A 72,089-nucleotide genomic window follows, 5' to 3' on the forward strand; every position below is an offset into this window, starting at 1 on the left:
TGGGGTTAAAAAACTGTTAGTGGAGCAAGTGGGCAATTTTGTTGTTGAAATTGGGTAAATGATCATTTCCCCTATTTTAAATTAAAAAAGAAATAGAGAGAAAAAAAAAAAGTGAAAGTTGGAAACAGATAAATACGTCAAAAAAAACCACCCATTTTTATGAAAAGCTATCCACTCCTATAAAAAGAAATATATAATAATAATAAAAAACAACTCCTTGTTTGAATATATATATACTAAACTCCAAACACACCCTATGGGTGTGGATAATTACATGGGAATTTATTCCACAGAATGTGGAGAAAATTGCTGCAAATATTTTATTTTTGATTTTTAATTTTTTTTTAATTTTCTTTTATTTGTGAATTGATTATTTTGTCTTTCTCAAATATTTGAGTTCAAATGTTTTTTTAATATTTGAGGGATATTTTGGTAAAAAATTTCAGTTTTGGAGAGCAATCTCTCTTCTCTTAATAATAGTATAGATATATATAGGATTTTTCTCAGGTGCGGACGTTCGTACCGAAATTTTGGTATGGATTTCCGGTTTTCACCCACTTTCCGATCACATATTTTGATCTTAACCGTTTAGTTTTTAGATCCTAATGTATAGATTATCTCTGCAAAATTTCAGCCAATTTGGTGATCGTTAAGGCATCCAAAACTGCAATTTACATGAATGAACCGAATCTGTCGAACTAGAACCGTTCGTGTACATTGTTGTAATTTGTAGTTTTGGATGCCTTAACGATCACCAAATTGGCTGAAATTTTCAGAGGTGATCCATTAGGACCTAAAAACTGAACGGTTAAGATGTGAAAATGTGATCGAAAGTGGGGGAAAACGGGAAATCAGTACCTTCCGCACTGTAGTATGTGTGTGTGTGCGTGTATTAACAGTGGTGTTCACCTGGTCAGTTGTTGACCAAAGAATTTATGCTCAACAACCCTTAGATTTACATCCAAGGGTGGAAAACAAAACCTTAACTTAATAATAATTCTCTCTGCCCTTTGATTTACATCTAATGGTGGTTGAGCATTATTTTCTTGGTGAATAACTGACCAGGTGAACATTTTTGTATATATTAATTCTTTTGACCTAGCCGCTCACTCTGCTAGGGTTTTCGTAGAAAAACCTCTTCGACCAAAATTTTCAAACCATTGTCTGGGTCTTAATGGCACAGAATCCTACTGGTGTTTTGGCTATCGCAACCCAGCCAACTCTGACTACGGCGCTGCAAGGAAACCATTGGTATATGGTTGGGTGTTTGCTTGGACCAAAGTCCCGCTTCCCCGGTTTCAAGGGTACCATATCTTCGATCCTTCGATCTGGCACATCAAATCGGGACTCTTTATCCATGAGGCCGGAGATCGCTTCCTATTTCAGTTCAACCATGAAGCGGATCGCAATAGGGCACTGCATGGAGGGCCGTGGTTCTATAGGAATACAATTTTGTTGGTAGGTGAGTACGATGGAATGGGCTCAGTGGAGACCGTCCCCTTGTGGGAGATTGGAAATATGGGTAGCGATTAAGGGCTTTGCGGTGACCCTTCGCAACAAGAATGCTCTCAACCTAATTGGATCTGCTGTGGGGCAAGTCCTCAGATTTGATCAAGCGGCACTTCGTCAGAGGGAGGAGGAACAGAGAATCCGGTTGGTGTTAGATACCCGTCAGACGGTACGAACACGGATGCTCTTTGAGTTCTCTACAATGGTGCAGCTTGAGATTACTCTTATTTATGAGAAGGTTAAGGGATTCTGTAGGGATTGTGGTTTTTTTTTTATCATGATGTGCAAGGTTGCGATGGTTTTCTGGTGAAAGAGAAGGCGGAACTTCATAATGGGCCACTGGAAGCGGCGATGGCCGGTTTGTCATTAGAGATGGATGGCCTACATCCAGAACCAGTTTTAGCTCCAATGATGGAGCAGTTGCCATTATTTGATAGGGCTGGAATGGGAATGGAGATTGTGGTGCAACAGAGGAAGCAGTGGGGGATGGCTTGCTGCATGATTCTACTTTGCATGGAGATGGGGGAGGTCATGCGTCACAAGGAGGTGACGTGGTGCATGGCTCCAAGGCTGCGGGAGTTGGTTTTTGTCCACCACTAGGCTTGATTGAGAATGGTAGGGTAGGATGGTTCAAGAACTGGAAATCCTTAGTGCCAGATGCTTCCAAGACCATGGCTCCTCCCATGCAGATGTTGACTAAGGTGAAGAAAGGGTTGATGAAACCGATCTTGGATTTGGGTTCGTCTAGCTTGCCGATACTGGGCTCAAAGAGAAGAGCGAGTTATGACTTGATTAATGCTGGTAAGAGAATCTTGTCACTTCCTGCTCCAGCTCTCAAAGTGGATGAAAATATAGCATTGGTGTTGCAGCATAAGAATGGTCAGATTATCATCTCAAGAAGAAGAAATTGGGTCGTCCCCGAGGAAGCAAGAACAAGCCAAAATCTACTAGAGCTTTGGAGCAGGAGCTGCAGGAGAGAAAATCTCGTAAATGGAAGAGTCAAATTGATTCTACAGTGGTGAATGAGGCCGAAAGCATGACTAAGGAAGCAACTATTGCTGGGACTGCAACACAGGAGAAGGAAATAGAAGAGGAGGCTTCCGGAAAGCATTTAAATTTTGTTAGGTCGCAAAGATCATGATCTCTGAGGGTTTTTTATTCTTGCTTCGGAGATTTTTTGTTTTTGTTTAAAATAAGGGTGAGTGAACTGTCTAAAAGGTGGGTGTACTGGGAGTATATTGTGTTCTTGTTCTTGTCTTAGAATAGGAGTCTTAGAGTACTCTGAGAAAAGATTTTTTCTGTCGACCCTATAAGGGTGTTTCGTTTTTACTGCTTGTTGAATCTATATAATGGGCTGACCTTTTTTAATCATATATATATATGCAGTCCGGCTACGGTGTGGACCTCCGTACCTTGCGGACGGTACGGATTTCCAGTTTTCCCCCACTTTCCGATCATATTTTCACATCTTAACCGTTCAGTTTTAGGTCCTAATGTATAGATCACCTCTGCAAAATTTCAGCTAATTTGGTGATCGTTAAGGCATCCAAAACTGCAAATTACAACAATATACACGAACGGTTCTGATTCGACATATTCGGTTCGTTCGTGTAAATTGCAGGTTTTGATGCCTTAACGATTACCAAATTGGTTGAAATTTTGTAGAGATGATCTATACATTATGACTTAAAAACTGAACGGTTAAGATCAAAATATGTGATCGGAAAGTTGGTGAAAACCTGAAATCCATACCGAAATTTCGATACGGACATCCGCACCTGAGAAAAATCCTATATATATCTCAACTTTCACACGCATGGTGTCATGATGTGTGAGGCCTGTCTAATTTTGATTATTTAATGTACTCGTAGTGATTTTGCTATTATAAGAGTAGCGTAGCGAAGTGCATGCTTCAAATTTTAACTTGGGAGTTAATTTAATAATCAATGGGAAATACTTAATTGCCAATATGCTCCTTGAATTTGGTAATATTGTCGATTTGCACCTTGAATTTGTAATTGCAAAAATTTAGGGTCATTTACTTAAAATAATCAATTTACACCCTCTCCCTCAAATTAGAGAACTTTCATTTATAATTTCATCAAATTAATTAGGAATGTTCCATGCATAATTCAGTCAATTTATTTTCTCTCTCTAGCCGCGATCTTCTTTGCGTAACCCTAGCTTTGTCGGCTTATGACGGGGACGGGTTCTAAAGTGGCAGCTCTGGCCACTAATCTTCAATACCAGGACGTCTAATCTCTCTCTATGATTTGTTGTAAGAAGGTCTACAAGAAACCTTCTCTTATGATGGGGGCCGAAAGCCGGGACCTCTTCATCAAACTGATTCCGATCAGTTTTAGCGGTGGTCTGGGTGGCTCAACATCTGATTCCGATCGGCATCGATGTCAGTCTCACTCCGTCACCGAGGCCATCAATCTCGCTCCGGCCATCGGCTGGACTGTCTCCTATTCACAGGTGCTCCGACGCCCTCAACTAGGATCCCATTGGGTTGACGCTGCAACTGCCTGGGCGCCGCTCTACACAGCCTGAATTTAGCCGAAGTCTTCACCGGTGACGCTGAAACCGTCGGAGATGAGGTTGGCCCGTTTATGGGTGTCCAGATCAGTTTGTTTGGGCTTGTTTTGTGCTCAAACTTGAGCCCAGTTCTCGGTGGAGGAGAGGACAGCGAGCCTGCCTGCGAATGGGCTTCTTGGGCTACTAAGTAGGCCTGGTCTTTAGATTTGTACCCAGGCTTTTTAGTTTAGTTTTATTAAGCTTAACTAGTTCGTAGTTGGATAGGCTTACTTTAATAAGTGAGCAAGACATGCATGTCTAATTAATGGACCTATCCTATGTACCACCATGGTTTCACCATAACTTCTTGTATGTCTATAGATAGTAGCGGAAGGGTATGTAATGGTCATTCTGGCCTCTGACCTTTTTTATCAATAAAATCTATGATGATACTTTAACCATAAGTAACCTCAATTCAGCTCAGCTGAAATCATAAGTAACCTCAATTCAGCTCAGCTGAAATCATTACATACTTTTTGTTATTTTGATGGAAGAAACTAGCTTCAAATGCTCACTTAAACAAATAAAACGATCTCCATAAACTTAAGTAAATTTAAACACTTGGCCCCTAGCGTGGGTATGGTTCAGTAATATTTGAAACCACATTTTTTGACACATAAATAAAGCTTTCCGATGCACTAGATGTGTCTATGTCTGATTCAGAGTTGTAATGCAAATAATATGCAGGTTTGGATGGTACTGACAGAGTGAGAGAATGACTGTTAAGCATGGAAACAACTGAAGCCATGGTTGGTCTGTCATTCACATTTTCTTGGACACATAGCAAACCAATGTGGATGCATTGGATCATTTCATTTCTTGAACCTGTTGTCAACATGGAATCTATAATATTTGGAATTGTATCATCCCTCCAATTTTTCCAGGCCTATAAAAATTAGAAAAATGTTTAAGTAAGACATTATGCAACCAAGACTTTACCTATTTGGTTTCTCTGTTGCAGGCATAAGAGAGAAATATACGGAGATTTAATGTAATAACTTGATTGTATATTCTTACTCACATAGCTTAGAAGGTCCTCTTCATTTTCACCATTCCGGAAACTACCAATCTTCTTACCACTAACTATCTCAAGAACTAACACACCAAAACTGAAGACATCCGATTTGACAGAAAAGCGGCCATGAATTGCATATTCTGGCGCCATATATCCACTACATGATCACATCAAATTAAACATCCAATTATTTTGATTCATAAAAAAACAAATAATTAAAAAAAAAAAAAAAAGAGAGAAGAGGTTAAGAGTACAATGTATACTTACTAGGTCCCAACAATGGTTTTTGTAGCTCCTTGAGTTTGATCCATAGCAAACAATCTTGCCATTCCAAAATCTGCAATTTTAGGGTTCATATCTTCGCCTAGCAAAATGTTGCTAAGTTTGAGATCGCGATGAACAATTCGAAGTCGAGAATCTTCATGGAGGTAAAGAAGACCACGAACAATTCCTCCTATGATTTTGTAACGTGTTTCCCAATCCAAATGCCCATGATTGATTGGATCTAAAACCAATTTTATTAGATAGATGTGGTACTATATTCTAGAGGCGTAATTTAATTTGGTGTCTCATATATAAAATCTATAAGAAATAATAAATACAAAATATACTGAGGAGTAGAGGTTACCATACCAAATATGAAGTGATTAAGACTTGCATTAGGCATATATTCGTAAATGAGGAGCCTTTCCTCTTCTTTTAAGCAAAACCCTAGGAGCCTTACTAAGTTTCGATGTTGAAGTTGAGCAAGTAACATGACTTCATTTTTAAATTCACGTTCACCCTGTTCAGAACTCTTGGAGAGTCTTTTCACAGCAATATATTGTCCGTTCAATAGCCTACCCTGAAAGTAAGTTTATAAAAGAGAAGTTTTATATACACACCTCTAATTACTTAATGCACACGCCTCTATGTTTTTATCATCAAACTTTCATATTTACCCCTCCTAATAAATAAATAAATAAAAATAAAAATAGAAGAATCTATAAAAATAAAATAAGAATTAAATGCTTTATATATCTAAATATTAATTAAATATTTTCTTATAGGTTAAATTTTCTTCTTGTCTTTGATTGTGATATAATCGACATCTCTTCAAGATCATGCGTGAACATTAATGGCAGATGAAATAATTGTAGTCCATATGAAGAATTAGCAAGCAACCAAATTGGTTGAAACATATTGAAAGAGGTTATAAAACCATCAAATATATCTTGGATACATGAATATATACATCATCATCAATCACTTCGTTTGCAAAACAACCCCCATGACTCATTCTTTACCGATTTTATTGACCATGACTATATGGAACATGAAGATATTGATATATATTGAATCTTTAAAAATCTTAGAGGCATGAAGTCTTTCAACTTGAAGAACAACAAAGGTAAGAAAATAAAGTTATTCAATCTTCTAGCAATATACCAACCTTATTGATGTGAGAAAGAATAAGTATAATTAATAATTACCAATTGATATGAGCGGAATTAATTAGAAATTAATTCCACAATAAATCAAAAAATTATAGTAAAAGAATGTATTAAATAAATTTTTTTGATACATAGCATTTTTTTTTTAAAATTTCTCATTTATTTATTTAATGAGGAGGGGAATAAATGGAAGTTTGATGAAAAAATGTAAGGAATGTGTATTAAGTAATTGAGGGGGTGTATTTAAAATTTCTCTTTATAAAAACAAAAAAGAATTACATGAAGAAAATAATACAAAAAGAATTACATGAAAAAAATAATGTATTGGGAAAGTATATTTATTATAGTGTTTGGATTTGTCTAATGTGGAGCACATATTTCTATCCCATACAAGCCCACCACGACAACAATAGTTTTAGCACTTCCATAATTGCAAGTACCAAAAAACAATTGCAAATTACCTATTAACAAATTACAATACTCATAATATCATTTAACAGAAAAATAATTGCAATCGCTGTAAAAGGTAAAGCTGTGTACTATTTTGTTACCTTATAAACAGCTCCAAATCCACCTTGGCCAAGCTTATTTTCATCGGAAAAGTCATCCGTTGCACATCTTATATTTTCAAAATCATATTGTAATGAATCCACGAAACTAACTTCTTCAGAAATATCATGATCTGAAAAAGGTACAGCTTAAATAATATATTTTTTGAAAACATCAGACTTATGAGACAAATACATTCTCGAAACCAGAGACGGCTTAACTTACTTTCAAGTTTTACCCTTTGTTGCTTGACTCGTAAGAAAATGCATAAGCCACCGAGAAGCATAGTCACAAAAGCAATGACAACCACAATGATGATGATAATAGTTTTTCTTGTCTTACTCTTTAGCCCTGTAGAAAATCATAACGGTATAGACGTTTAGGTGTGACTGGACACGGTCCATGCAAATAAACGGTATAGACATTTAGATAGTAAAGATAATATATAACTACAAATGTACTTATGTGTGCAGTGGCAGTTCTAGGATTCAAAATCGGAGTGGGTTTGATTTTTTTAGTGCAGTGCCAATATTTAAGCAAAATATATGTCAAGATATATACTTTATGAGATACAAAAAATAAAAACCCTACTGAAACTACTATCAAATTGATTACTGAAAAGAAACTTTTTTGAATTTTTTTTATTAAATAAAAAGAATGAGGGATTGAGAAAAGAACTTAATCAAATTAACTAATGCCAAATAGACTACCTCTCGTACTAGGTTGAATGCCAAATAGACTATCAAAAAACGAAATAAATTTTTTCGTATTGAAGAAAAAATAGAAAAGATATAGAAAATATGATTACAGTGAAAATAGTACTGTACGACTCACTCATAAGAGTTGTAAGAAAGAGCTAAGAACTCTAATACATCACATCCAAAATAAAGAAAACTATGAATATATCCCAAATGAAAATAAAAAGTAAAACAAAATTCATGTTTCTTTGCAACCACTAAAAAAATGACATAACATTGTAGTGTAAGAAAAAATGCTAACTAAAAGATAAAACAAAAAATACATACTTAACGATCAAATAGTTCCAAAGAGGCCCAAGGTCCAAGACAATTGGAAGAAGAGAGGAAATATATAAAAGACAAAAAATGTGTTAAAGAACAACAATAGCAAGTCTCAAACTTGGGTGGGCTTGGATACGCCAGAAACTTGAGAAATGCATGTTTTACATACACTGATGTACATAATTTTAGATTCTCGGGTGGGGCTAAGCCCAACCCACTTGATACCTGGTTGCGCCCCTGAATGTGTGCGTGTGTAAGAGCCTGCTCGGGGTTACATACCTGGCTTAGGTGGAACTGGAGCTGGAGTTGTTGGAGTAACTTGAGCTGAAACATTTACTACTGAATCAGCTGTAGGATCATAGAATATACCGTACTCATACCTTATATAACAGCTTGGTTTAAAAATTCTAGCTCCGCTCTTTCCACCAGAACATCCTGGAATAGCAGAGATGCAATTCTTAAGGCAATAACTGCAATTTCCGCTGTCTATATCCGGAGTGCACTGCACAAGTGCATATATCGTTTCACCTCCTGGAACAGATGCATGTCCCGCAGCAAATTTACGAGAATTCACTGAAGCAGCTCTGTCACTTAAATTTTTCAACGCGAGGTTAAGCACCAGCTCAAACGCTTGTGCGTTCAATGCGTAGTGCGGGCTGGGCGCACACTTGACAGGGTCCTCTTCCTCAATACCAAATATTAAGTTCTGCGAGTACCTTAACATGCAACTCTCTGACCATAAGATTGCTTCATTGTTCCCCGAACAATTTCGCAGGATAATCTCAGCAGAGTCGTTGACACACCTACGACAGGATTCAGGTCCGAGGTCTCCTCTGCACAATGCAATTGCATTCACTTTGTTGGGGTCTTGTCCAAGAGAGGAGCTGTAAAAGCCAGAGTCGGATCGATTGGAAGAGAAGGAGGAGAGGAGGGTTTTGAGGTTTTGTTGGTAGATGGTGCCATTAGCGTCACCGCCGTTATCGGAACATTTCCAGCAGAATTCAGCTGCCTGAGTGCATAGGCCGTCATCTTGGGCTATGGTGGGAGCAACAAGCCTGTCTACTATAGGAACAATAAAGAAAAGAAGAATCAGCCATATTGAGGAACCCATGATGTTTTCAAGTCAAAATTCAAATTGATTCTTCACAGATTTTCTTCGGATGTTCTTGAGCTTTAAAGACAAGTTAGCTAGCATGAACAACTCAACAACCCACTACTCGACATTGAATCTTGTCTTTATCTCAACCCAACCTATGGTTCCAGTTACATGTCGTTTCCTGATGTATCTACATTGAATCTTGTCTCTATCTCAACCCTACCTATAGTCCCGGCCAGTTGAATCCTGTCTTTATCTCGACCCTTCTCATTTGAAGGTTTCTAAGTGGTTTGTGGTACGATACTGCGGAGAGTCTGGTATCCACCGGGTGACCCTATGTTAACATTGCGTGGGCTACGCACGCTGACAGTACAGTGTCGAAACCAAAAAACACGTCTTTCGCTAGGTAAAATTTAAGATAACAAAGTGTAGTTTACTAAAATAAATTATCACAAAATAATTTATAAAAAATAAAAATAAATTAAAACAAAATTGATTATTCATAGATTTTCTTCAAATGTTCTCGAACAAAGAGTCTTCTATGGACTAAAGTCCACCTGCACCAAAGCAAAAAATCAGCTATTTTACCACCCAAAATGCCTCATTTTACCCTCCATTTTGACATTGAATCCTGTCTCTATCTTTCTAAGTGGTGGTAGTACAATATTGACCAATCTTACTATTCAAAGCACATAAATTGATTATGCACAGTGAATGGTCTTGTTTTCCGTCCTAAATTGACGGTAGAATTATCAAAGCTTCGTACAGTCAACATAAGACCAGGTCCATCATGGACTCATGGGTGGAATTTGTTCTTGGCCAAACAGTGGACGAGGAAATTACTAGGAAATAACTATGTATCTATCTCATTGGATTTGGTCATGGATGAGTTTGACGCTTTGTGGTGAAGCATTGCTTTTGGAAATTGAAACAAAATCTTTAAACAACTTTAATTCCAAGAAATTATAGAACAGTGTTTTAGTTTGTGGTTGTTGTTTATTGGTTTTGTGTATTTGTGTAAGGGTATATTGTATTTGTTAGGGGTCAAACTTTCTTGAGAGTTACTTAAAATAAGTGAGCTGATGTTCTAGTTAATATTTGTTATTCCTTTTTTTAAAGCGATCGATTCCTTTGTCCCTCCTGTTGTATAATGTAGGCACTGCATAACCGCTTTAGAGCGCAATCCTTTCGGCATACTAAATCTATTTCACTAGGCAAAAAGCCCGCGCGGTGCTGCGGGTATGCTATTGATATCATTGAATTTACATCGAAGCTACAGTATACCAGATTCCAAATCTGGTATCTTAGCCATATGTCAAAGACTACATGCTAACCAAAAAATCGGGTGCCTTTTCCAGATTCCAAATCTGGTATTTTAGCCAGATTTCCAAAAATACACATGCTAACCAAGTAGTTGTTTATGTACATTGTGCAAAAAATGGTTAGGCTTGGCCAAAACATGTGAAGGCTGGTAACTATTTACATCAAGTCTTCAGCTGAGTCTTCAACTGTTCATTAAAAACGGATTAATGACCTTGAATACTTTTTTGATATGAGGCTGGGCCAATTTTACTTGTCCCAGCTTGCAACTCACATCCAAGTAAATTATTCATGCGCCCATTATCAACTGCACCTTGTAACATTAACTGCTTCCTCTTGTCTGATTTTAGCTGCGATGCTCCCACTACATACAACAAACAATTTCACAATAAGAATTTGATATGAATGAGAAATTCAAAACATATTTGGACCAGCACTATTAAAACACAAAACAAAAAGCGATCACCATGAATACTGCTATGAACAAAACCTTCTAACATTAATCACCTTCTCTTCAGATTTTGATCCTGATGCTTGTTTGTCAGGTGGATTAGCAGCGACATCATAAAATGAATGGATGCTGCCACTATCTTGGCTTCCAACCGAAAACTGGTTTTGGAAGTTGTCCCTTGCTCCAGTAGACATATTAGTGTAAGGGGCATTTTATTTTTACACCCAAATTTAATTGCACCTATTACATTAAACCCATCCATTATTCTTTTTTAATATACACCCAAATCTGTTGATTAGGTTGATTACAGAAATAAATTCTTATTAACTGACATACAAAATAAAACATGTTTTTGTCAAAAATTACTGAATATGCCACAAGCTCTGAACTAGACCCTTGATTGAAGCTCTCGTAATCAATACCTAAATCAAGGTTTATGACTGATTTTCTCTATTTCGTGGTCTGTTTTTTCTATATAAAATGTATGTTATCTTTTTCATATAAACACTTGAATGGAAAGAAAACATAGGTTAATAACATATATATTATACAGTGACTACAGTTGTTCTATTTGTTAGGTATGTATGCTATTTCCAATTACATGCAACATAAAAATTTTATCTAAAAAAGGTACCTGATCATTAGAATACTTTTATATATATATATATATATATAGATAATTTGATTTCAAGTATGTATCTAACATATAGGAGGTTTACTTTTTGTTTCTATATATTCGATTACAGCCTAAATGTTGATAGTTTTTGTACAACATCTCTATATTAGAATTTATTATTATTTTTTGTATCATACCTCTTTGTTAGGTTTTTTATTATATTATACCTATGAAAGTGGTATATATCATTGCGTGTCGATATCTATTAAGCTTGAACATTTTTATTATCTAAGCCCTACCTACATATACATATTTAGTAAGTACATTAGACATGTATTATTTGAGAGAATGTAAAAGGGCAAATTAGACATATATGAAAATAAGAAAAAATATTGGTTGTAGGCATACACTCTGCATGGAAGGTTTATTAATCTGACTTGGGTGTAAATTAAAAGAAAAGTATGTATAGGTTTTTCCTAATAAATGGTTGAATTTTGGGGTTTATATCTAATTTTCTCTTAGTGTAATTCAAAACCTGTATTCATAGATAAATGTACAGCAATTCATAAATTAAACAAAATAAAGGCTTCATGCTTCAATATAAGCTGGAAGATAAGAATCAAAGATAAGTATACCACCAATGAAAATAAATGTACCTTTTGTAGAAATAACGCAAACGATATGTATACCAACAATCAGAAGCATCCCAGCTCTCTACCTACAGAAAAATGAAAAACACGATATATGTTGAAAAAAAATATAATAACAAAAGGAAAAACTATTGACTGAAGCATGACTAAGATGTTGTAGTTAAGGGATATAAAAAATATTACCAGAAAGTAAACCTGACTTGTAGTTGGAGCAATATAAACTATGTGAGACTGTCTTCAATAATTTTATTTGAAATCAAGGTATGTATTATTACTGTTATTGAATGAAAAAAAATATGCCTTATCATGCTATGCATGATCCTATAAGATTTCATTATTTGACAAATAACAAATGAGATAGATAGAAAAGCAAAACTGATCAAGAATACACAGTTCGAAAGACTTGCATGCTCTTTCTTGTTTTGGACGACAACGTACCAAATCAAACCAAACTAAATCAAATAAAATGATTGCTTTTCGATTATCTCAATTATATTTCAAAATTGTCGGGTATAAACCATGTTTGTAATGAATGGATTGATTAGCTACTTTGTGTGAAGTATGCTGTGATCTTCTTACTGGTTTGTGAGCCATTATACCTTATCATACTTTCTGATTAGAAGCACATTAATAAAACTGAATGTCAAAAAAAGCTGTTGATATAAAATGAAAATTTGGAAGCTGTGTTGATTAAATCTTCGTGTTAATTGTGACTGCAGGCTAGAGCTTATGCAAAGGCACTCAATGAAACACTTTTCTTCTCTCAAGCAGATGCATTTGTTTTGGTTACTTTGTCTAAGCCGGTAGAATGAATCTTCTGGAAAAACTTTTCACTGTTGGTAGCAAAAGTAGCAAGGGAAATTGGTACATTTGATTAAAAAAATGTTGCTCTTTGGTTTATGAAGTGACAAAATGTTCTGTATGCATATATATAGACCAGTACATAATAATTCACTCTTCACACTCTCATTCTCAATTTACACTACTCTAAGTAAACAAAAAGCATTAGTCAAAAAAAGTTCAATGCAATTACATCAGTTCATGGAGATGAGATGAATGACTTAAATAGATAGTTCTTTTCACAATGAGAACCAAGATTGATAAAAAGACAAAGGAAAGAAACTATCCATACCTTCAGGCTGGGATTCAACACCCGCTTTTGATATCATATATATAGTAAAGTAGTCTTTATGCACCGCAGTCAGCAAACCTATACAGTGCAGTGGAAAAAACTTAAGATGATGTATAATGGATCTATGCTTCAAAGGCTATTGCAATACATTTGTCTTAATCTATTTTCATTTTTTTTCCTTTTCATCTGATGCACTTGCAAGAAAATTGAAAGGCTGAGAAATAAAAGAATAAAAAGAGTGTTTGACCAGGTTGCAAGACCAAGGTCATTTTAAATTGCAAGATCGATTTAGTTTAATCAATCCGTTTCAGTGACTCACGAAAAGAAATTCAAACAAATGTAACTAATCACAATACAAAAGCAAATGGCTAAGTCCAAGCAAATGTCTCTGCTGATTTATTTATCAAGAAATAGAATTAAAAAAAGAAGAAGAAGAAGGAAATACAATTGATAACTGCACATTGAGAATGTATATATCCAAAACAGCATTGTGAATTTGTAATCCGAACAAAATGAATTTCAGCTAGATTATGATTGCAGTTTCACTGATATTTTGTTTCACATTCCTTATATTACTATATTATCAGTTTATCATATACTTCAATCAAAATTTATGTTCTCTCTTTCATGCTTAAATGCATCTTCATACACAATTTGGAATGAACAACTAATAAAAAAAACAAAAAAATCAAATTGCAATTTTGATCAGCTATCTAGTCACTTGGTCACAATTGCAATACAACTAAATTAAAATTCAGACTATATAGGACTGTACTAATTTCAAATTCAGACTATACAGCTACATAGTAAGTCATGATCATTAGTCTTTGATAACCACACAACTTGGGCAAGTTCAAACCAAATTGCTCAAAGACGTAGGCCCAAACTCAATTAGAACGAAACCTTGTGGTTTTCTAAGCTCACCCAATCATTAACCGAGCACTCTGCCGCATTCTTTCCCTATGGTTTTGAATCGAACGGTTCAAAATGCAAGCCCTTCTGTCCTACCCATGCACCCAATTCATCACCAAATCAGAACCGAAACACATCCAAAACCCAAAACTCAAATCCAAATCCACCAAAAACAAAGCAAAACAGAGCGAGTGGAAGCATAGCAACATGTACCTGCGAGCTGAGCGACGTGGAGGTAACCCGACCTTACAAACCAAATTGAAATTACCAACTGAACACCATGGATGGGTTTAACAATACCTTGAGGGAATTGATTTCAACCATAGGCTATAATAACAACAAAAACAAAAGCAAAAGCAAAATCTCAAAATTAGAATAAAAAAATTTATAAAAAAAAAAAAAAAAAACACCACACCAATCACAAAAATCACTCACCCTTTCTTCACAGATCGAGCAAACAACCATAAACAAACACCTCTCTATCCCTCACTCAGCCTGTATCTGTTTCTGCTCGGCAAACAAACTAACACGCGAGAAGTAGAGAATTCGGTGGTGTCTCAGCCTCTCAGCAGATCAACATCAACAGGTGGCCTATACAATTCCTCTACACCTAGACGGGCAAAAATGTCCTTCCACTATTCATTTTGTTTGTCGTGGTTTGCGTTTTAGTATAGTTAAAACTAGTAAATTGATCCGCGCGATGCTGCGGGTTTTTTTTTCTTCAAGTTTCATATATAATAGATGAATATTCACAATTTAAAAAACATCTGCGCTATTAAGAATATGATTTGTTTAATAGATTAGCAACAAATGCAAACAATAATAAACTTTTTCTATGATTTGTAGAAATTTACAAATACAAAACAGAATTGTTCTCCCTTAAAAAAAACAAAAAAATGATAAGGCAGAACTGTAATTTCAATCAAAAGCCAGAGGCAAAACAGGAACTTCATTGTTACATGAATAGTAATAAACAGTGCAACCAGCTTTAGTACATGTATAATTGGATAGTCATGGATTGAATTTGACGCTTTGTGTGAACATTGCTTTTGGAAATTGAAAAAAAAAAAAAAAGTAATTCAAACAACTTCTATTCTAAGAAATTTTAGAATAGTGATTTAGTTTGTCACTAGGCAACTCACTCGCGCAATGCTGTGAGTTTATGTTTTCCCCAAAGACATTAATTGACTAAGCCTGCTAATCCTCATCTTCCTACCGAAAAGAAAGAACAAAAAATCGGTGCTAATGACATAAGGGAAGCATTACCGCCTATATCAAACGCATCCGCGCCACATAAGATCGAGCAACCATTATTAAGAGACTTCCCACATCCTACAAAGCACCTAGAGATCCATTCTCAGTGAAAAACGAGAAGCTAAACATGTGGAGCAACTCTTGCACTGCATGCCTCACCATAGAAGTTTCTATAACCTTACTCCATCGCGCCTATCCTGTCACAATATCAATCCGATTTAGGGCCTAGTGTTTAAGGATTTGCAAGCTTGACTTATCATAAGCCAACAAGCCAAAAGGCATAAAGAGTTAAAGACATTAGCTTTATATCAAAATCAGCTAAAAAATAATAAAGAGTATATACTTGAACAGTAATTTCATACAACAGCAGTACTTTGACCAAGAAAACGGTCCTTAACCCAAAGCACCAAAATCTACCAAAATCACCTCACTTATCCTAGTAACAGATTTTTATTTCCACTCACCCATTTAAGTGCAAAAAGTTAATTTTATCCTCGTCCTAATTAATAAACTACAGCCACGGCTACTCTTTCATTCAAATTTCTCTCTCTCTCTCTCTCTCTCTCTCTCTCTCTCTCTCTCTCTCTCTCTCTCTCTCTCTCTCTCTCTCTCTCTCTCTCTCTCTCTCTCTCTCTCTCTCTCTCTCTCTCTCTCTCTCTCTCATTTGCTCCATCTCAAAACGCTTTTTTCGTAGTTGATTAGTTTGTTCTGGCTCTCCATGGTTGCCATCGCTCACTCCGAGGCCATCGCGTACTCCGAGGTTGTCCAACTCCACCTTCGCCAAGATCAAACGGCTTCGGCAACGCCTGATTGTTCTCGCCTTCACAGTTCACCTCCTCAGCGACGGGAAGGTCCCGCGAGCTCGGGAGACTCTAGGGTGATGGGAGGGCTGTTTTTGCACTCTCCCCCCAGATCTATACTGTTTCTGCGTGAGACCAAGGTTCGAATCTCCTCCAGGTTGGTGTTTTCCCTTTTTAAAGTAGAATTTGCATCTTAACTAAAAAATGGTTTTCTCCAAAAGTTTGCTTCTGCTTCAGGCCAAAAGATTAATTTCGATAAGTCGTCCATTTATTTCTCTTCTAAAGTTCCTTCCAATGTTAAAGTAAATATTTCTGCTATTCTTGAGATAAGTCATACATGTTCCATTGGAAAATATTTGGGGATTCAAAACATTGTTTTCTAGAAGGATCCCATGAATGCTAAAGAGCTCCTCATTAGAATTTCCAAGAAACTTAGTGGCTGGAAAAGCAACACTTTGTCCAGAGCAGGGAAATTAACTCTGATCAAATCAAATTTATCTGGTATTCCTAAGCATATTATGTCCTGTTTCAAGTGTCCCCCCGAAGGTCACTAGTTCCATTGACAAAGAAATGAAGAATTTTTTCTACGGTAATGATTCGAAAAGCCCCCCGGTTGCTTGGAACTAGGTTTGCTTACCCAAGAACCAGGGTGGTCTTGGTGTTAGACCTTCTGCTTTTTTCAATAATGCTGCTCTTGCTAAGCTTGGTTGGAAATTATTAACTGACAAAGAAAATTGGTGGGCTCATTTGGTTAAGAAAAAATATTTAAGAAAGCACTCTTTTTTTTATCTGAAGAAGCAGGCTAATCATTCGATGGCCTGGAAAGATATTCTTGATTCTCGTGATCTTATCCTTCAGGGAATGAGATGGATTATTGGTTCTGGTAAGGATGTCAAATTCTGGACCTTTAATTGGGCTTTCGATTTCCCTTTATACTATCTTTTGGATGATAATGTCAAGGCTATTGTGGATTTGAATGAATCTGTAGGTGATTACATCACTTATGGAAGCTAGAACTTGGACAAATTAGCTCTTGTTCTGGATCAAAAGATTATTGATCATATAATTAGCATTCATATTCCTGTTTCTGATTTACAAGATCAATTTGCTTGGGGTCCTGCAGTAGATGGTGCCTTTTCCATAAAATCTGCTACTTGGCTCCAGTGTAGTCCTATTTTTCATAGCCAGTCAACTTTCTTCAATAAATTGTGGAAACTTAATCTTCCCCCAAAAGTTAAAATCTTTGCTTGGCTGTTTTTGTTTTTGCGGGAGAGATTGAAAACAAGGGCTTTCATTGCTCATTATAATCAGTCTCTACTTGTGCTTTTTTGTGGAACAGGTTTGGAAGATTGCAACCATTTGTTCCACTCCTGTTCCTTTGCTAACAGTGTTTGGAGCTCCGTCCCAAATCTTCCTGCTCCAGCAAACTTCTCCGGTCTCTCTGATTGGTTGTTTTCCCTCTTTACCAAGGATTCTCCTGCAACAATTGAAGACTGCTTATTAATTTGTTGGCAAATTTGGGGGGCAAGGAACAACTTAGTTTTCAAAAACACTCTTGCTTCCCCAAACAGCATCTCTCTTGCTGCAACTACTATTGGTTCAAACTTCAGAAGTAGCAATCAGTCTACTGTAAAGAAAGTCCCTACTCCACGACTTCTATTCATTGGCAGTCTCCTCTAGCTGGTTATTTCAAACTCAACTTTGATGGTTCGGTCAAGAATCGCAACCATGCAGCTGCGGGGTACATCATCAGAGAATCTAATGGTAGCCCTCTCTTAGAGGGAGCTCGACGGCTTGGTGCTACTACAGTTCCTGTCGCCGAAGAATGTGCGCTCAAAGATGGTTTAATGCATGCTCTTTTGCATAACGTCTCAAGAATTCAAGTTGAGGGTGATTCTCTTCTCATTATAAACTGCATAAAAAAAGCTTGTACCCCTCCTTGGAAACTTAAGTCCCTCATCCAAGACATTCTCAATCTGGCTGCGAAGTTCGAGACCATTTTTTTCTCGCATGTTTTTCACGAGGCCAACTTTGTGGCTGATGCTATTGCCTCAACGGGTCATGCCCTTTCTTTTCCCAAAAGTTTGGTTTGGTTCTGTTCCAGCTGCAGCCTCGTCAGCCTTACTGCTAGATACCGTAAACCTTGGCTGCCCAAGGGGCTTTGTTTTGTAATTTCCTTTTCTCCTCAAAAAAAAGAAAGAGAGGAAAGAAAGATCAAAGGTAGGTAGCATACATGTCCTTTTTTGACTTGACGGGTTTCAGCCTTTTGAGGCCATATTTCCATTACTCTTTTCGATTAAACTTCAACCTTAGCTTAACACTTCCAGAACGATGTGCAAACTTTTTTTCTAAAAAAATAGATGTGCAAACTTGTGGTTGCAAAATTGCATGCCTTTTTTTTTTTTTTCCTCTTAATATCTTTCTCTGGCTTTAGTGCTGCTCTATTTTTAGTGGCCTCTGTACTTTTACCGTCTATTATTATATGTAGCCATCTGCAATCACAAAAACTGAAAAACCTTATAGCAATATAACATGGATTGAATAAGATAGATCAATCATTTTCTGGTGATTTATTATGGGGGTTGTTTCTTATGTTTTACTTTTGGAAATATGTATAAAGTCAGTAGGATCGATCATGTTATTTAGCTCCTTCCTCTTTTTTTTCTTTGTTTTTTTTTTTGGTGGTAAACTGTGGGAAGAAGACAAGAAAGAAAAAAAGGAAAAAAAAAACGTTTTATTATCTCGTAATACGGTCTAATGGTCTACTTGGGGGAAATAAATATTCTGAATTGATGTAATCTCCTCATTTTTTTCCTTAATCAAAGTTTCGTTTGTCAAAATTTAGGGATATTAGTTCCCATTCTGACAACCGAAAGGTCTATTGGGGGGCAATAAAGGTTTATTGAGGGGACAATAAACCTCTCCGGCTCCATATGAGTTCTCCAATAACCTCTTTGGAGACTTCCGACGAGATTTTATAAACCTCTGTTGCCCTCCTATAAAGATCGATTGGAGGGCAATAGACGTTTATTGGAAGGCAATAAAGGTCTATCTGGGGGCAATAAACCTTTTTGGCTACCTATGAGATCTCCGACAACCTCCAGCAAGAGTTTCAGGGAAGTCCGATGGGCGGCGGCCAGATACCGGAATCCGACGATCGTTGGCTAGAATCAGGCGGCCGATGATTGAACTCCGGCAAAGTCTCCTATGACTTCTCTCTCTTCCATTCTCTCTCTCTCTCTCTGTAACAAATGAGGAAAGGTAAAATAGTCTCAAAAATAAACAAAAAAGAAAACTTAATTGGGCAGTCAGAGCTCGATTGGATGAGTTGTTGAAGACACCTTTTGATGCGTCTGACATTGAAGAAAAGCAAGCACTTCAGATCAAGTTCCAAGAGTTTCTTACACAAGAAGAAACCGTGTGGATACAAAGGTCTAGGGCTCTATGGTTAAAGGGTGGAGACCGTAAAACTGCTTATTTTCATCGTCGTGCCTCAAACAGGAGGCAACGTAACCAAATCTTGGGACTCTTTGATGATACAGGTTGTTGGGGTAATGAGCCCCAAGAGATTGAGAGGGTAGTCACTACTTATTATCAGAATTTGTTTCGCACTGAGGGTTCAAACCCAATGGCTAGAGAGCTGATTCTTAATACCGTGCAGCCTAAGGTGTCTATGGTAATGAACCAGGAGTTGATGTCTCCTTACTCTGATGAGGAGGTGCGTGTAGCTATTTTTCAAATGCATCCTTCTAAATCTCCCGGTCCGGACGGTATGTCTCCTTTCTTTTTTCAAAATTATTGGACTAAGGTTGGACCAGATGTTTGTACGGTAGTAAGGCATTTTCTTTCATCGGGGGTATTACTGAAAGAGGTTAATTACACTCATGTGACATTGATACCTATGGTTAAGGATCCTAAGCATATGACTGATCTACGTCCCATTGCTTTATGCAACGTGTTGTACAGAATTTGCTCTAAGGTTCTTGCCAATTGGTTGAAGAAAATACTGGGAAATGTCATTTCACCTTTGCAGAGTGCATTTGTCCCGGGCCGGTTGATTTCAGATAATACACTTGTGGCAACTGAACTGGCTCATTATTTGCATACAAATCGTGGGGGTGACGGTCATTTTTCTTTAAAATTGGACATCAGTAAGGCATATGACAGATTGGAGTGGCCTTTTATTCAAGCTATGTTACTGAAACTTGGTTTTGATGCTACGTGGGTAGAGTTAATTATGGCTAGTATTAATACTGTTAGCTATTCTTTTCTTGTGAATGGAGAGGTACGTGGATATGTTAGACCCTCCAGAGAGATCAGACAAGGGGATCCACTATCGCCATATCTCTTTATTTTATGTGCAGAGGGTCTATCTTCTCTGATTGAATATTTTGCTCAACAGTAGTGGATTGAAGGGATAGTTGTAGCCCCTATTGCTCCAAGAATTCACCACTTGTTGTTTGCTGATGATAGTTTCTTCTTTGGAGCAGTAACTGATGAGGAATGTCAGCAGTATCGTAATGTTTTGCATACTTATGAAATAGCTTCTGGACAGCGTGTGAATTTACAGAAGAGTAATGTGGCTTTTAGCGAAAATGTGAGCATGGAGAGGCAACTCTTCTCAGCAAACTTGCTTGGAGTTGAGTGAGTAGACAAGCTTGAAAGGTACCTAGGGTTGCATACTTTTGTGGAAAGATCGAAAACTGCTACTTTCAGTTACTTAAAGGAGCGGCTTACAAAAAAGGTTGTGAGTTGGCGTGCAAAGCTACTTAGTGGTGCAGGGAAAGAGATTCTAATAATTAAGGGCGGTTGCTCAAACAATCCCAAATTATGCTATGAGTTGTTATATGCTACCGGTGGGTGTTGAATAATAAAAAAATACCCACAATATACAAAGCATGTAGCTGTCGCAATTATTCAAAAAAAGAGAGAGATGAGGATAATGACAGTAGTTAAACAAATATTTATTTACAAATTATCTCTTTCTCAAATTCAAACAAGTTTGAATGGTTGACCAAGCTTGACCAAGCTTGAGCGGGGATAAGCTGCGAAAAAAACAGAAACAGAAGAAAGCATTCAAATTGTGATTCAAATATCTCAAAGAGAGATAAGAACAAGGTGGCAGACGGCGTCCAAGTTCAATCTCAAAGTCAAAGACGAAGTCTCCGATCAACGGCTTATCTTCGTGAGCTTCGGGAGATTCAAATTTCAAACAAATGTTTATCCAGCCCTCTAGAATCTTCACTGCCCCCTATATAAGAAACACAAGGCTGCATAAGAAAGGGAGAGAGAAAAATAGAGAGAAGAGTGAGTTATATTGGTGCATCAGAGTGAGGCTGCATTCGATAGGAAGAAATAGTGAGAAATTCTGGTTACCTGGAGGCGAAAAATCATCAACAGGAGAGCTTCTTATTCAGGTATCCTGCTGGTCATTTCTCCATGGTCTTTATTGATACTTTTCCTTTATCGTTGCTGATGTGTTCATGAGTGCAGAAAGTCCTTCCTCTGCTTATTGCTATGTATGTGGCTCTATAACCTTGCCAAACAGCACCAGAAACAAATCCTCCATACCCCCCCAAAGCGAAATACACCAACAACAAAGCCACAAAACCTTAAACACACTATTGCTGCCCGCCAAAAATCAGGAAAAAGAAACAAACCAAAACATTGTCGAAACACCTTCGTGTTCACAAAAAGTTGCAGGTTCAAAGAGTGGAAGAAGCACACTCATGGAGGAGGGATTTCGATAACTTTCTGATGGCAAAAGAAGAGAAGTAGATGGCTCACCTGTGTATTTTGCTGCACTTGCTTTCGATGCCTATATTGCGGTGCGTCCTGCGTATGGGTGGCGGAAGTAAGCGTAAGTGAAAGCCTTGGGTAAGCGTAAGTGAAAGCCTTGGGCTGCCGGTGCACGCCGAGGACAAATCTGCGAAATTCTTGGGTTCACAATAGTAGGGAAGCTGATCCAAGATGATCCCCGTGCAAAGTCTCAGCGCCAAGCCATGTCTCCACCTGCATCAAAGTCATCATCAAAATGCTGCCCCTGAAAGTAAAGTGGCCTACCTCCAGCCACAAGTTTGCAGAATGCTTGGTTTAGCTCACCTTCAACCACAAATCAGCAGTGTGTTCTACTTGGCTCACCTGCGATAGCAAAACTGCAGAAAACACAAAGTGGAGGAATTATGGGAATTGTCTCATGCTTACAACAAGCACATAAATGCAGAAGCATGCAAGAGTTGCTAGATCAAATTCAAGTGATCAATACAGCAAATTGTACAGGGGAAGCAGTCATGACAGCCTTGGAACATCATGGTGCTACCTTCTTCTAGGCTTCCTCAGTACGCATCGAGGATTGAACTCATGCAATCAATCCCGCATCGAGGATTGAACTCATGCAATCAATCCTAAGACCATCTGAAGGCCACCTAACGGACTGGAATGAAGCTTGGATGTTTCCTGCAATAAGGCAAAGAGATATGTGAATCTTTTCCAAGGAAAGTAATAGTCGTACTCTTGTGGTCAGATTCTCTTACCTCGAAGTCACAAGCACCAAAATACTGGGATGGCTATGTTTTCTTCAAAAGATGTGGTACCTGCAACAGTTTTGATAATTAAAGAGTCAATACCAAGATGACAAACAAACATGTCTTGACGGTGGAAAATTAATCTATGGTGCTGCTGTAACTTTGATCGGGAATTAAAGACAAAGAGCTTTGAGCTATGTGTATATATGTATATTCAAACTGTCATTGTCAAAATTTGCTGCAAATTATTTTGGCTTTGACCATGAGTCAAACAACAAAGACCAAAAGGCTTTAGAGAATCATAAGTCTAATTATGCTTTGATTCATGTCTCTCTGTGACCTTGAAGCGGTGGGATAATGGTTTAAAAATATAAGAAGTGATGATCACATCTTCCATTAAAGCCTGGCGGTGGGAAACTTATCATCACACTTCAAGACAAAGTTTCATATGCATAATTATAAGGCCATGGTGCTACTATAGCTCTGAACTAAATACAAAAAGCTATCAAGCCATGCAACTAGTCAAACATGCAGCAATGCTTCTTTTGAAATGCAATTTAACAGAGGAGCAGTCGGTGGTGTTGTCAGCAAATCATAAAGAATTAGATTAAAATTCCCTGGGATGGCAGCTAGTTACCTCGAGGAGAAGCCACGTCCAGTTCAACTCGAGATGCCTGCACAAAAAAAAAACATCAGTTTGATATCGGGGTTCATATGTGAGCTGGTAGCTACAAGACAAATGCAATCACTAGTTACCCAGTAAAAATCACAGCAGAGACAAAAGGGGGAAGAACAAGGAGCCCCAAATTTGCAATATAGAGAGTTGATAAATTGAAGAGATTTACAACTAGAAAATTATCTCTTTTAGTCAAAGAAGCCTTACCCAATGCACGTTCTTGATGGAGAACGCAGAATCAAGTAATGGGTACTCCTATTTATACAAAACCCGGAGTCCAGACTCCTTCTCCAAAGTGAAATATAGGAACCAAGCTCCATCCTAAATGTCATCTTTATCACAAGTTGATGATCGATTCAAAACTTATCAAGACGGCCAAGGGAGGAGATGACGTCTAATGTCTGGTTTCCGGAGTTTTAGATGGGAGAAGACACCAAGTCACGAACTGTCTCAAGTTGAATGCCAATGATCATGGGTGTTCAGATCAGTGCCCACGATGTGGAGGCCTTTGGGTTCTGGTGGGTGCAGAAGTAAATTAATGGGTGTCCAGATCCGTCTATGCTCTACAGGTTTCTTTGGGCCACTTTTCTACAAGTTTCGCAGCACTACAAAGTGAGTCCATTTCAGAAATACGGGCCCAGCTGAATCATTCATCGACGAGAAAAATAAGTGATACAAGAGCCCGCCACGAAGCTCGGCACATCCGGGTGCCCAATTCAAATCAGGGGACGCTCTACTAAAAATCGGGTGTTAACATTCTCGACGAGTTCAAAATACATACCCGTTGAGTTAAAAATCGATACAAAACCGAAAATCCCAAATATTGAACTACAGTGGTTTGATCCCTTCACGGGGTATGTAGGTAGTCTAGATTTAAATCTGGATGCAACCGCGACCTTAACCAAATCCCTGGTTTCCTTTAGACCAAATTCACCAAATCCTTGTGACCATGAAAGTCACCCAAATTTCCATATCCAAATGACCTTAAAGTCACCCAAACACTTAACCACAATTCTTTGGTGGGTCATTTACCCATCGAAGCATCCAAACCTTTCCAAAAATCTGAACTACGAGTGGCTTGATCCCTTCTGGGGTACATAGGCAGCCTGATAAACACTCTGGGTGCAGCCGCAAAATCAAACAAACACACTCCTCTCTATGGAATTTTTGTCTTCGTATTTGGAATCAAAGGGTCTTCCCTTGAAGCAAGGGATTGTAATTAAGAGATATTCTTTATCTCGAATGGGTCCGAACTTAACATAATAAAACTCTATTTCCGTTAATGAAATAGAGTAAATTGTGTTGAGTATTTTTGTTTACTATTTTGCTCAACAGCGGGTTTGTGTGATGATTTACAACCATTGTGTGCTTGCTTCTGGTGGGGCGATTCAGGAGAAAAGCAAAAAAATTATTGGCATTCATGGGATAGATTATGTGTCCCTAAAATGGAGGGTGGTATGGGTTTTAAGAACCTCCACTGGTTCAATCTTGCGATGCTTGCAAAGCAAGGTTGGAGAATTTTAAAAAATCTAGAATCACTTATAGCTAGATTATACAAGGCTGTCTACTACCCTGAAGGTGATTTTAGTACTGTAGAGCTGGGAGATAGGCCTTCTTTTCCTTTTTGTAGTATCTGCGAAGCTCGAAATGTTCTACTATGTGGCATTAGATGGCAAATTGGTAATGGGGAGTCTGTTGATATTTGGCGTGATTGTTGGCTTCTTGATTATTTTCCTAGATGTCCTTCTTCTCCTCCTCCGAGGGATGCTCCAAAGTATGTCGCGGAGTTGATTGATCATTCTACAAGTAAGTGGGATGTTGGCATACTTAATCAGTGGTTCACACCGGTGGATAGGGATTTGATTTTGAGTATTCCTCTTGGTCGTCGAGCTTCAAATGACAGGTTAGTCTGGCACTTTCATAAGAAGGGTATTTTTACCACAAATAGTGCATATTAATTTTGTTGCTCGTGATATTGCTTTAGGGCTCATGTTGGCTTTTCCTGCACCGATTGATCCCTATAGAAAGTTATGGACAGCCATTTGGCATGCTAAAGTGCCACCGAAAGTTGCTCTCCATGCTTGGAGATCGTGTGTGAATATCCTGCCTAATCGAACTTGCCTTAGTTCAAAGGGCTATTTGGGTGACACTAGCTGTTTGCTATGTAACAATGGATTAGAGAATGGTGTTCATTTATTTACTCAATGCTGTTATGCTTTAGAAGCTTGGGTAGTAGCTGCGCTGCCAATACCTACGGTGGCAGTTTCGGACTTGAAAGATTGGCTATTAATGTTAGTTAATTTTCTTAGTAAGGAGCAGTTTAATAAGGCCTTAATGATTATGTGGGCTATTTGGAAAAACAGGAATGCACAGCTGTGGGAAGGGAGTAGACAACACCCAAGTGAAGCTTCTATGGTAGCTATGTGTTGGTTTAATGAATTTGCTAAAGCAAATACAGTTGACCAGTCTTCACGAGTGCATCAAAGGGTATGGGAGGCTCCAGAGAATGGTTGGCTAAAGTGTAATAGCGATGGTTCTTTTCTTGCTGCTGCTAATAGAGGCGGCGTGGGAGTTGTGATTCGTGACCATGCTGGTACGTTCAAGGCAGCTACCATGAAGCAACTTGATCAAGTGGTTTCCCCTTTCCATGCTGAACTTCTAGCTTTATATGAAGGTGTGAAGTTGGCTCAAGCTTTGCAATATGATAAGGTAGAATCTGAAACAGATTGCCTACTACTTGTGCATGCCTTGAAACAAGAAGCTACAGATTGTTCAAACTTGGGCTTCATGCTTGAGGAAGTGAAAGAGTTATTGAGAGGACATGTGCATTACATGATCAGCTTTGTTCCTAGAGATGCTAACATGATGGCACATCGAATAGCTAGCCATTCTTTGTGTAATAGTGATAGCCAAACATGGCTCATAATTGCTCCCGAGTTTATAAGGGATGCCATTTTAAACGAGTGTACTTGTTAAGTTTCAATGAAAGTATTTGGTTCAAAAAAAAGGGAAGACCTTATTAGAGTATTTATGGGTAAGGAAAAATTTAAAAAAAAAGTTTAATAGAGTAAGTGAGATAAATGACCCAAGAATTAGGGTAAATAAACAAAAACCCAAAAAAAAGAAAAAAGAATAATAATAAATAAATATAACAGCAGTACATATTTAATCTGTACTCTCTTATTTTTACTAATAAAACTTATCACGACCAAAAGAAAAATAATAGAAGCAAACATAGGGCCAGCCTAGCTAGCTACACTTATTTTCTATGCACATTGGTACTTTACCTGCGTAAACAAAGTCAAAGTAAAGATGAGCAAATTATGAGTGGCTGTGGAATCATTTTCAGCCAAACAGAAATGATAATGATAATGATAATGAAAACAACACTACCAATTTGGCTTTGATCGAACTTTCACACATTTACAGAAATTATATTAAAACATAATCAAAAAAAAAAAAAAACTTAATAGTCAATTTGCTACCTTAGGTTTTCACAATTAGCTAATTTGCTACCTTAAGTATTATTTCTGCCAATTTGTTATTTTATATTTTCAAAATTAGCCAATTTACTACATTTTTGTCATATTAATTTGTCAATTTTTTTGTCCAAACATGAATTAACTTTCAAAAATTTAAGACAGCAAATGACTAATAATGAAAATTTAGGGAAGTAAATTAGTTAATCATGGACCCGCAATAATATGAGTCATTCTCATGTCTTATAATGAAACGAAGAGCTACATATCTATTGTGCAATAGCTACATATCTGTTGTGCAATACTGAATAGTCAAAATTAACTTTGACAGTGTTCGTAGGAATACGTACTATCTGATATTCATATTATGGTTTAGCTACATAAAAAAATTGCTCCAACCATGCTCAAAGTTCTAGGGAGTCATAATATAGAAATGCATGTACAAATGCATGTACAACAACTAAGTTGTTAGTCGAATTAAAAACCTTTCACTTACTAGATAAGCACTAATGTCACTAGAGTACTAGACCAATTGGTACTGAGACTAAGCAATATTTGGTGGGAAAGTAATCATAAACTAAGCGACTAGAATTTATATTTTCTCTCATATTCAATAGCTATTGCTATTAAAAGAGCACTACATAGTGGAAAGTTTGGATAACACTTTATTTTGTTAGGAATCCGACCTAAAATCCCTCTTGCCAAAGCAAAGAAGTACACAAAAATAAAGATAAATGATCGAGAAAACAAACACGAAAACACGAACTTGTTAACGAGGTTCAACAAAAAACATTACCTACGTCTCCGGGCTGCTTGGGTTTCACTATAGAAGAAGAAGAATACATGAATCTCTCAAAACAAATTCTCTCACCTCTCAAGACCTCACTCGCTATCTCTATATTTAATGATTCAAAGAATTCTTCTTGATATAGTACTATAACCTATGCCTCTATTTATAGGTAACTAACCTGAAACTATAAAACATTGGAAACCTATTCGCAATAGACAAAAAAACCATTACCAAGTAGGATTTTGTAAGCAGGTATGAAACAATCAAAGCTCTTCTTTGATCAAGGATTAACAAATCATTATCCTAGATGAAACTAGATCCACACACCCAACAAACTTCCACTTGGAGCAGATTATGACAGTAGCCAACATTTTTCAATACTCTTCAATCATAGCAACACAAAATCCATCATCACATCCAACATCTCCTTCCTCAAACTTGGAGACCAACTAAAGCCAAGCACAACTTCAATTTACCTATTGGCACAGACGTAGTCAACATATTAGCAGTCTCACTTCCTTGAATCTTCAACAATCGCAACACTTCATTGTATGTAGTGATACCTTATAGGAATGTGTTTAGTCCTTGAATGAAAAGAAGGGTTCTTTGCCAAGTGAATTGCACAATTTGACTATCACTGTGCAATGCACAAGTCTCTTGCTTTTTACCTAATTCCTCCAACAGACCCTTTAGCCACACCATCTCTTTATCAGCTTCTGTGATTGCTACATACTCGGACTCCATTGTAAACAAGGCGACTTGCCCTTGCAAATTTGAGACCAAGCTACGACAGCACCATCCATAGTATAAACATAACCAGCAGTACTGCAGTATCATGATCTCCTGCTAAGTCTGCATCAACATATCCTTGTAGTTCAGCACTACCTCTCTTAAAACAAAGAGACACATAAGCAGTACCCCAGAGATGCCTCGTGATCTACTTCACAGCCTCCCAATGTTGCTTTCCTAGATTACTCATGTATCTACTCACAACCCCGACTGCATGAGAAATATCGAGTCTAGTACACACCATAACATACATTAAATATCCAACTATCGACACATAAGCTACATTCTTCATATATTACTTTTTCTTTTTCGCTTTTGGGTGATTACACAATGAACAATTTAAAGTGAGCCATCAACAGTGTTCTTACTACCTTCGATTCATCCATATTGAATCGCCTAAGCATCTTCTTGACATATTGCGTTTGTGAAAGCTTCAGAGTACTAACCACTTTATCACGAATAATCTTTATACCTATGATTTTCATCGTCTCACCCAAATCTTTCATCGTGAACTATTTGACAACTGTCTTTTTAACTTCTTAATCTCATTGAAGTCTGCCCCGGCTATCAACGTATCATTCACATACAGTAAAAGAATGATATAAGATTTGTCAAACCTCTTGAAGTAACAACAATGATCAGATTGACATCTTGTGTAGCCACTCCCACACATAAACGCATCAAACTTCTTCAACCACTATCTTGGGGCCTGTTTCCAGCAGTACAGGCTCTTTTACAATTTGCATACCAAGCCCGCCTTTCCAGGTGTTAAAACCTATGGTTACTTCATGTATATGACTTCCTTTAAGTCACCATGAAGAAAAGCAGTCTTGACGTTTAACTGCTCCAAATATAGATCTTCAGCTTCCACTAAACACAACACCATCCGGACTGTGGTATGTTTTACAACCCGCAAAAAGATCTCATCAAAATCAATTGCCTTTCTTTGATGAAAACCTTTCACAAGTAGCCTTTCCTTGTAACGTTTGCTCCAATCAACTTCTTGCTTAATCTTGTAAATCTAGTTGTTATGCAATGCTTTCTTGCCTGTTGACAACTTAGCTAACTCAGATGTATTGTTGGACATGAGAGAGTCCATCTCATCTTGCAAGGCACCCTCCCACTTAGCAGAATCTTCCGCATTGCCTCATCACAACTCACAAGTTCACCACAATCATTTAACAGAAAATAGTTATCACAAAGCGAATATCTATCAGCTGTTATTCCTCTAGTATTTCTTGAGGATACTCTTAGCACAAAAGAAGGTGTCAATGGCTCATCAATAGGAACTTGTTCTTCAGGTTTTGCAATCCAAGAGCTTTTTGTAGTTGTCGTTTCTTCCCATGATTTACCTTAGATACATCTTCAGTGGACAGTTCTTCCAATCTTGTAAACTGCCGATATTTTCTTATAGGACTTACAGGCTCTACTACTTGCCTACTATTGTATATCACCTCTTCATTAAAAAGGAAATTCCTGCTCCGTACAACTTTCTTATTCTGCATATCCCAAAATCTATAGCTAAGCTCATCACCGCCATAGCCTATGAATATGCACTTTTGAGACTTAGGATCCAACTTGCTTTTTGCACCAGTCTCAATGTGAACATATGCCACGCAACCAAACACTTTTAAATGCAATAGGTCTATATCTTTTCCACTTCATTTTTCCTCAGGTAGGAGATGATTTAATGGTATTGACAGTCCACGGTTAATTAAGCAAGCAACAGTATTAACCGCATCAGCCAAAAACTTGTCTGGCAACCTTGTGTGTATCCTCATGCTCCTCGCACACTCATTCAGAGTCATATTGATGCGTTCAGCCACTTCATTCTGCTATTGAGTTCCCGGAATTGTCATCTCCATGTAATCTCATTCTTCACACAATACTCTTTGAAATCATTACCACAATATTCATCTCTATTATTCGACCTCAAATATTTGACCAGCCCGGTCTCATTCTCTACGATCATCTTCCACTTCTTGAAAGTATCAAACACTTCTCATTTATTTTCAAGAAATAAACTAACATTTTTCTTGCGGCGTCATCAATGAAAGTCACATAGTACTTTGAGCTACCCAACTACTTCTCAGTTGCAGGCCTCCACACATCATTATGAACCAACTCCAGTTTTGTATCTTTTGGAGCCTTGCTACCTTTTGAGAAACTAACAACCTTTTGCTTCCTAAAAAATGCAGTCTTCATAAAGCCTGATCTTCACTGAGTTCACACCATGTAGTTTACCCTTCGACTGAAGAATGCCTATACCTTTCTTGCGGATGTGCCCAAGTCTACAATGCCATAAGTATGCATCTTCATTTTCCTCAACGATCACAGCGCCTTCATTGTTCTAAAAAATGGCAACAATATTCAAGGTCGTATAGAGTGTCATCGTCTTGATTCCACGAGCTAACATCATAGCTCTCTTACATAGCTTCCACATACCTTTCTCGAAGGTAGTGCAAGATCCTTCATCATCCAATTGACCTGCAGAAATCAAATTCCTCTTCAACCGCGGTATGTGTCTAACATTGGTCAAGGTCCACGTTTCACCATTCCTAAGCAAAATCTTCACGTTGTCTTTTCCCACAATCTCCAAGGCTCCACCATCACCAAGATACACTCTGCCAAAATTACCACATCGATTACTCACCATGAGCTCTTGTTATGAAGTTGAGTGAAAAGACGCTCCAGAGTCGCGATCCATGACTCTAATAGTGCTTCAGTAACGTCAACACAAATACATTTGAATCACTCTCAGTTGTGTTTGCCATCTTCATTTCATCATTCCACTGGTTACAGTCTCTCTTGACATGTCCAGGCTTCTCGCAATGCCAACACCCATTGGACTACTTTCTTGACTTGGACACACTCGGACCTTTTCCGGTGCCCTAAACTTAGACCTTCCACTAATGTTGTTTGAATTCTTGTTGAACGTTCTACCTCTATTTTCCATAAAGAGTGCAGAATTTGAAGGATTTCAGGATCTTCAAGGTTATTCTATCTTTGCGTCTCCTCATTCAGAAGAGGGTTGCGCACATCATTAGACTTCAACTTCTTCGTAGTCTCAACTCTGCTACAAATCAAATTCACAGTCACATCCCAATCCGAAGGCATGGAGATCAACAACACTAATGCTTTGATGTGTTCATCGAATTTAACATCCACTGATGCTAGTTTCTCAATAATATCACCTACTATCCCAACTTGTTGGCGAACAGATATACCCTTACCCATTTTCACAATGAAAAGCAGTTCTCATCAAGTACAATTGTTGAACGACATTTGGCTTCTCATACATGTTGGATAGACTATCCATCATTCCCTTCAACGTTGTCTCCTTGATAACAAATCGCCGTACTTCATTTGAAAGCGATAATCAAACGGCTCCAAGGGCCATCCTATCTATCTCAACAAATTCTTCATCCTTGATATCCTTAGCAAGCTTCTTCATATTCAGGTAGTCCTCAAACTTATCGACCCTTTTCTCAACATTTGTTATGCTCATTGTTTCCACTCTATAGCCTAAGCTTTAAAACCACTATGTTAGGAATTTGACCTAGGATCCCTCTTGCGGAAGCAGACAAGTGCAAAACAATATAGATAAATGATCGAGAAAATAAATACGAACACACGAACTTGTTAACGAGTTTCAGCAAAGAATTTTGTGTACGTCCCTAGGCTGCTTGGGTTTCACTATAGAAGAAGAAGAATACACGAACAATAATACAAGAAGTTCTCCCACCTCTCAAGAACTCACTTGCTCTCTCTATTTAATGATTCAAAGACTTCTTCTTGATCTACTACTACAACATATGCCCGTATTTGTAGGTAACCTAAACCTATAAGACACTGTAAACTATTCCCAATAGACATAGAAACCATTACCAAGTAGGATAATGTAAGTAGGTAGGTAACAATCAAAGCTCATCTTTGATCAAGGATTAACAAATCTTTATCCTAGGTGGAATCGGATCCATACATCCAACATTTTTTAGCTTTTCTCTAAATTTTAACTTTGCAGCTAATTTTATTCTAAAAAAAAATAATAATAATAATAATAACTTTGGAGCTAATTTAATTAAAAAGCCTATATATTGGAGATGTTTTGATAACCCACATTTTCCGTCTAGTAGAAGAAAATGGAAAAAGAAGGAAGAAAGGCGGCCAAGTACGAGCCTCCCTACGCACTGGGAAACTCTTAACACCCTGCATGCCCAGACTGAAGATGCAGTCGTGGCGTCCACACAATCGTTTGGCAACACAGTCCAATCCAACGCCGACAAGGACGACGGCAATGGAAAATCGTGAAGGGACGAAGGAGAGCAGCTACTTGTCACTAAATAATACTTGTGTACGAAATTATGGAATAGTGGTTTAATTTGTCATTAATCTTTCATGGTGTTATGCATTTTGTTTATGATATTATTCTATTGGTTCATACAAGCTTAGGGTGATACGGTGAGAGCCTTAGAGCCGCCATCAAACATTTTTTTTTTTTGAAAGGGAAAAAAATACGTCGCCGTCAAACATATTTTAGAGTTACTGGGAAAGCTGGAGCGATAATACAGTTAGAGTTACAAGAACAAAAACCCAAGAAGGAAAATCAAAATGGTCATTTATTTCAATAACAGAAAAAATCGCAGAAGAAAAACAAAAACTTTAACCATTAACATGCGACCTCAACCCAGCTAAACCATCTGTTCAATGAAATAATAATAATAATAATAATAAAAATAAAAATAAACTGCAAAAGCATTTACACGTTCTGCACCTATTTTGATTGCTGATGGAAGCAACTAGCGTAGCTTAAATGATCACTTGAACAAATACAAGGATCCTCATTAATCGTATTAAATTAAAATACTCAGCCCCTAGCGTGGGTGCTAATATTTGAAACCACATATTTTGAAACATACAGAAAGCTTTTGGATTTATTAATAGCGTTCCGTAACATTGCCTGTTAATGTAAGTCTCGTCTCCGATGTATCTGATTCAGATTTCAGAGTTATATTGCGAATAATATGCTGGTTTTGAGGGTACTAAATGTATGAGAGAATGACTGTTAAGCATGGAAGCAACAGAACCCATGGTTGGTCTGTCATTCGCATTTTCTTGGACACATAGTAAACCAATGTGGATGCATCTGATCATTTCATTTCTTGAGCATGTTGTCAACATGGGATCTATGATATTTAGAATTGTATCCTGCCTCCAATTTCTCCAGGCCTGTAAAAATTACAAATATATATATATATATATAAAAGAAAAGATTTGTGCAACTTATTACGTTTTCCTATAGCAGCCAAAATGGGTCGGCGAGATAATAATGGAGAATTGATGTAACAACTTTATTATATATTCTTACTCACATAGCTTAAAAGATCCTCTGCATTGTCACCATTCCAGAAACTACCAATCTTCTGACCACTAACTATCTCAAGAACTATCACGCCAAAACTAAAGACATCTGATTTGACAGAAAAGCGACTCTGATTTACATATTCTGACGCCATATATCCACTGCATGATTACATCAAATTAAATATGCAAGTTGTACCTACATGTGCCAGAACGAGCATAATTAGCTGTAATGAGCCACGCTCACTGTACCGCCAGAGGTACCAACTCCCACCAAAGGGATGACCTGCGAAGGCACGGCCAAGCAGGCTACCGCTTAAGCCTTGGGCCGCCCCCAGATCACCGCTGACGCGCCGTGTCAAGATAGCATCAGAGGCTCCAGACGCTGGGAATCGAAGCACATCAATCCCACATCAGAAACAAGAGGAAGATCAGCCTCTTCCTCAACTATAGAAGGTTCTCTCCTCTCTCCTCATTAATTACGCAATTACTACTCATTTATTGTTATGCTGTACATATACAGTGACTGACTTAGGCATCGGAGCAGTGAAGACCGCCCAACGCGGTCTCCCTCTGACGCCCTGTCTATCGTGTTGCAAGCAAACAGGAACCATCCAATCTTCGGAGTAGCGGTCCGCCCACCGGACCTGCGTTAAACAAGGAATCGGCTACCGCCGGACTTGAGCATTAACATTGGCGCCGTCTGTGGGAAACCTTGAACAAAAGGTCATCCCGCCACAATCACCATGACTAACGACAGCGGGGGGGACGCTGAAGAGTAGGCAGATCAATCTACCATCCCCCAACCCACCAATCCAGCGGTAGGCATCAACCGCGCGCTATTCACCACCCCGGTCAACCCCGGCGGTGAGACAAACCCCAGTGGCAGCCGCCCGCCAGGCCAAGACCTCGCCTCTCTATATGAGCTGGCACTGGCGGATCTTCACAAAGAGAACAGGGAGCGTGAACAAGAACGCAAAGAAAAGGCCGAGGCCCAAAGGCAGGTGGCCATGCTAGTGTCCCGTTTTGATGAGTTAAAGAAAACGCTGGAGGCCACTGCCAACCCGGCGCGAAGTGAGCAGTCACGAAGCACCAGGCACAGCCGACCTGGTACCGGAGCATTGATACCAGCACCAGTCGTGCATCTTCAGGTCCCACTGCACCCACCAGAGCTAGCGAGAATGGGACCGCCCCCTGTACCCCAGTTAATGTTGGAACAGGAGGCCGAGTCATCACTGCACACCCACCTCTCGAGACCTCGGGCAAGAACAGAGGGAAACCCACCCGCTCCTAGGCGAGGATCAGTTCAGCAGAGTACCCGGCTAGACCCCGCCGGCGATGCAACCTCTCAAATACTGGAAAGGATGCAGCAGTTGGAACAAAGGTTAATCCGGGCGGAATCAGGCACCCCGGCACCAACTTCAAATCCACTTTTCGCATCCAGGCCAGGACGATTTACCGCTGCAATTTTGTTGGCCGTCAGACCGGCGTATGCGAAGACTCCAAAAATGTCACATTACAGCGGTAAGACTGATCCCTTCGTCCATATGGACACCTTCAAGAAGGTCACCAACAACAAGGGATTCGATGACGCCACCCTCTGCCACTTGTTCAGCGAAACGCTGGACAATGAAGCAATGAATTGGTTTTTCGAATGCCCGCCGGGGTCCATTGACTCATTCCAGGCATTGTCGCACGCTTTCCTTTCCCGGTTCATCCTACTGTCCGTCGGGCACCACAACACAAGCCAACTGTTCAACGTCAAGCAGGGTACGGAGGAGACACTGAAGGCATTCGTTACAAGGTGGCGAGCGGCAGCATCTCAGTGCCGTGATCTTGATAAAACAATGGTTTCGGCGGCTTTTAAGCAGGGACTCCTCAAAGGGCCATTTCTCTATCATCTCAACTACAATCACCCAAATGCGGTATACGACCACCTCATGAGTGAGGCAGTCATTCATGCCCAAGCAGAATTCATCACATATGGGGAGACCCCACCGCCACCAGCGGCGCTAGCAAAGTCGACACAGCCCTCCTCTAGTCAGCAGGGAACCGCTAATAAAACCTCCACACCACCAACTGACAAGAAGAGGGAGTGGCAGCAGGGTCAGTACCAAAACAAGCGGCAAAAGGACCAACATTACAAGGGAAACCACCCACCCCATGGGGACAACCGCAACAAACATACGGAGTCTTCCCAGCGGTATGCAGTATTTACAGTCCTCACAGCTTCGTATGAAGAAATATACAATCAGTGCAAGGATCAGATCCCACCACCGCCCCCGGGAAAATACCCAAAAACAGGAAAGCCAAGAAACACCGGCAGGTGGTGTAAATACCACGAAGACAACGGTCACAATACCAACAGCTGTAACGCCCTCAAAACAGCCATCGAGACCTTGTACCGTGACGGCAGGCTTGAGCAGTTCAAGGTGCGTCAACCGCCACCCGTGATCTCCGACATTGAGCCCATGGGCCGCATCAACACAATCGACGGTGGTGCTCCAATCACCAACATGTCTCACAGAGCTAGAAAGTGTTATGCGCGAGCCAATCACCCAAAGGAAGTCTGCAACATCCGCTACGAAAGATCCGCTAAACTCCCAAGGTCTGGTTGGGAGCCTATTACCTTCTCAGAGGAGGAGGAACGCGGAGTACATCTGCCCCACGACGATCCTTTCTTGATCGACGCTATTATCGGCAAAATGTCGGTGGGAAGAATCCTGGTTGATAGCGGCTCCGCTGTCAACGTTATATTCAGTAGTTGTTACAACAACCTTAAGCGGAACAGAAAATTGCTCCAAGATCATGAACCACTGCTCAGCTTCTCCGGTGACGTGACACAACCGCTGGGCTCTGACTATATGCGACTAGTTATCAGTACTAGTCCATGTATGGCTGAAATACATACAGAGTTCATAGTTGTCGATTGCTTCAGCTCATACAACTCCATCGTTGGTCGGCCTGTGCTCAACAAACTCAAGTGCATCATCGCCGGGTATAAGTTGCTCGTGAAGTTCCCCACACCCAACGGCACAGGCTGTGTCAGGGGAAGTCAACAGTCGGCACGTGAGTGTTATTCCACTACTATCGCACAATCAACCCGCCTCCATGAGATCTTAGCGGTAGGCAGTCAGGCACCGCAACCAAACATTTTTGAGGACCCCAGGGAAGACGAAAAGAAGTACGTAAGGAAGGAGCCGGTTAACCCAGAAACATCACTGAGGGTTGTCAGCATCTCGGACGAGCACCCTGAGCGGACTGTCCGCATAGGCGCTCAATTAGACCCAGAGCTGGCGGCGGAGCTCACTCAGTTCCTGCGTGACAACGCTACGGTCTTTGTCTGGTCGTATGCAGACATGCCAGGTATCTCCCCTGAGATCATCACACACAAGTTAGCGCATCAAACCATCCTTCTATCCTATCAAACAAAAACGCAGAGCCTTCGATGAAGAGAAGTACCGTGCTATAAGAGAAGAGGTTGCCAAGCTCCGGGGCATTGGGTTCATCCGCCAGGTCATCTATCCCCAGTGGATTTCCAACCTGGTTATGGTCAAAAAGGCTAGCGGCAGGTGGAGGATGTGCGTCGACTTCAAAAACCTTAACAAGGCATGCCCGAAGGACAGCTTCCCACTACCCCTCATCGACCAACTCGTCGACGCAACCGCTGGACACGAGCTCCTCAGTATGATGGATGCATTCTCAGGCTATAACCAGATCAGGATGCATCCCGACGACCAGGAATGCACCACCTTCACCACTGACAAAGGCCTCTATTGTTACAATGTGATGCCTTTCGGTTTGAAGAATGCAGGGGCAACTTATCAGCGGCTGATGAACGCCATGTTCGCAGAACATCTAGGCAAGATAATCAAGGTCTACGTAGACGACATGTTGGTCAAGAGTATAAAGGCCAGCGGATATGTGGCAAACCTGAAAATCATAATTACCATCCTCTTGGCCTACGGCATGCGCCTAAACCAGGAAAAATGTTTCTTTGGCGTCACCGCCAGCAAATTTCTGGGGTATATTGTCAGTGAGCGGGGCATCGAGGCCAACCCTGACAAGGTACAAGCCATCCTCAACCTGAAGGACCCGGAATGGAAGGTGCACGTCCAGTGCCTCCAGGGCAAGCTAACCGCCCTGTCTTGATTCATCTCCAGACTGACCGACAGGTGCGCCCCATTTTTCAAAGTCCTTAAAACTACCCACAAGAAGGTCATTGATTGGAACCCAGAGTGCCAGGCGGCGTTCCAGGGCCTGAAGGAATACCTGGCGGCAGTGCCACTCCTCTCCATTCTTGTCCAAGGAGAAACATTGTACATTTACCTAGCGATATCTCAATCAGCGGTGAGCTGCGCCATCGTCCGGCGGGAGGGCCAGGACGAGCTCCCAGTTTTCTATGCCGGAAGGGGCATGAATGGAGCAGAAACACGGTATCCTCCATTGGAACAGCTTGCTCTCGCACTCATTGTTGCCGCCAGGTGCCTCCGCCAGTACTTCCAAGCCCATACAATCCATGTGTTAACCAATCAACCGCTGAGACAAGTGATGCAGAACCCTGAACATTCGGGGCGCCTCAGCAAGTAGGCCATTGAGCTCAGCGAGTTTGACATAGACTACAAACCACGGACCGCCATGAAGGGCCAGGCGGTGGCAGACTTCATTGCTGAGCTCACCAGGCGTCAGCCCGAAACCAAGATCGATGTACAGCCTGGAACGGAAATGGTTACGGCTATGGAGCCGGCTCCCCAACAATCAGACTTGAACGTACACGTGGACGGTTCCGCTTCCGCCAAGGCCAGCGGTGCCGGAATCATCCTAACAGGACCAGGGGGCTTAGCGTCGAATACGCGTTGAAATTCAACTTCAAAGCTTCTAACAACATGGCGGAATATGAGGCACTCATTGTCGGCCTACTCCTCGCCATTGATTCAGGGGCCGACAGTGTCAACATCTTCAGCGACTCTCAGTTAGTTGTTAACCAGATCAACGACAGTTTTCAGGCCAAGGACCAGCAGTTAGCGACATACTTAGGATACGCCAAAACGCTGCTCAAAAAGTTCAAGTTCCACACCATCACACAAATCCCCAGGTAAAAGAACGCCAAGGCTGATTCGCTGGCAAAACTGGCAACCACCCAACCACACCAGAGTCCAGCGGACACAAGGGTGGAGTCTCTGGACAGGCCAAGTATCACAAAAACCCTGGCGGAGATCTTCAACATTGAGGCCAATCCTAGCTGGATGGACGAAATTATTAAATACAAGCGCAACGGGACACTGCCAGAGGACAAGATCAAGGCACAATAGCTCCAGCGGAGAGCAACCCGTTACGATATGCAGAGCGGCAAACTTTACCGCCAAGGATCAACTCACCCCAACCTCCGTTGTCTAACTCCAGAGGAGGGAAAGGTCGTGCTGGCAACAATACATGGCGGGGAATGCGGAAATCATTCAGGCGCCAGATCCTTGGCCAATCGCACAATGCGACAAGGCTACTTTTGGCCTACGCTCGGTGATGACGCCAGACGGATAGCAAAATCTTGTCACAAATGCCAACAATATGCTGATCTACCACATGCCCCGGCGGAACCTATGTCGGTTATCGTCGGTCCCTGGATTCACTCAACGTGGGGCCTGGACCTGATGGGAAAATTCCAAACCGCCAAAGGGCAGTTCAAATACATCATTGTTGCCATCGACTACAACAGCAAATGGATAGAGGCGGAACCTTTGACGACAATAACTACCGCCAAGGTAATTCACTTCCTTTGGAAGAACATCTACTGCCGCTACGGTGTCCCGCATGCAATCATCACAGACAACGGCACACAGTTCAACAATAAGGAACTCATCTCTTTCACCGCAAACCTGGGCACCAAGATGCGTTTCGCATCCGTCGCTCACCCCCAAACAAACGGCCAAGTCGAAGCGGCAAACAAGATAATCAAGAAACTGTTACAGAAGAAGCTCGACAAGGCCAAGGGTTTGTGGGCGGAGAAGCTCCCGGAAGTTCTATGGGCCATCAGAACAACCCCAACTTCCGCCACAAGTGAAACCCCCTTTTGTATGATGTTCGGGACTGAAGCTGTCCTGCCTATCAAGGTAACCCAACCTACCGCTAGGGTCGAAGGCTACAGCCCCGAGACCAACAGCGACGGCGTTGACCTCGACAAGGATTTACTAGAGGAAAAACGAGACGCAGCCCATTTGCGCAATCTCCAGAATAAGCGGCGGGTATCACGTTTCTACAACGCCAGGGTCAAGGCCCGCAACCTCCAACTGGGGGACTAGGTAATGAAGGAAGTCATACCACCACCAACAAAACTCCGCCCAACTTGGGAAGGTCCATACAAAATTGTAGACGTCGTTAGTCCAAGCACCTTCTACTTAATGGACAAGGATGGCGTCACAACGAACCACCCTTGGAATACCGAACACCTTCGGTATTACTACAAGTAGTCATACCGCTACCCAAGAGCATCTTGACTTAGCTAAATTTTTGTTCATATTTAGCTAAGGGAAGCTACCCAACGGGTACGACCCCGCTTTTGTAAACGCTGTTCAGACAGCTATCAATGAAACGAGGAATTATTCAAACCATTGTTACCAAGTCTAGCACTGAGGGCAACTGGCAACGCCAGTCAGCGGACTACGTCTGCTGCATTGTGCACTTGGACCAATTTTAATTCCTTTAGTGTTTCATTCATGACCAAAAGCAGTGTCAAGACCTCTAGCGGCACACACACATTATCACAAACAAAAAGAAAAACAAGTATAGAGGCTTGGGATTCCAAAATTTCATTCATATCCAAACTAAATTACATAAGGTATTTATGCCTCAGCGGCTACAAAAAAAACTTTCCTACTCCTATTCAGGGGTTGGCGGGGTTGGCCCCGATACCTTCGGCATTTCCGCTGGAGGCCTGCGGCTGATGGGAGCGGCTCGTCTGGTCCGACCCTCGGGCTGTGGGACTGGGGGTCTCTATTGTGCCATCCGCCCGGGTGTGAGCCGCCAAGAACCCAGCGCGGGACATCTCAAACTGTGTAGGCGTCCGCTGGGAGTCGCCCTCTGGGAATTCGCCACTCTCCCCGCTACCCGAGCGGGCTCCAACTTGACCAGGGGAGGCAGTGGGGGCAGCAGTGGGAGCGGTACTGGTTGTCGGCGGAGCTTCCTTGGAAGGCTGCACGACCGGCATCGACGCCTTCGCCCAATCGATGGCGCCCTTTTGCTGCAGCATCTCCACCTTAGCTAAGGCACCGGCCTTCGCTGCTTCGTTCACCGCCTTCTTGTACTCCATCGAATGCTTGTACGATTCAACAGCGGCAGCCGCAGCACGGCCCCCCTCAGCCTCCAAGCGAGCGACTTCACCCTCTAGCCGCTTGATCTCCGCTTGTTTGGCGGCGGACTCCCGCTGAAGGATCTCAACTTTCTTCTCCTTCGCGGTCACCCGGTCCCGCAGCAGGGACATGTCCTGCTCCAGCTTGGCATACCACTCATTCTGCTCCAGGTGCTGCTCAATGGCAACGTTCAGCTTGCCCCTGGCATCTGCCGCATCGCAGTCGGCCTTTGTCAAACGTCGCTCGACGTCAGCTAGCTTTTCCTGGGCCTTCCCCAAGTCCCTCTGGAGGCCCGCCACTTCCTCCCTCAGCTCCCGCTCAACCAGGGGCTGCTTGGACGCCGCCTGGAACATCTCGTGGAGCCCAACGGAGACGTGCCCAAAGGCTGTGCTGAAGGGCGACTCGCTGACGGCGGTCGACCGAATGATCCCTTCCAAGCCGCCGAACCCCAGCCGCTCGCAAAGGTGATACAGGAAGTCCCGCTCACCGTCGTTGAGGAACTCGGCGTAAGCGGCAAAGGAATCCAGGCCGCTCGTACCTGCCACTGTAGCCACGTCAGCGGGAGCCTTAGGCTGAGCCTGCCTTGATTTCTTCGGCTGCTGGCGGGCCCCGGTGACTTCCACCTCCTCCTCTTCCCCGCCGGAGTCTGGTTGACGGCGTTTTCGCAGAAGGGTCCGCGTACCCTCCCTCGGCGGCTCCAACCCTCGAACCCTCCCTCGGCGGCTCCAACCCCGCTATGGTTACTCCCTCCGTTGGGCTTACCGTCTTCTTTGGCACCCCGCGCCGTATCGCCGGCGCTCTTTCCTCCCGCGGCGCCGCCTCGCTCTCCGCGCCAGTAACCGCCTGAACAGCGGGCAGCCCGTCACCACCAAGATGAGAGTGGTGCGGCATTGGCAGCACCACCGGAACTTCTGATGGGCTCAGCGCCAGCGTATCGGGGTCCACCGCCGTTTTCTGCGCTGCCAACTCGGAAGCATACATGGCATTTCAGCGCGGTCCATCGCTTTCTTGAAAGCGTCACGGTTGGCCTTGTTTCCCGGAGGAGTCTCTACAGAAGTACATAATGGCAAGCCGGTCAGTATGAGGCAACGTTACAAAACATGCAGTCCAGTGGAGAGTACTTACCAACAGCACGCGTCAGTTGTTGCGCTACCAGCAGCTCCCACCCGGTGAGGAGACGGAAGTCCAGTAAGTTGCGATTCCGCCAACAACCCTTGATGCGTGCTACGCGGCACTCTTCCTCACGAGTCAGGTGAAAAAAAAAAAGAAAAAAAAAACGGGGTCATTATCAGTAGAAAAAAAAAGAGAAAAAGCAGGAACCCCGCCAGTCGTGTTCAGCGGAAACGACAAACAACCTCGGATGGGCTGAAACTCTGACTTAATTCTAAACGACGGCTCCCCCTCGTTAGACCCCGCTTGCTACTCCCAACCCGCTGTGGCAATGCAAAACGAACCCCGCCAGTACGACATCGAGTCCCGCAGGTTCTCGATCAGCTTGGGCGCTCCTTGGCGACGACTGAGGTTTACCTGCCCCCTACAACCCTGGCACTTCACGTACACCAGTTCATAGAAGTGTAATACCTCCGCCACGGTCGGTCCTTTGCAACCAGACAACTGCCACAGTGAGTTCAACGCCAGCAACAACCGCCACATGTTAGGGCACACTTGCCCAAAGGCGATGCCGAACTCACACACCAGGATCTGAAGGTTGGGCACCAGCGGCAGGGTCACTCCCTCGCGGAATATAGCCTCGTGCACAGCGGCGTGGCCCGCTGGCAGAATCGAAGCCTTCTCCTCTACCGTCGGCGGACGCAGCTTCACCACGCCGAGCAACCGGAACACTCGCTTCAGCTGGTTGACGGCAACCGCTGTCATCCTACCTCCCGCCTCGTCAATGGGGATGCCATCCTCGAACACCCACGCCAACTCGGTGTCCTCTCCCGCCGCACCTCCTCCGCCAGCGGAACCGCTGGCGGCACTATTACTTTCTAGCCGCTCTTCATGCAGAGTGCGTGCAGCGGCAGCCTCCCCCGCCCTAGAACTCTCCGGACGAGATGAGCGATCCATATCTACGTCCCACGGAATGGTCTGTAGCGGCTCGACCTCTAGCGGTTCTAGCAGTGAGGTTCCTGCACGGGCAGACGGACGCAACGAATCAATAAAATTTCTATCCGCCGCGCTGAACGACACTTCAGATCCGGAATCCTCATTGCTCGAAATCTCTATGACGTCGGCCATCCCAAAACCCTAAAACCCAAATAAGTTAGCTCACACAAAGATCTAAACTACCCCTATATCATTCAGTGCCCAAGATCATCAAGAACACTCAAACCCAGAAAATGCCAAAACAAGAACAAACGCACTCAAACCCAGATTCGACCATCTAGAAAAGCCCAAACAACCCCAATTCTGTCAATCACAACCACCCTTCCCCAAACCCACTCTCACACCCTCACAGTACGTCGACAAATAACATACCACAGAAACACCCAAAACCCAGAAATTCACAGAGGCAGACACCCAATGAAACAGGGAAATAGGCCAGAATACCAACCTTAACAATAGAGCCTCTGACAGCAGTGTGAGCACTAGTCTTCAAAGCCGGAGATCGTCGGTTCTTCCACGCACGAAAACTCGCCAATATCACCTCACTTCTCTTCTCCGATCTCAGACACAGAACGCTTGAAGACGACGAAGGTACAGTTCAAAGTTTAGAGCAATGCCAAATATGCTACCTTCCCCCCCTTTTATGTCAACTTCAAACAATCCTACGCCGTCCGTTGAAAAAACGACATCAGACGACAGCCGTAAACGTGTCCCGCAACTACAGTTACTCTCCGGATTAACCGAGGCGTCGCCTCGGTTACAAAATCCATCATTACTAACATTTATGGCGAGGAGACGGCTAGGCGGAGGAGACACACCTTCGCACGCTAACCCTTTAGGGGTTCGCCACGTGTCAACTACCATCAGACGAAGCGTCTGGTAGAAGCCACTACTTGTAGGGGGAGGGCACCAATCGTCGGCGAAGTCCGCTGAGCGAAACCCCGCTAGCGAAACTTCTCACTTGTCACTTTCCAAGTGACGAAGTCCGCTGAGCGAAACCCCGCCAGCGGAACTTCTCACTTGTCATTTTCCGCGTGAGGAAATCACCGCTGAGCGAAACCCCGCTAGCGAAACTTCTCACTTGTCACTTTCCAGGTGACGAAGTCCGCTGAGCGAAACCCCGCCAGCGGAACTTCTCACTTGTCATTTTCCGCGTGATGAAGTCGCCGCTAAGCGAAACCCCGCTAGCAGAACTTCTCACTTGTCACTTTCCAGGTGACGAAGTCCGCTGAGCGAAACCCCGCCAGCGGAACTTCTCACTTGTCATTTTCCGCGTGACGAAGTCACCGCTGAGCGAAACCCCGCTAGCGAAACTTCTCACTTGTCACTTTCCAGGTGACGAAGTCCGCTGAGCGAAACCCCGCCAGCGGAACTTCTCACTTGTCATTTTCCGCGTGACGAAGTCGCCGCTGAGCGAAACCCCGCTAGCGGAACTTCTCACTTGTCACTTTCCAGGTGACGAAGTCCGCTGAGCGAAACCCCGCCAGCGGAACTTCTCACTTGTCACTTTCCGCGTGACGAAGTCACCGCTGAGCGAAACCCCGCTAGCGGAACTTCTCACTTGTCACTTTCCAAGTATCTAAGTCTGCTAAAGACTTCCACTTGACAATTTGCAAGGGGCAGCCTCGGCTATATGTGCCACTGCCGGCATAACCCCCTCTTGCAAACCCCGTGTGTTGCTGAGCGCACCTCCGCTCAGTAACCACCGCCGAGCACGTCTACCCGACGCTGTTTCCTGCTACATTCAGCGGGGGGTACCGCCAGCGGCGAATCCCGAGGCTACGCCTCACTTTGACAACGCCCGCCATGCGGCGTTACGGTCAGCTCGTCCCTACGGGACACGGGAACTTGTCAACAGTCTACGACGACCCTGATCAGGTACGTTGACTCCCGTCACCTGGGTACTAAGATTGGGCTCGCTACCCAACACCTCTGCTCCGCGTAGCTTCCCCTCAACAAACAATTTGCCGACCATCCGGAGGTCCGTCTTGGCTAGGGAGTGGGGGACTCCCTGGCGGGCCTGGCAGGGGCCCACCCGAAAGGGTATAAAGCGTTTGCTCAGTAAATCCATGGTTGACAACGCACTGACGCTAATTATGCAACTCCCCAACCAAGATTGCCCTCCTTGACTGGGGACTTGGGGGACTTGTACCTACATGTGCCAGAACGAGCATAATTAGCTGTAATGAGCCACGCTCATTGTATCGCCAGAGGTACCAACTCCCACCAAAGGGATGACGTGCGAAGGCACGGCCAGGCAGGCTACCGCTTAAGCCCTGGGCCGCCCCCAGATCACCGCTGACGCACCGCCACGCGCCGCGTCAAGATAGCATCAGAGGCTCCAGACACTGGGAATCGAAGCACATCAATCCCACATCGGAAACAAGAGGAAGATCAGCCTCTTCCTCAACTATAGAAGGTTCTCTCCTCTCTCCTCATTAATTACGCAATTACTACTCATTTATTGTTATGCTGTACATATACAGTGACTGACTTAGGCATCGGAGCAGTGAAGACCGCCCAACGCGGTCTCCCTCTGACGCCCTGTCTATCGTGTTGCAAGCAAACAGGAACCATCCAATCTTCGGTGTAGCGGTCCGCCCACCGGACCCGCGTTAAACAAGGAATCGGCTACCGCCGGACTTGAGCATTAACACAAGTATTTTGGTTCTTGGAAGCACAAAGCAAAAGTTAGAGTATCGTACTACCATGTGTACTTACTCGGTCCCAACAATAGTCTTTGCATCTCCTTGAGTTTGACCCTTGACAAACAATCTTGCAGTACCAAAATCTGCAATTTTAGGGTTCATATCTTCACCTAGCAAAATGTTGCTGAGTTTGAGATCGCAGTGAATAACTCGTATTCGAGAATCTTCATGAAGATAAAGAAGACCACGAACAATTCCTCCTATGATATTGTAACGTGTTTCCCAATCCAAATGTTCATGATTGATATGATCTAAAAATAATTTTGTTAGACAGATGTAATGTGTGGCTGTGTTAATTGTAGTGTATCTTACTTTTATCTAACATATATAAAATCTCAAAGAAATTATAAGTATGAAATTTATATATTGAGGAATAGTGGATAACATACCAAAAATGTAGTGATTAAGGCTTGTATTAGGTACATATTCATAAATGAGGAGCCTTTCCCCTCCTTTTATGCAAAAGCCTACTAATTTTACCAAGTTCCTGTGTTGAAGCGGAGCAAGTAACCTGACTTCATTTTTAAATTCACGATCACCCTGTTTAGAACTCTTGGAGAGCATTTTCACAGCAATATATTGTCCATTTAATAGCCTACCTTGAAAATGAGTTTATGAAATGAAAAACAATAGTTATATTAAAGAAAAAAGTTGTTGGGAATATATTCTTGTTATAGTGTTTGGACTTGTCTATTATGGAGCGTATACTTGTATCCCATATAAGCTCACCAAAACAAAAGTATTTTACCAATTTTTCACAATTGTGAGTACAAGAGAGCAATTGAAAATGACCTATTAACGTATCAACAGAAGCATAATCTCATTTCATAGAAGAATAATTTCAATTGCAATAAAAAATAAGAATAATGTAAGATGAACCACTTATGTGAGTAGCACCTGCATCACACTTTCTGCGATAGCTGATATAGCACAAAGTCCAACCTATCAGAGAATTTTATTAAATGACGTGGTTGTGCTATATCAGTTGGTACATAAGGTGAGGTGCAGAAGCTACTCAAAAAGGTGATTCACCTAGCTATATAATGTTTTGTTACCTTGTAAACATCTCCAAATCCACCTTGACCAAGCTTATTGGCATCAGAAAAGTCATCTGTTGCAGATCTTATAATTTCAAATTCATATTGTAATGAATTCACGAAACTCATTTCTTGTGAAATACGATCATCTGAAGAAAAAAAGAATTAACTTAAATAAAAATCTGTTTGAAAACATCAAACTAATGAGACAAATACATCCTCCAAACCAGAGATGGTTTAACTTACATCCAAGTTTTACCCATGGTTTCTTAACTTGTAAGAAAATGCAAGTGCCACCGAGAAGCATAGTCACAAAAGCAATCACAACCACAATGATGATGATGATAGTTTTTATTGTGTTACTCTTCTTTCCTGTAGAAAATCATAAGGGTATACACATTTAGGGGTGACTGCACCGTCCATGCAAATAAATGGTATAGACGTTTAGGTAGTATATAAACTATATAACAGATAATGTATTAATGTGTGTATGTGTGTGGATGAGTCTGCTCAGGGTTACATACCCTGCTTAGGTGGAAGTGGAACTGGAGTTTCTTTACAACGCTCACTTATTAAGAAAGTCTATATCTATGGACAAAAACAAAGACAAAACATATAGGCATAGCACCACACTAACATACACTTTTTCCTTGCCCTTCAAGCTAAGGCTAGAAGGTTTTCCAGAGTACAGCATGCTCAAAACTTCATTAACAGGCACCTTCTTTGGTTCAAAGGGGTTTTTGTTTTTTGAGCCCAAAGGCCTTACCCTTTTCTTCTTAGCACTTGGTTGTTCAACCTGTACATTTCGGGAGATCATCCTCTCAGCTGGCAATAACATGCTTCCTAATGTTTTCTCAAGTCCCAAAGATATGACTGTGAATTTAGAGGTGAATTCCAACACTTTCACTTTCTTTGTAGGAGTAATTGGACTGGTCTTTCCTTCAAGCAGATCAGACATGAGAAACTGAAGCTTTTTAAGGGTGGAGTATGAGAGTTCCCTCTTGGATTGTTGTTGAGCCTCGACATACACTAAGGCCAACTTGTTATCAGTACTAATTGGCTTCAGTTGTGCACTCGTAATCACAATAGGCACTTTGCTTGGTTCAGGTCCACCAAACAATGATCTTCCCAGTGGCGACAAAATGGAAGTAGGTAACCTTTGGAACCAAAATGTGCCATCCCATAACTATTTCCTTGTAGCCCTGGAAAAGTGTTGAGAATATATACATCCCACATGGAAAAAATGGGACCTTGCTTATGAGTTTATAAGTGTTTGGGCCACTCCATCCATTTCCAATTGGTTTTGGATGTGAACCCCATACTACTTTTGACAGGACCCACCCCGGATTTCACCCTGACATCTGAAGTGGCCCTGCGGGGTCCACCTTAGAAGAAATTCTTTCAAAAATTTGGCAGAACTTCCCCTAAAATGAACTACCCAAAACCTGTAGAAAGAAAATTTACACTTCTAAATCAACCCATCCTTATCCTCCTGGAGCAACCTGCTCCCCAAATCACAACTCCAATTTCACAAATAACAGTCTCAACCCACATTACAAGATTAATTTCACAGGTTATCAGAGCAATACTATTCCATTAGGTAACAAAGAACACAAAAATAGAATGAGTACGCGGAAGCAATGCTGTTGGCTATGCCTCGACTCCATGTACGCCCGACCTCATCTAATTTCGCCTGCAAACTGGGCATTTGAAAACCGAAGGGCCCAGGGAAAAGTACGTAAAAACGTTAGCGTGAGTAGACAAAAATAAACAAATTAAAAAGAAAAAGATTTCATACTTTCCCACATTTATTTCCTTAAAAACCCGATGCATGCAGCAATAAGAAAGCACATTTAGCTTTAAAACCAAGAATTTCAAAAGGATACACTGACTAGCCTCGCTAGTCACAACATTCGAAAATTATAATGAAAAACAGAAATCTCGTTTCTCAAGAAAAGAAATAAGACCAGCCCCGCTGGCTACAGTGAAAATCGGACTAGACCCTGCTAGCCCAGCAATAATACAATGAGTGGGGGAAGATGATAGCCATACGAGTGAGCCACCCAGGCTCGGGTGATAGCCTCCCAGGCTAAAGTACTCCCATTACTCCCGTAATATACCCTTACGCCACTATGTGTAGCGATAGGATACTGGGCTTTAGAATTACTGTCACAAAGACAGTAACCAGCACCACAAAGGCGGAGGGCTTCGGTGATCCCATCACCTCGCCACAAAGGTGGAAGATCAATGCTAGCAATGATAATAGTCACCCACAGTATGGCAAAAGAAAATCCGAAAACCACATAAATCCATAAAGCTTCCCCAACTCTCGCAAATGAATTTCCAACGACGTGTCCCACACGTCAGGAGTATCTCAAATTAATAGCAGAACGGCGAGATCAAACAAAATCATAATTCTCAAACCGAAATCATTACTAAGGCATTCCCAATGCCAAAACCAAAGATCGAATAAATAAACAAGAATTAATTCCATCGAAATCCCATTTCGAAAATCTTTCAGAAATCTCAAATCGACGAATAGAAACATAATATAAATAGTATAATTCCAGAAATCACCTCAGAAATAATTAGTCGAAAATCATGCTTTCAAATAAAAGTCATATATCGGAGATACTTATCGAAGGCTCAAAATCCATTTGCAAATCATAATTGAAAATAATGTATAATTAATCTCCGAAAATAAATCATATTTCCGAAATTAAATCATAAATCCAAATCCCAGCATAATAAGTTCATATCCGAAACTCATGAAAAATCAATGTCAAATTATAATCCAAGACAAAATATCATGCTCGATAAATAAAACGATAATTAAATAAACCAATAATTTCAAAATAAATGCATGCATCATTTACTTAAAAACAAAAGTCCACTCACAGTACTATTCCGACGATCACGCATTCGAGTTCCGTCATCGAGCAATAGCTCGGTACGTCATCCTGTACACGATTATATTCCATGAATAATTATTCAACAATTTAATACGATTCCTAAAATCAATTCCTCATAATTACATCTCCCATTCTCCTCGGATTTAGCCCAAATTATATCACTAATACCAATTCGTTAATTTAAAGGTTCCAAGGCAGAACCGAGAGATATCCGACGGTCGGATTCTAGTAATTCGATAATCAAAACCTTAAACTTCAAAAATTCATAATTAATTCCAAGTTTCTCCAAAAATTACCAAACTTCACATACAAGCTCTACACAATTTATAGGATTTAATGGGCTAAAAACCGGAATTAAAACACTGCCCTAAACGCCTCCACGCGCCACTCACAGTGGCGGCGTGTGGGGCTCACGCGCCGGTGGCCACCACCTTCAATGGTCACCAAATTTCGGCAGCGCCACCTACTCATCAGACCCAACATTTTTCATGTTCACAACATTTTCCAATTTTACCTCGAAGAGCTCCAATTTGGCCGTTGAACACGAGCCCGGAAAACCCAAGAACCCTAGAATCGGGTTCTCCTTGATTCTCCTTCTACACTGCAAATCGTGGCTCAAGGCTAGGGGAAAAACGATCCTTGGCAAAAACCGCGCCTTCGACAGTGGTTTGGTGGCCGGAAACGGCCGGAATCGCTGGAAATCGACGAAACCTCCGTTCGGCTATAGTAAACTTCGCCGCTCATTTCCGAGCTCCTCTGGCCGAGCCACAGCAAAACACCACCCCAGGCATGACAAGGAGGAGGAGGCGAGCCTACCGGTGGCCGGATTCCGTCGTGGGGTGGCCGGAAACGGAAGAATTCGCCGGTGGAAGAAACGAGCAGAAGGGGAAGGAAAATCGGGGAAGAAGAGAGAGAAAATTCGGTAGATATCCGAAAATGGAAATCTACAACAGTAACTCAACTATTTATAGAAAGTTACCGTAAACAGTAACCATGAACAGTAACTTTAATCTTTCGCTTATAACTTTCGCATACGAACTCCGATTTTAGCGTACCACATATGAACGCGCTCGGTTTAACGTCCTCTACAACTTTCATGAAGGAAGTTTTCTCAAATTTTGGCCCGATCAAAACGTCAACTTTTAGGGCCACTAAAAAAAATCGAATTAGGGTAAAAAGTGAAAGTAGTTGTCGTTTACCGTCCAAATGACTAGTAAACGGGTAAGTGAAGATACGGGATGTTACAACTTTATCATGGTATCAGAGCGGGTTACCCACGTGTGCATGCCTCATGGCCACACGGGCTCCACGTCACCCAAGTTGTCCACGTGCATGGCTTGAAAATTCGCCACACGTGCGGGGGCATGTTGAGAATATATACATCTCACATGGAAAAAATGGGACCTTGCCTATGGGTTTATAAGGATTTGGGCCACTCTATCCATTGCCAATTGGTTTTGGATGTGAACCCCAGATTACTTTATCAAAAAGGACTCGGTAATTCTAGCCTTCTTGCCACCTGTTTTTCAACAATGTTTTTCCCGTGGGCTACAGGGGAAACTTCATTGTCATGAAATACAAGATTGCAGCTCTTGCATTTTCCAACAAGGTTCTCAAAAAAGAAATGGACCTCCTATTCAACCCCTTGTACAAACTTGATAGATTTTTTAACAAAAAAAGTTTTGAAATATTATTTGAAACCCTAACCCTAATTTCAGTAGTTGAATCAAAAAGCTTATGACCAGTACCAAGATGAAGCAACATTGATAATGGTCACTTTTTTGTCAAATGTCAGCAGCATGTTCGATATTTGCACCAGAAGAACTGGTTATTCAGTTAATCGCCTCCAACGATGAAACACCATCATAGGGCTGCATAACCACTGGCGCTTGATTAAAACTCCACGGGCCACCCTTCAAAACCTTATTGTAATCCTTACGAAGTTCAAAAGAGGACAAGAATTGATTAGGAGCACACTATTGCACATTGAAGCTTCTATCAAGAATTCAAATTCGATGAAAGTGACTCTTCAATAAAAGATGGTCACAGTCTTTGCCTTCAGAGGTCGTGCTAAGAGATGGGATTATGAGTTACTATGTGCTCCTCCTCAGGGCATCCTTGAGATATCAATCACCTCATTGCTAGCAATAGACAACGAGGTAGCGAAGTTTTCCGTCACTGAATCAATGGTCGACATGAAACAGGTCGAGGGAGATGCAATCTGCGACACAGCAAAGTCGAGATGGGAGCTAGGGTTCCTAGGGTTTAGGTGTGGCAAAGAGAGAGCGCTTGGCTTTTAAATTTTTTCTAAATAGAATAAAGTCTCTTCTCTTAATAATAATATAAATAATATAACAGAATTAACATCTCCAACAGATCTCCTAAACGTTATTTTTACCAAAAATATTAGTTTTTTTTTTTTTTAATTATCAAATCCAACCGTTCTCCTTTCTCATTCCTTATTCTGGGGAATCCCTAAATTTTATGTTTTCTTCACCTATCCCTTTCTCATAAAACATACTAAATTTTATGTTTGAAGGATTTTGTTTTCTTCAAACGCCAATAGCCAATATCTAGACTATATTTAAGAGAATAAATTTTGTTAGCAAAGGTGAGTGTGAAATTACATTTGAATCCTTACATCTTATATTAATTCAAAACTATATTTAATAATTAAGGGATAAGAAGATAAATAACAAAATCAAAATTGAAAAAGAAAAGAAAAAGAATTTCACTTCTCTGCATATAACTTCACACTATATGCATTTCACCCATAAAACACTCCCCACTATCTATAGTAACTCCCCACCTTTTTTGATAACTTTTCTCATATCCATTTAATTAATTCTTCACACCCAACGGGTGTGTTTTTACTAGATTACCTATACCACTATTAAGAGAAGAGAGCTTGTTATCCAAAACTGATTTTTTTTTTATCAATTTAACCTTTATGTATTAAAAAACTATGAGATATAAATCATATAATTAATCAATAAGGATAATATAGTAAATTGTAAAATTGAAAACAAAAGAATAAAAAAAGGGGAAATTCATTATAAACCCAATTCCTATAAAATTTAGTGGAAAAAACCCATCAATTATTTTTTTTCAATCTACACCCAATTATGCCAAGAGTGTTTCTATTAGGACCTCCAAATCTGCTCACTTGACCTCACTCTATTATGAATTATAAAATTACATATATAACCTATTATAAAATGACTATTAAGGACAATAATTATACTAAAAAAAATTATATTTATTTTATGTAGACTTTCCAATTCAATAATATTAGATTGTATTCTTTATTATTTCCTATATCTATTTTCATTTTCCAATTCACTACATACTCATTAAAGCATTCGTATATATATTTAATAAGAATTAAAAATATGATTAAGATAATATATATGACATAAAAATGTATGATATATTGATATATATGTTGAACACATATTGGTAAGGGAAAACAAAATAAATCATATTATAATTTATGACCTGAATATAAGTCTATCAATTATATTTGCAACAAAAAAAAAATAGCAGTTATAAAAAAATATTTTTTTTTTAATAATTAATCATGAGGTACAACAAGTAGAGAAAATAAATAAACATTAAGAAAAAATGATTTCTTCAGTGTCTTTAACAGCTAAAATAGAAAGAAAGAAATAAAAAAAACCACAGAATAGTTCATGTTATTTTCTTATTGATTAGAAATTAATTTTAAAAATCAATACGTTGTGTGTTGATTTATTTTATTTTATTGGAAAAGCGATTTATGCATGTTGTTTGATTAATGTATGTATATGTAGTTTTTTTTTTTTTTGATTGAAATGTAGTTAAGATTTATAGAGTAATTAAATCATTTAAATGACTAAGTTTTTTTATTTTAAAGATAATAATTTGTTTATGAGTGAGGTTATTTGAGGAACTTTAGTAAGGTTTAGTGAGTAAATTTAGTATTTAAAAATTTGATAAGAGGTGTAAAAAGCATAGAGATCAAGTGAGTAAATTTGGAGGTTCCAGTAGAAAAACTCTTATGCCAACTAGGATAAAATATTGCCTTTCTTTTTTTTTTTCTGAAAATTACAAATATTGCCACTATTTAAATCTGATAAACATAAATCAACTAGCAAGATTAACGTCCTCTTTAAATACCTTAATTATAGATTTTTTTTATTAGTCCCATTATTCTAGCAATTTTCCTTCTACTCATCATTATGGCTAGAATTATGGAGTTTTTCTTTGCACATTTTTTAATTCAAAAGTTTTATAGATTTAATTGAATTTAGAATTTACTTTTTGGCAATTTAAACTTTCTATTTTAAAAGTAAATTTTACGTTCTGAAACTCACCTAATTAGTATTAGTTGTTCTTATCTGTTGTGTTTTGCAAAACAACTCTAGATTTATGTTTTTCATCCATGCATTTACTTGCAACTTGACTTAAAGGTAGAGGCTTAAGTTTTTAACCTAAATTACAACCTAAAGATTAGACGCATATGTTTAACTAACCTCACTTATAGGAATTTTCATATCAACCTATGATTCATTTTTCACATCAACCTCTTTCTTAGGTATTCTATATATCATTGCGATTTGACCATATTTCTTAGGTTGAATCTCTAACTTATCCCTATATGCATACACCTATCTATTAGGTAACAATTGAGAATGAACAACCATCAAATTAATATGACAATATACAGTTAAAAGGAAAAGTTCAAACTTAGAACAAAATACTTTACCAAAAGATTCAGGGCAGAATGATGAAAAAAGAAAAGATTTGAAAAAACTAAATCTAATGAATAACATACCTTATTAATTAGTAGATACCACACTTTTGAAAGCCAAAAATTAGAAAGAGAATACGATCACGAATGCATAGGTGATACACAAGTTCACAACAATAATTTGAAATTTTTTCTTACTTCTTTCTTCTGGTCTTAAGGAATATGAACTAGTATCTCTATAGTTTGAAATCATGGTGCTATATATAAAAGTTTTGAAAAAAAAAAAATTTGAAATCAAAGTATGCACAAATTAAGCCATATGATTAACTCTTTCCATATGACTTTCTACAAACTACTAAAGGATACAATGGGAACACAAAAGTGGATGAAGATTGTATTAATTGAACAATCTACTTAGTAAGGAATGTTTCATGATGAGGATTAGGTGTAGATTGAAAAGAAAAAGTGATTGGGTTTAACCTAATAAATAATTGTAAAATAGGGTTTAAAGCTAATTTTCAATAAAAAAAAGCTGAAAATCTGGTAGTTGTACCAGAAGTTTTTCCACTACCTTTAACTTATCTCCACACAAACACATAGTGGGTGGGCTCTGCTAGTTAGAAAATTAAGAGAAAAGGTTTTGTTAATCAAAATCAAATTTTTGACAAAAATGACCATAAAAATTTTAAAAACTTTAAGAACTAATTAGATCACAAGGGCAATTATGGCAATTACAAAATGTAATTTTATTAAGAAAATAAACAGAATAAAAATTCCATAACCCATTTTTCTCTCTCCACTAACTTAATTGTTCTAACCCATTATCTATTCTTTTTTATCTTTTTTCAAAAAAAAATATATATATATATATTTTTGACGCATGCGAACATGTGTGGAAGAAGGCTGGTTACAATAATTATTTCCTTTATGTTGAAGAATGCAATTAAGGACTAAAGACATTTAATAATTATATTTTTGATTAACCAATTAGAAATAAAAATTTATTAAAAAATAGCTAAATTTTAACCACTATTGTCAGAGACAATTTTCAAAAATAAGTAAATTTTATGTGATTAATGTTATTGGAGATGCTCTAATGTGTGTGTGCATATGCACAGGCTAGGGTGTACATACCTTGCTTAGGTGGAGCTGGAGTTTCTGGAGTTGTTGGAGTTGCTGGAGGAGCTGAAACATCTACTACTGAATCAACTGCAGATTTATAGAACCGACTGACCTCATACCTTATATTACAGCTTGGTTTAAGAATTCTAGCTCCTTCCTTTCCATCACAACATGATGGAATATCAGAGATGCAACTTCCAAGGCAATTACTGCAATCTCCTTTGTCTATATCCGGAGCAATGTTTTAAAAAGCGCGCGTCAGGCGCGCCTTAATGCTTAAAAGGCGTGAGGCGTTAGAGAAATTCCCCCTGTTTTGCAGATGAGGCGCAGAGGCGCTGAAGGCGAAGAAGAAGGCGCAAAAGGCGGAGGAAGCGCGCGTCAAGGCGTTCTGCGCGCACGCCTGGGAAATTTTTTTTTTTTTTTTACAGACACCAAAACGACGTCGTTTTGGTGTTTTGTGAGTTTAGATTCATTTAGGTCTCATTTTGAACACGAGCGAAGCCCCAAATCAATCTCAGCAGCCTCCTCCCCGACTCTTCACTCTCAAAGCGCAGCCAATCCCAATCCCCTACTCAAAAAGTTGATAAAATCATGAAGAGCCCATAAGTTTTTTTCAAGAATTTGGTTCTAAAGAGCTATTTGCAGAATTGGAGCAAGAAATAAGTTCGATTTGAAGAGAGTTGGAGAGTTGCAGACTTGTAGTTCGATTTGAATTTTGAACTTTTGAAGACAAGGAGTTTAAGGTATGATCTTGCTTTTCTCTCAACTTTCCTTGCTTTCTTTGGATGGTTTTGTGTTTCTTTGTTATGTGAAATTGGAATTGGTTTTATAGTTTTTGTGGAATTGTATGTGTTTATGACTTTATGGTAATCATCGAGGGAAAGCAGAACGAAGGAGTAGTGTTTCATGGTTTCACCTATATGACTGGATTGACTGCAATCCTGAGATTGTTCAGCTGTAATTTGTTCTTCCTTTGTCTTGTATATCGTTCTGTATTTTGTTGGGTGTCCGTCTTGTAAATCATTCCTTTGTATTGTTCAGCTGTGTTTCACTAATGTTAAGAACTTAAGATATGTCACTGGAGTTTTCATTTCTCTAAGTACAGTCTCTAGAGCTCTCATCACCGATCCTATTGTAATGCATTAGATAAGTCTCATTAAAGATTGGTTCTGTTTCTTTGTGGCACTGTCCACCTGAGTTCCATTGCCCTCCACTGAAATGGGTGACCGATCCTATTGTATGCTTCAAGAGCCTTGATCCTTGGAGATGTTCATAAAAGAGTTAATGCTGATCTTAAAAAACATTAACATGGTTGTTTAGAATATAACTATGTTTAGGATAGTGTGGTGAATCTCAGCGAAAAGTTGCTGGCTTTTGGACCATTCTTCATCTTTTCTTCTCATTTAGTTATTAATTTAAGTTGATTTGTGAATCACAGGTGCTCTGTTGCTTTGGTTTTAGTCTTACCTAGTAGAGATAATAGAGATAAATAAGTTAATTTATCAATCACCCGTGTGCTCTGTTTCATGTTGTGAATATGATTGAACATTACCTTTGATTCCTTTGTAATCTTCTCTCCATTTAACATAATCATTCTCTTATGACTTCCGAGTATTGTTAACTTTATAATTGTATATACCTTGAAATTGTGTAGGCACAATGAGTTCTAGTACTAGTGGGACAACAAAGAAAGATCATGCTTGGCGATGGACTAAACCAATTCCGGGAGAGTTGAAGTACTTTTTGGTGATTTTGTTGATTTATTATAGGTTTGGTGATTTTGTTGAATCATATGGTTTTAGTACTTGCTTATTATGAATGGATGACAATTTATAATGTTTTTTTGGTTACAATACATGTTCTATATATAAGACTAGTTCTATACGTAAATACAGCAAATTTATACGTAAGGCTTACGCCTTACGCCTCAAGGCGAACGCCTTGGTGAGGCTCTCCCGGCTACGCCTCGGCTACGCCTCAGCCTTTTAAAACATTGATCCGGAGTGCACTGCACAAGTGCATATATTGTTTGGCCTTCATCAGTCGGTGCATGTCCTGCTGCAAATTTTTCACTAGAATTCCCTGAAGCAGCTCTGTCACGTAAATTTTGCAACAAGAGGTTAAGCACCTGCGCGAACGCTTCCGCGTTTAACGCGTTGTTTTTGCTGTCCGCACGGATAACTGGGTCCTTTTCCACAGTACCAAATATTAAGTTTGGAGAGTATTGTACCATGCAAATCTCTGAGACTCTGACCATAAGATCGCTTCCTTTTTCTGCGAACAATTTCGCAGGATAATCTCAGTAGAGTCTCTGACACAGCTACTACAGTCTTCGACTCCTTGGTCTCCTCTGCACAATGCAATTGCATTCACCATGTCTGAGCCTTGGCCAATAGAAGAGTTGTAAAACCCAAAGTCAGCTTGGTTCTGGCCTTCTGGGTAGGGCTGGAAGAGAAGGAGGAGAGGAGGCTGTTGAGGTTTTGTTGGTAGATGCTGTCATTAGCATAACGGCTGTAATCGGAACATTTCCAGCAGTATTCAACTTTATCAGTGCATTCACCGTTCTCTTGGGCTTTGGTGGGAGCAATAAGCTGGTCTAGGGCTACATGAACAAGGAAGGAACTTGGCTGACCAGCCCTGGTCAGGAGGGGCTGACCACAGCCACTAAAAATCTGACAGCTGTCTTCTTTTTTTTTTTTTTTTTTTTGCCCCTTCCCTTTCGGTTCTCCTTCTTCAGTTCTTCCTCTTCCTCTTGTTCTTCTTCCTCTTCCTCTTCCACTTCCACTTCCTCTTCCTCTTCCTCTTGTTCTTCTTCCACTTCCTCTTCCCTAAACCACCAGCACCACCCACCCAACCCAACACCAGTCCCACCACCTCAACAACCACACCCACCACTCGCCGCCGCCGCCTCAAACCCCACAGACTTCGCTTCAACCGCCTCCGCCTCCTCCGCGGAGCCCAAGCTCCGAGACCACGTGGACCTCCACCGCCATGCCGCCACCGTCGTCCACGTGGGATTTCTGGGACCCTTTTGTGCCGGCTTCGTCTCGGTCGGTGACCGAGGAGGAATGGAAGGCTACGACCACCGCGTCGGAGGCGGTGGTTACGACTGTCACCGTGGCGGCGAGCACCGTGGCGCCGCCTTCGGTTGTTAGTGGGTTTTCGAAGGACAGTGAGGAAGAGGAAGAGGAAGAACTGAAGAAGGAGAACCGAAAGGGAAAGGGGCAAAAAAAAAAAAAAAAGAAGAAGACAGTTGTCAGATTTTTAGTGGCTGTGGTCAGCCCCTCCTGACCAGGGCTGGTCAGCCAAGTTCTTTCCCATGAACAATGAATAAAGGGTTATTATCACAAATGGTACCTGAACTTATCCTTTATTTTATTGATGGTACCTGAACTTCAATTTTGGTCACAACCAGTACCCGAACTTTTCGATTTTATTTTAAATGGTACCTAAGGCCACATTCGGTTACTATTCCGGCCAAAAAACTCAAATCTAAAAATAAAAAAAAAATAAAAAAACAAGTTCAAGGCAAGTCTATTACCAAAAAATCATCACTATACATGATCACAACCCTTGAAATCATCAAAAATCATCACTATGATCACCTCCCATGCCATTTTTACTCGGAATAGTGACCGGGGTGGCTCTAGGTACCATTTAAAATGAAACCGAAAAGTTCAGGTACTGGTTGTGATCAAAATTGAAATTCAGGTACCATCGATAAAATTGAGGTATAGTTCAGGTACCATTTGTGATAATAACCCATGAATAAAATAAGCACCAGCCATATTAAGGATCCCATTTCTCTTTTGCTCAAGTCAAAACTCAAAACTGATTCACAGATTTTCTTCAAATGTTCTCGAGCTTCATAGACTAGTTAGCTAGCATGATCATCAATTTATGAACCCCCTACTCTACAACATTGAATCTTGTCCTATCTCCACCCTACCGATCCCAGTTACACGTTGTTTCCTGATGTATGTGGTTTGTGGTACAATATTGACCAAGTACCCGAAGACTATGCACATTGAAGGGTCTTGTTTTCCTTCTTACATTTTATTCCAATGGTAGAATTTTCAAAGCTTAAAAGATACATAGGACCAGGCCAGTGTACATATGACCAGGTGATCATGGATTCATTGGTGAAATTTTTTCTTGGCTAAACAGTGGACGAGGAAATTACTAGGAAATAACTAGGTATCTATTTCATTGGATTTAGTCATGGATTGAGTTGACGCTTTGTGTGGAGCATTGCTTTTGGAAATTGAAAACAGAAATTTCTAACTACTTCCATTCCAACTTAAGAAATTATAGACTAGTGATTTACTTTGTAATTATTGTTTATTGGTGTTATGTATATCTGTAAGGGTAGATTGTATTTTCTTAGGCGTCAAACTTTCTTGAGAGTTACTGAAAATGAGTGAGATGATGTTATAATTAATTTTGTTATTTATAGTGATCGATTCCTTTGTCCCTCCAGTTCCACTGTAGGTTTTGCATTACCACTTTAAAGCAAATCCTTTCGGCATACTAAAAAAATACACTTCAAGGGCTAGTGAAACAAGGGCTATTGACTTGATCCAAAACTTGCAAACCTGAGGTACGACGTACGTGCAGGAAGACAAAGTTCTTTAGGTTGTCTTTTTTTTTTTTCCTGAGTTTTCTTTCTTTCTTAATGCTTCCACAGTAGTGGCTCCTACTCTGTTCCTTGAGAAGAAATTTTGAATCCAGCCATACATCATTAAATTAAACAGAGTTGCTGTCTATTTCTCATATCGTGGTCTATAGTTTGCGGTGGATTGTTGCTTGCTTGCTTTATGTTTCTATGGAATTGTTGGAGGTGAAAACTTCCGTAGAGGAGTTTGACCCAACAATTAATGCGGACTGGAGCGGGAGCTGACCTGGGAACAATCGAGAAGCTTTCTTCGAGCGTTGACCTGGAGTTTGACCGTCTGCTCGAGGAGAAATGGGAGAGGGGGGGGGGGGTACCTGCAGAAAACCCTCCGATGCCTAAGTCAGTATGTTTCTTAGTAGTGGAGTTGAGATAATTGGAATTCGATGGATTACCTCGATGTCGAGCAGCCTATTTATAGGTGTACCTCGGCGTGGGCTGCAAGTAAACTTGCACAGCAAATCGCAGCGACTTGAGCGGCACTCCGTCATCAAGGCCATATTTATTTATGCAATAACCGTCACTTATTGGCGGCCATAATTGCCATACTGAATGCCGCATTTATAGTCACATTTACGGTCAACATTAATTGTTGCATTTACTGCTGCTATTATTTCTCTTTAATCGCCTTGATTGTAGGGTCGAATTTGTTGACCACCCCCACAGGAATTAACCAAGGCAGAAGCTTTAGTTCTGCCTGGCTGTGAACTATAGTAGTTATATGCTTAGGTCTTCTCATGCCTTTTATCTTTTGGTTGGTGATGTGGAATTGTGGATGAAGAGCATCTTTATTGGTTTGCTTGACCAACCCCAGGTCCAAGCTGCTATTTGGAAATCATTGCATCATAATGATCATATAACAAATATTTAACAGTGGTATTCACCTGGTCAGATCGAAACCGACCAAAGAAAGTATGTTTAATCACCTTTAAATGTAAATCTAACGGTTGACAACAAAACAACTTAATTTAAAAATAATTCATTCCACCATTAGATTTACATCCAAGGGTGGTCGAGTATAATTTTCTTAGTCAGTTATTAACTAAGTGAACATGCTCGTGAATCACATACTATTTATAAGATAACCACTAAAAAATTAATCATGCATGGGAAATTAGTATACCTTGGCAACTTTGGACTTGTCCTCCACCTTCTCTTATGCTTTTGCGCAAGTTTTTAAAAAATAATCCTCGTGTCCAGTAGTAACAGACACCCAATGATCATTTAGTATAGTTAGTAAAAAAGGGACGTGCATAGTACGCCAAAAATACATACGTGTCTTATTCAGATATTTTATTAAATAGTTCACCGAAAAATTCGGCAAAATATTTTTAATCAATTAAATTATTAATTTTTTAATTAAAAATATTAATTTATATTCAATAATGTGTAAAGTACGGAAAAAATCATAAAAATCATGTATAGTACGTGTATAATACTTTTAGCTTCAAAAGTACGAAAAATTTAACGAGTCCTTTTTAAAAATACAAAGTACAGAAGTTTTTTTAGAAAAAAAACGTTAGTACGTGTTTTATTCACGTATAATACAAAAAATTACTAAATATGTCATTTAGTACTTCATAACCAAAATCTGTTCTTAGTCTCTCCTTCGTAAGTGGGAGGTTATGAGTTCGACTCACGAAAGACTAGTAGTAGCATTTGAGTTGTTTATCTGATTAAAAAAAAAAAATGTTCTTTGACTAGCAGAAGATAGTGGATATTGCATGAGTGCATGACAATTACAAATATCATTAAAACATCAAACAATCATTCATGTAAAGATAAGTGTATGTGTTAAAAAATAATAAAAAATTAAGCAACACGTACATCTTTTGGCAAAAACGATAGCTTGGAGTACGTGCAACGCTCAGAATTTAGACAGATCAAGCTTTTTATTTCCAAATTCGTTAAGACATTGAACAAAAGTTTATTCATAAACTATAGTGAAGTTAGGAGCTTGTGAAGACCATAGGTCTAGGTAGGGCTGGGTTCGGATCGGTTCGGTTCGAAAAAGCTGAAAACCGAGTCCGAAACCGACACTACAGGATCGGTGTGTTGAGCAAGTTGAAACCGATGAGAAACCGACCCGAACATAATCGGTCCTGTGTTTCGGTTTTTTGGGCCAAGAAAACTGTTTTTCCAGAACTATGCAAACTGCAGAATTACAGATTCACTGAAGCTGCAAACTGCAGAATTGCATATTCAAAGACTGCAAATTGCAAACTAATGCAGTAAAGCAGTAACGTACAAATGCAGAAATGCAAAAACTAAACAAAACTGTAAACATAAAAATGCATAAATGCATAATTGAAAGCAAATTAAACTGTAAAGTATAAATGCAGAAATGCAGAAGCTAAGCAAAACTGCAAACTACAAATGCAGAAATGCAGAAACTAAACATAAACCTGTCGAAACTAAACAAGTAGAAATGCAGAAATGCAAACATGTACCAAATATCGGTCCAGATCGGTTCTGCAAACACTGAAACCGAGACCGAACCTAATGACACTTTAATCTGTTCGGTTTAGCCCGACCCGAGGAAGTCAGCTTTGAAAACGACCCAAATGGTCGGTTTTGGTCCGGATCGAGCCGGTTTCTCAGACTCTCGGTTGAAAACGCCCACCCCTAGGTCGAGGTCCATGAGTGGATATGTGGTTGAACTGTAGGAATATTGATTTTCCAAAAGCGCAATCAATAAGATCGTGCATGTTTTAAAGAGCAGTATTAGATATGCAGAGTTCAATGATCATAAGCCAATAACCCAAACACCACAAAGACATTAGCTCTATGTCAAATCAGGTAGAGAATTATGCAGAGTTTAGACCTGAATAAGTAAAAGAAGCTGAGATAATTCAAAACTCCTAACAGCTCTATCTGAGTAGTTTGCAGATGAGGAAACTTTTGGGACCAAAAGCAAACAATCAAAAACAAATCCAGAACTGAACTGAAAGCAAGCTACAACATGAAGCAGTAACATAATCCCAATTCAACAGCAACAAACACCGATCAGCCTCCTCCACAAGTACCACGCTACTGATTTGAGGGAAGAGGTTGGTTTTAAGTTTCTTGGTGCAACTAAATCCAATTTAATTATTAGAGCAGAATTGATGACTACCTTTCTATGGGCAAGATAGATGATGACCTTTTTTCTTGAAGATTAAATCCTCAAGGACAATTTTTAAGTTCACCCCAAGGATGAACGAGCATATTCACCCCCGTTGTCGATTAACATATTTTTACTTAATAAATTTATAATCCAACTGTCTATATCCTAAATTATCCTTTAAAGATCATCTCTGTAAAAAATCAATCGAATCGGAAACCGTTTAATTATCTAATTGAATCAAACAAATGGATGGTTCTAACAACACGTACTACTATTATGATGAACCGTCCATGTATTTCATAAAAATAAAAAACTAAAAGATCTTCAATTTGATTGATTTTTTACAGAGTTAATCTTTGTATTACATTATACAACATGAATGGTTGGATTAGAAAATTATAAAATTATTATACGTTAATCGCAAGAGAGAGTGAATATGCTCATTCACCTTAGAGGTGAACCTAAGAATTGTTCAATCCTCAATATCGAACAAAGGTCTCTAATTTAAAAGACCAAGGTCCAAGTTGGATCTCTTCTTATTTAGTTTCTTTCTGCCTAGGTCCTTTGGGCCCTGTTGTGACTAACCCAAAAAGAAAAATTAAAGGCCAAGGTTCCATCGGGAACGCAAAGATAGATAAAAAAAAGTGAGGTTGCGGTGGATGATGACATTGGCAAGGTTGCAAATCATCAAAAATGAAAAGCGCAAAACCATAATTTTAAGCTCCAGTGAACAGTGCTATGGGATTTAGTATAGTAAATTGTGATTCCTTTCAATTCTTTGACACTAAAAAATCCACCACCCCAGACTTGTTTTTACATTCCCGGTTCTATCCTAATCGTGATTCCTTTCTAGCAAAGCTTTTTATGGAGTAATGACCGAAAAGAAAATGCTCTCTTTGCAACAAATAAGTAACAATAAAATATATATAATTTATAAATTGTGGATTCACTTCTAATAAATAAGTGACTTGCATATTCAAGTGTCACATATCCACTCTCTAATTACATCCACATTAGAAATTCAATTATTTTGGTTCTTAAAATCAAAAACTGTAAGCTAGAGTGACATATTTAATTACTTACTAGGTCCCAACAATGGTTTTTGTATCTCCTTGAGTTTGATCCATCACAAACAACCTTGCCATACTAAAATCTGCAATTTTAGTATTCATATCTTCATCCAACAAAATGTTGCTGGCTTTGAGATTACGGTGAGTAATTCGAAGTCAAGAATCTTGATGGAGGTAAAGAAGACCATGAACAATTCCTTCTATGATTTTGTAATGTGTTTCTAAATCCAAATGTCCATAATTGGTTAGGTATGAAAACAATTTTGTTAGAACATGTGTAATGTGTGCCTGTGTTAATCGTTGTATACAATACTTTTATCTACCATATATAAAATCTAGAAGAAATTATAAGTATGAAAAAATATATACTGAGAATGTAGACGATGCCATACCAAAAATGAAGTGACTAAGATTTTATTAGGTATATATTCATAAATGCAGAGCCTTTCCTCTCCTTTCAAGCCAAAGGCTAAGAGCCTCATTTCAAATTTCGGTGTTGAAATTGAGCAACTAACGTGACTTCATGTTTTGTAGGAGACTCTGAGTGGAGTCGCTGAGACAGCTACTAGCCTACTACAGTCTTCCAGTCCGAGGTCTCCTCTAGACAATGCAATGGCATTCATTTTGATGGAGCCTTGTCCAAGAGAAGAGTTGTGAAAGCCATAGTTGGCTTGGTTTTGGGAAGAGGTGGAAAAGAAGGAGAGGAGGCTAATGAGGTTTTGTTGGTAGATCACTACTACAAAAATTGAATCAGACGACGGCTAAAAAACATCGTCTGATATGGAGGCAAACCGTCGTATATCGAGGCGCCGTCTGATGAAGGTCGATTGTAGAGAACCGTCATGTGAAGGGCTCGGCAGCATGGCAGCAACATGTCGGCAGCATGCCGGCAGCCTATCGACAGCATTAGTTGTTGCGTGCCTATTCTTCAGACGACGGGCGACTTTAGAAACTGTTGTGTGATTGCAATTCAGAGGTCGCTTTATTTTATGCCCGTTGTGTGACTTTCATTCAGACGACAGTTTTTCAAAGTATCCATTATCTATTTTAAATTCAGACAACAGTTTTTATTTTTGGGTCATTGTGAATATTGTGCACATACAACAGTTTTTTTGTGGCTATTGTTGTCCTAATAGAATGATTCAATGCATTGTATATGCTAAAACTGAAATAAAAAATGATCAAATTAACAGTAGTTGATCAATATATAGAAGAAATTGTTATAATCCACATCATGCACCAAAATAGATTGTGCAAAGGTAATCTTTCATCTACAAAAGGAGTACATCTAATACTACTCTCCTAGCAATATACATCCAAAAATTTACTTAAGGAGTCTAGCTTTGCAAGCTTTGCTGCTCTCATGGCCTCATTGGCGTCTAGCTTTAGAAGCTTATGTAGGAGCTTTTTGCTCTCTTTCTGTAGTTGCAGCTGCATATGGATCAAGTTCACTGAGGGGTACACATGCCAAAACAGAAACACTGCAATTCAATTATACCCTTTCTCACCAGTCAATGCTAGGATCATGTACCTGAGATTAGAAAAAAGAAAACAACATACTTATTCACATATGTGGTCAATGAAATACTGAATTTATACATGTTCTCATCATTTAGGAAAGGAAATGCGTCATTTAGGAAAGGAAACAACAAACTACCATACACATGGAGAGATACAGCTTCTATTTCATATACAAAGGGCTTTCAACCTTGCCATGATAAGTATTAATTGTGTCTGTTAAAATGTAAAGCCATTAAGGCATTATTTAGTTTTAACAAGACTGCAGAGTATTGGATATGTTGCTTATCCTACTTGGCTCACAGAATACATAGCACACTAATCTTCATGAGTAGTAATTATCATGGCAAGAGCACTTGATGAATCTAACAACACTAGAACAACAAAACAGAACCGCCCAACTAAACCTCACAATAACAAAGGTCCAAAGCTAGAAGACAATGAACCATCAATATGCACCAGCAACTTAAAATCAAAATAAATCTTAGGATTTTTCCTAAGAACTTCAGTCTGGGGCAATTGCAAATTACAAGTGCTAAACTAGAAAAAAAGATCGAAAATGTGGGTTGTACGTGATCAATACCTGCATACTCGCACACAAACCAACCCTTTACGGTGGATTGGTCGGCATACAAACTTTACCCTTTTCTTCTGTCACTCACAATCTTCAACTTAACCTGAATCCTGGTTTGAGTCAAGTACAACCTAAAACAAAACTCAGTGAATCTGAGAAATAATTACTTATTTAATCAACTACGATATTTTTTATGACTTAAAAAAGAGTTTTCAGACCATTACATGGCAGCCCACAAGTAAACTTATTCACAGGAAAGATTCATACTTAGCAGGCAACACGATCCCTAAAAAGGAGGAAATGCATCAAGCTGGTTGAACTTCAGGTGTTGCTGGAGCAGTTTCAGTTGGTTTACTCCCACTTGGAACACTTTTAGTCGACTTAGATAAGCTTGGAATGTACCTCCAACCACGCTTGTGGACTCTACTTATTTTCTTGGGAGCATCTGCAGCTGGCAAGCCTACAACAAATTCTACTATATTAACTTTATAGAGAAGCCTAACCCAGAACAAACACAGCAGAACATTATTTGAGCAGTTCTGAATTGTCACAACAACAAGTCTACACAGAGAGAAATAAAGAATCAAGACTCTAAAAAGAAGGAACCTCTTATATATGTAATCCATGTATATACATGCATTATATCTATATGTTCAATCACTTATGGAGGTAAAACGAGTGTCAATATCACTTTATCAATTACAAAGTTTTCACCTATAATTAAAGCTAGGTTGCATGCACACAATCACAGTTTAACATACTCTGACAAGGAAGATGCATGTTCAATCTCGTATGCAAGTATTTCTAACCAGTTTCCTAAACAATTCGTTGGACCAAAACCTAGACGCACCAATTCCCAACCATTCAGGACATGTTCCAAATGAACGTAAAGAAGATAATTATTAAGAGATATCCCACATGGAATTATCAAAATTTGGCCACCACAAGACAAATGGTACATAGAGGATCAAAATGAAATGCACAACCCATCAGAAAACAAACATTGATCAGAGTAGTAAGCCTAATTGAGTAGACCCTGGTACTTCGACTAGTAAAACCAACCAACTGGTAGACAATTATAATTCCCTTGAGTCACTTCTTCACACTAGAAACTCTTATACGAAATAAGTATCGAAACCAATCCTATCTAATAATGCAACAAAGCTAACTACTACTAATGCAAATAGAACTAAAATCGAGCACAGAAAAAGGCCAATTCCATGAAATGTAAAACCCACCTTCCTTATGAACGACTCCCCAAGCCTTTCCATGCCTACCATCCTGTCAAAATTGAAAAACCAGCATAAATCCTAAACCCTTAAACAATCAAGAAAACGCAAAACAAAATCCACTCCCACATGTATAAATAGCAGGTGGGATTTCAACTGATGGCGATGCTACCTCTATCAGTGATTCACAACCACTTATGTCTAGGCCAACCTTTATTAGTGTAAGATGGCATGTAGCCTTATTATGCCTTTGAGGGCCCAAAAGGCACAACGAGCCTTCACATAGTATACCAATATTAATGATTATTCAACAAATGTAAAAATGTTGGCACTAGACAAAAACATACAATAGACTAAAATGATTTAGTAGCTGATTTAATACTACTTTAGGAGATTTACCAGAGAACCTCTAAAGGTAGCCTGTGCCTTTGTTGTAGCTTGCTCTTGCCTGATTTTTTCAGGATCATACGCTGCATTTTGTAGTGTAGAGCCTTGTGAATCTGTACTTTGGCTTCTTGGCTCTCTATCACCAAATGCACTTGGAGCTTCCTTGTCTCCAATTCTAACCCTTTGTTATTATCTGTAGTGTTTGTGCTTTCATGAAAAGCCACAGGCAGATCTGCAACAAATTTAGTTGTAGCTGCCCTGGCAGCAACCACCACCTCTTTCTCATTTACAAATCTCTGAAACCATAGACATAAGACTAGTTAGACATAAGAATAGAATTTGCGTATGTTACTGCTTCTATACAGATATAGAAAGTAAGTAAACTTCTCAGATTGAAGGTATAGCTCCAGTTTTAAGAATAAAAATGAAAAATAAAGTGGAAGTTTCTTTTAAAGTGAAAACTTAAGAAAACTATTTACAGTAAGGTGTATGCATTTGTTTTGAAGTTGTACATTGTTACCTCTCTTCCTTTTGATATATTAGGTTTGGATGACTTCTTCCCAAATAGGACAGTCTTGATCCATTTAGCCGGTGATTTGCCCATTGCAAGAAGGCTGATAACACACAATCCTGAAGCCCGTTTTCTACAGAGTTCCATACGATCACAATTTAAATATACATGAATTACAAATTGAAACACAAGATAAAACTACATTAATGCAATGGATTCCAAGAAACAAGAAGAATATCATATAATGGTATTCTTGAAAATTTTCCAGAACCAAATACTGTAAGAGCAATCTCTGGATGCTTATGATAACACCAGACATCTGATGAGGTATTACCTTCAGACAATCTAAAAGAAAAGGCTTTATCATTTTAGCTTAGTCAATTTTGTTCTAATAATCTAATTACAAACTAATGAGGCATGCATTTCTAAGAACTGCATAAATCAAAGTACACACCCAATAAGAGAGAGAGAGAGATCCTCAAAGCATTTTTCTTTTGATCTTAACATGCCTAAAGTTTCAAACTTCCAACCATCAACACCTTGAAAAACAAGAACCATATGCCAAAACATAATCCACATTTGATCTATTTGACCAAATTAACTACCATACCATACCATACATTCCAAGTAAAAATCCCTCAACACTATCAAAACCAACCACCATTTATGCCAATTATCCTAACCCAGAAACAACCAACCAAGCAACCACATCACACCCACTGAACCCAAAAAGGAAATCCACCCAGAAATTTCAAAACCCACAAGATCTTACAAGCTTCACAAATTGCAAGACACAAATGAGCCCCAGCTACCCCGGATCTGAAAGTCACTTACCAAATGTAGAACCTTCCAAATCCCGAAACCAACTTTCCCTACAAAACACAAATCTCAAAAAACAATCAGACCCAGTAAAACACACAACATAAAAAAACAGCTCCAATCATTAAACACACAACATCCAATCCGCCTCTGAACCAGAAAACCCCAAACCAATCAGTTCACACACAAAAACGCAATTCAATTCCTTCAATTTCAGAAACGAAACAAGAAGATGACGACGAAGAACATGTGTTGGAAACTGCAAGAGAGAGGAGGTTGTTACCGGTGAGATTGTTGGATTTGATGTTGGCCTGAGCGCGGTCGGAGTAGAGCTCGGAGTTGTTGGAGTCGACGGTGATGGCCTGGGTGTAGAGGTTGACGGCGAACTCAAAGTGGTCGTCGATGAAGGCCTTCACTATTTCCCAAATCGAATAACCCATTAGGTTTTAGTTGAGGTTTGGCGAGAAGAGAGAGAGAGAGAGCTTTTGGTTGGGGTTTGTAGAAGAAGAAGAGAGAGGGTTTGACGAAAAAGGATTTGTCGAGTAGAGAGAGAGAGGTCGGGTTTGTCAAGAAGAGAGTTTTGGGGTTGCCGGTGAGTGCCGAGTGTGAGGCGAGTCGAGAGAGGGTTTTGTTATAGGTTTGGATCTGTTGAGAGTAAGGAAAGTCGAGAGTGAGGCGTTGTCGAGAGAGGGTTTTGGTTTTGGGTATGTTTTGTTATTTTTTTGCGCAAGCGTTAGGGTTTCAAGCCCGACCCTATCAATTTGGACAAGAACTCACACAACAGATTTGTATAAGAATGCGGTCTGAATGTAGCCATTTAAATTTCGAGTTTGTCTCCTATTAATTTGGCTTCCCTCTTTGGGGAGTTGGAGAAAAATTTTGGTGGGAGATCTCCCATCTTTCTGTCAAACATATTAATCAGACCACAGTTTTATTGTTTCTCGTCATATGATTAATACACGTTCAAGGAAAATTTGGGGTTTGAGATCAGGTTTGGCACCACATACATGGTGGGAAACTTGCCGCTCAATTTTTTTAGGGTCATACAACGGTTTTGTCCTTAAACGTCCTCTGAACTAATTCATAATTCTATATCAGACGATGGATTTTATAAAAATGACGTCTAAAAAAATAAAAATCAATCAGACGACGGAAAACTATAATGCGTCGTCTGATTCAATTTTTGTAGTAGTGGATGCTGCCATTAGTGTAATTGTTGAAATCGGCATAGCTCCAGCACAATTCAGTGGCCGAAGTGCATGAGACGTCACCTCGGTTTATGGTATGAGCAACAAGGTGGTGTAAGGTTATGGGAGCGAAGAAGAAAAGAAGCGACCATGTTGAGGATTAAGTCGAAACTACAAAAATATTATCTAAATGTTCTCAAGGTTTAAAGATTAGGGAAAAATTTTACAAACAGTAACCCAAATAAAGACCATTTTTGTACCAATCATATTCAAAAACTATCATATTGGTACCTCAACATTTAAATCCGACACAATTCATACTCTCCCGTTATAGATTACCACGTTCAAGGGCATTTTCGTCTCTTCATTGCTTAATTTTTTTTTTTTCCTCCTCAGAAATTTTGTTCCCCCTGTTTCTCTCCATCTACCAAAAACCAGACAACAAAATAGTAATTTTCAAATAAAAAAAACCAGATCTCAAAAGCCATATATAATCTCCTTAATAAGCCTTACATATTTCATGAACTCGGCAAACAAGATTTGGATCCAAGACCACATATTTCATGAATTCGGAGAGTGGTATGGACTATGGAATTAAATTCCAATCAAGACTACTCTCTTTATTGATCTGCTATTTTTTTGGTTGAACTCATTTACTCCCTCAACGACAAACACATGTGAGATTGGAGATTGAAGATACCGGCAGGATTGATATGTAATCAAACTAATCACCCTCTGGGCTTAGGGATGGCATTAAAACCCACGGGTACGGGTACCCGCGGGTAATTATTCCTTTTGGGTATTTGTTAATGGGTAATACCCATAATTATGGGTATGGGTATGGGTAATTACAAAATACCCATATAAAAATGGGTGGGGTATGGGTATACCCGTGGGTACCCAAATTTTACCCAAATACACATATAAAATTGTAGACCACACCCAAATTTTTTTTTTTAATTGAGAACTATTATTTTTCAACCAACATATGGGACATTTTTATATTTTTCTTATTCTTTAAAAAAAAAAAAAAACAGAAAACCTATACGGGGTGTTGCGATGACTTTGTGTGGTCTCGGATGAGGATCTGACCGTTGGATCATC

At 39.9% G+C, this 72,089-nt stretch overlaps 4 protein-coding genes and 1 long non-coding RNA gene across 7 annotated transcripts; 1 reads left to right on the plus strand and 4 right to left on the minus strand.

The window, feature by feature from the left end:
- Positions 1-4,491: 4,491 nt before the first annotated feature.
- On the minus strand, positions 4,492-9,491 carry LOC112165076 (putative receptor-like protein kinase At4g00960). 2 transcript variants are annotated; one of them, XM_040506126.1, is made up of 7 exons: positions 8,382-9,491; positions 7,309-7,434; positions 7,086-7,231; positions 5,735-5,945; positions 5,369-5,606; positions 5,108-5,258; positions 4,492-4,972 (listed from the first exon to the last, which is right to left on the minus strand). In XM_040506126.1, exons 1-7 carry the CDS (start codon positions 9,211-9,213, stop codon positions 4,655-4,657), a joined length of 2,022 nt encoding a protein of 673 aa, XP_040362060.1. In that variant the 5' UTR covers positions 9,214-9,491; the 3' UTR covers positions 4,492-4,654. The 2 variants fall into 2 exon arrangements, with proteins under 2 accessions (XP_040362060.1, XP_024157257.1); XM_024301489.2 differs by having other exon boundaries at positions 4,496-4,972; positions 7,086-7,216; positions 8,382-9,490.
- Positions 9,492-10,451: 960 nt separating this feature from the next.
- Positions 10,452-14,870, minus strand: LOC112165080. Of its 2 annotated transcripts, XR_005799625.1 has the most exons (7): positions 14,715-14,870; positions 14,493-14,606; positions 14,292-14,366; positions 13,368-13,445; positions 12,242-12,303; positions 11,026-11,209; positions 10,452-10,882 (listed from the first exon to the last, which is right to left on the minus strand). It is a non-coding gene; the product is annotated as an uncharacterized LOC112165080 (long non-coding RNA). The 2 variants fall into 2 exon arrangements; XR_005799626.1 differs by lacking the exon at positions 14,292-14,366.
- A 6,545-nt stretch (positions 14,871-21,415) lies between these two features.
- On the plus strand, positions 21,416-26,509 carry LOC121049178. The gene is made up of 2 exons (XM_040505786.1): positions 21,416-25,436; positions 25,897-26,509. The coding sequence occupies exons 1-2, from the start codon at positions 24,979-24,981 to the stop codon at positions 26,507-26,509; spliced, it is 1,071 nt and encodes a 356-aa protein (XP_040361720.1). The 5' UTR covers positions 21,416-24,978.
- A 7,436-nt stretch (positions 26,510-33,945) lies between these two features.
- LOC112203551 (cysteine-rich receptor-like protein kinase 15) lies at positions 33,946-46,924 on the minus strand. Its single transcript, XM_024344504.2, has 3 exons — positions 46,499-46,924; positions 46,123-46,360; positions 33,946-34,114 (listed from the first exon to the last, which is right to left on the minus strand). Exons 1-3 carry the CDS (start codon positions 46,671-46,673, stop codon positions 33,946-33,948), a joined length of 582 nt encoding a protein of 193 aa, XP_024200272.2. The 5' UTR covers positions 46,674-46,924.
- Positions 46,925-47,137: 213 nt separating this feature from the next.
- On the minus strand, positions 47,138-58,169 carry LOC112203552 (cysteine-rich receptor-like protein kinase 25). The gene is made up of 4 exons (XM_040505787.1): positions 57,917-58,169; positions 55,925-56,149; positions 47,393-47,518; positions 47,138-47,295 (listed from the first exon to the last, which is right to left on the minus strand). The coding sequence occupies exons 1-4, from the start codon at positions 58,167-58,169 to the stop codon at positions 47,138-47,140; spliced, it is 762 nt and encodes a 253-aa protein (XP_040361721.1).
- Between the last annotated feature and the right edge of the window lie 13,920 nt (positions 58,170-72,089).

This window comes from Rosa chinensis, chromosome 5, assembly GCF_002994745.2.
Source record: "Rosa chinensis cultivar Old Blush chromosome 5, RchiOBHm-V2, whole genome shotgun sequence".
In the NCBI taxonomy this organism is placed as follows: Eukaryota; Viridiplantae; Streptophyta; class Magnoliopsida; order Rosales; family Rosaceae; genus Rosa; species Rosa chinensis.

Bases quoted from the DNA above. Each gene is read 5' to 3' on its own strand.
- LOC112203552 (XM_040505787.1), bottom strand. From the start codon at position 58,169: ATGGTCAGAGTCTCAGAGATTTGCATGGTACAATACTCTCCAAACTTA. The intron at 56,150-57,916 runs CTCCGGATCAAT...TTTAAAACATTG, and splicing joins ATATGCACTTGTGCAGTGCA to CTCCGGATATAGACAAAGGA. The intron at 47,296-47,392 runs GTAAGTTAAACC...TTTTTTCTTCAG, and splicing joins ACCATGGGTAAAACTTGGAT to ATGATCGTATTTCACAAGAA.
- LOC112203551 (XM_024344504.2), bottom strand. From the start codon at position 46,673: ATGCTCTCCAAGAGTTCTAAACAGGGTGATCGTGAATTTAAAAATGAA. The intron at 46,361-46,498 runs GTATGTTATCCA...AATTATTTTTAG, and splicing joins CCTTAATCACTACATTTTTG to ATCATATCAATCATGAACAT. The intron at 34,115-46,122 runs GTAAGTACACAT...GTAATCATGCAG, and splicing joins AAGACTATTGTTGGGACCGA to TGGATATATGGCGTCAGAAT.
- LOC112165076 (XM_040506126.1), bottom strand. From the start codon at position 9,213: ATGGGTTCCTCAATATGGCTGATTCTTCTTTTCTTTATTGTTCCTATA. The intron at 7,232-7,308 runs GTAAGTTAAGCC...ATATTATTTAAG, and splicing joins ACAAAGGGTAAAACTTGAAA to CTGTACCTTTTTCAGATCAT. The intron at 4,973-5,107 runs GTGAGTAAGAAT...TAATTTTTATAG, and splicing joins AAGAGGACCTTCTAAGCTAT to GCCTGGAAAAATTGGAGGGA.
- LOC121049178 (XM_040505786.1), top strand. From the start codon at position 24,979: ATGGAGGGTGGTATGGGTTTTAAGAACCTCCACTGGTTCAATCTTGCG. The intron at 25,437-25,896 runs GTTAGTCTGGCA...TTGGAAAAACAG, and splicing joins CGTCGAGCTTCAAATGACAG to GAATGCACAGCTGTGGGAAG.